Source organism: Thermobia domestica, chromosome 15 (genome assembly GCF_964235325.1).
Source record: "Thermobia domestica chromosome 15, izTheDome1.hap1.1, whole genome shotgun sequence".
In the NCBI taxonomy this organism is placed as follows: domain Eukaryota; kingdom Metazoa; phylum Arthropoda; class Insecta; order Zygentoma; family Lepismatidae; genus Thermobia; species Thermobia domestica.
In genome coordinates this window covers 88,049,882-88,110,829 of record NC_137468.1, presented here as the reverse complement: position 1 = coordinate 88,110,829, position 60,948 = coordinate 88,049,882, and the positions used below count along the sequence as shown (strand labels likewise).

Below are 60,948 nucleotides of genomic sequence, written 5' to 3'. Positions count from 1 at the left end.
CTATGATGAACTAACAAAGGATTTGTACGTTATGGACACTTGAATGGTCAATTATCTCAAGACACTGGTAATTGAAAATTAAAGTGATATGATAAAAACCATCTAGGGTCCAAATCCTAATAACCCCCCCAAAAATGAAAGAAATTGGTTCAGCCGTATTAGCGTGATGAGGGAACAGAGGATTTGTACGTTCTCTTTTATATATAAGATAATGTTGATATCTTTAATTTGTCATAATTTTATGGAATAGACCCCTAGACAATTGAAAAGTATTTTAATTTAATGGCCAAGTTTTACACTAGTATTACAAGACTAGTAGTTTTAATAAATAGACCCCAATATTAATAGTATTTCTATCTTTCCTTCATCTTCTTTTTCTTACTATAAACGTTTCGTATTTGATCAAATCTCAACTCTCAGCGCTACGGCTAAATGGTCTAATGTATTTTCTGTGAGATACAAGTATTCTTCATGTAATGCTGAGTGAGATTACATAAGATGATGGATCAGATATGCTGAGAAAGAAAAATGTTCCACAAACGGCAATGATTTCTGACAATTTCAGGTGCTAAAATAGAATAATTAATTACTATAGTTAGGTTATTTGGTTGGGAGATTAAGTTTCCTTTCCAGTTTATATGAGGCATTGACTACATCTCAACTTGGAAACTGTAGTACATGAATCCCTAGTGACAATAGGATCTAATACTCCCGCATCGAAGGTGAAAACTCTAACAATTAAGTTATGAGGGAGTTCTTACTTCAGTTGTATAGTTACGAAGGTAATAGTATACATGAGAACCCCCTGATCTGCGTTTCTTCTGTGTTCTATTACCACTTCTACATGAAATACCATAAATTTTCTACGTAGTCCAGTAGTAAGAAGGGCCTATGTTTAGCAGAAGGGGTCCAGCTCTTTTCTCTAAAAAATGTTACTATTTTGGTAATTTCTGTTCACATTCGGTTAGTTTAGGGTAGAGTTGGTTAATTTAAGTTAGGTTAGGCTAGTTTAGGTTACGTTAGGTTAGTTTAATTTACGTTATATTAGTGTAGGAGTCCCGCATAATTTTCCAAAAAATGATAGAATTTCGCTTAATTCTACTAATATTACGTTAGTTTAGGTTAGTTCAGGTTAGCTTACGTTAGTTTATGTTAGGTTAGGCTAGATTGGTTTATGTTGTGTTACGTCTAAGTACTTGCATCACTCATTTCTCCTGTAAATTTTGTGTTTTTTACGTGCTTTTGGACCCCTTGTACTAAACATACCCCGTAAGAAGTATCCATGTGCACAAGACATGTGATATGCATTAAATTACCCCCCCACACACACACACACATAGTCATAGATAAAGTACAAGGGTACTACACATGCAGATATAAAGTACAGGTACGTTCTTTTTATTTTTGTATCAGTCGATAAGTAAATAAAAGTCGCTTTGTTACCCTCTTTGGAAGTTTGTACATACTCAATGAATAATCCCTAAAAGTATGAGCGTCCTGACAAACTTTGAACAACGATTTCTCACACGAAAATACGGAAAACTGTTCTAGGCCAACATGGTGAGTTTCACTTTCTGTCTGCCTAAACACACTCATTCTCTGTTTAAAATCTATAAAATGTCCAACTCTCTAATTTTATATTCCATCGTTTACTTCCAGAATTTCTCCTACTATAAACATTTTATTTCTGACTCCAAAAATGGCTCGTTGCAACTTCCAAGTTCCATGGTAAAATCTGAAAATCTGAAATTGTGACTATACTTACAGAAAGATACAAATGTCAATATCAAAAGGAGACTATGTTACATCTTCCATCTGTTATATTGGAGCGAGCAATATGCTTACGATCAGTGAGAAGAAAAAAAATCTAGTGTAGAAAAGTCGAAGAGCGAAGTTTAGTAGGATTCTGTATCACTCATATTTTCTGTACCAGGCTGCGTACATGTTTGTTACTTAGCCAGGACCAATATTTACAGTCGCAAATAGACGAAAATCATGTGTGTCCTGTGCCGGCGCGTGCAAGATACAGATGATCATGCTTATGTATTTTGGTAAACATTCTCTTGTGTACGGACATTACGCAGTACCATTTCCATGAATGATCTAGATTTTCTTTCTGGCTGGAAATAAACAAAATAAAAAAAAAAACTTCATTTCAGTTTAATTTTGGATGGCAATACAGAAAATCTACATCACAATACTGATTGCAGTTCTCCCTGCCGTAGCAGGAGCAACCAGGAAAGCCGCCAGTAGCAGGAATCTACAGATATTTCTTCTCTCAATGTCAGTCATCCTATTAACATTGTTTGTTGCAGCATTTTCTTCTTCTTCTTCTTCTTTTTTTAAACAATCTTTTCTTAATTAGCTCCGAAGCTTACTTAGAGACTAATATTATCAGATTTTTTTTCTGACCGCAAGGGTGACTATAATGAAGCAATTGCTTTAGAGATCAGATCACATTACACAGTTTCGAGACAATGCACAACTCACTGAATGGTTATGCATGACTGTACAGAAGTCATAGAGGTCGATATTATTGGATCGATTGCCAAGTGAAGCAGCGGAACTTATATTGGCAACTTAATCAACACCGGATGGCCTGTTGGGAAATTCTTAGGCAACGTCACACAACATCGTCTTCTTTTTTTAATTTTAATTAAGATTTTTGCTGATATTTCTTATGATTTTCAAGTGTAATACATTCAGTGTCATTTAGCACTAGCAAGTGTATAGTTGGCATTTTATATTGCTAGCAGGTAAGTTTATTTTTTTTCCTTGTTAATATTCATTCAGGATCCGTAATCAATATGTATAATGAAATAGATGTATACGTGGTACAAATAAGTGCAATTTTGGTGTGCAGTGTTATGTCAATTTTCAGCAAAATATTGAAATAAAATGCACGAGTTTTTATCGACCTCTGTACCTGGACTGAAACTATTCATCTCAGCTGTGAAAAACACAAAGTACTTAATCCTTTTAGGACTTACACTGTTCCAACTGAATGAAAATTTTCGAAATGAGGGTTAAACAAGAATTTTAGGCATGATTTAAAAAGTGGATCAAAAGATTGCGTTCTTGGCCAATAATTAGTTTTTGGATCAGGAGCCACAAAATTTTTTTTTGAGCAGCCTCTAAATCAAGTGTTCGTACTTTTTACAGAATAAGTACATCATACTGAGTTAAGTGATAGTTTAGGTTTGGCTGCACTATATGTATTTCTCCAGAAATAAGACGTACTAGAAAAATTTTGATTGAAATGTATGGGATCTTTCGATCCAATCAAACCTTTAGTTTAAGATTTGTGTTAATGACCTAAAGCTTATGGAAGCTGATGATAAAGAACAAGTGAATGGGAGGCTACAAAAGGAGAATCCCGACAAACCCCACCAACATAGTGTTATCCCATCACAAACTCGCATGCTCTTGGATCCAACGAAGGATTTCTTACACCAGAAATGAAAATTCTAACACTAAGCCACACTGACTTCCATTAAATGATATGTCGTAGGGTATTTAAAGAATGTTAGTTTAAGAAATATTAACAAAATCAGTAGCTAATTAAGTAACAAATTTCGATTCGTCCGTTACAAGGTTTCCTTTGTTTGAAACAGAAGAAACATGAAAAGTCCGTCTGAAGAATACCCTGAAAACAGTGATTAAAAGCTAATTCTGATCCATTAAATTGTGTGGGATGGAGAAATTTTAGTTTATATCCCTTATCTGATACATAAAATTTACTTGAAATTTATAAATCTATGAAATATTTTTTTCAACAATATATCTTCCCTCACTCCTATCTCAATCACTTGGACGCAAAATAGCAGGAAAATTACGGAGCCCGTATCAAACACGATGTCAGGATAAGAATCTAAGGATGGAAAATGTAAAGGATAGTGAGACAGAAAAGCCTTGTCGCAGCCAGAAGGATAGTTGATTTAACAAACATACTACAGAAACAATACATTGATAAGAGACATATTGATTTTTGTGCACTGTCGTTCAATTCATTCCCTCTCTCGATATGAATAAAATTTGCCAATGCAGTACTAAAAATTAATGTCCATCGATTTCTTTTCTTCAAAACCTTAATCCGGTATGGTTTATAATCGACGACTTCTGCTATTTTCACCTGTGGAAGCAGGTACAGATTTCTATTCTTGTTCGGGTTAGGCGAAGCACTTTCTCTTGAGATTTTACTCTTTTTTCCCTTACCATGAATGCAGATAACAATGGTATGGAAGACACAGTGTGTTTCCTTAAGTTTATTTTCTTCTGCCTTTAGTGTGTGCTGCTGGTTGTGGGCATGCCATCTGGCAAGCAGAAGATCTAGGAAGATTTTCCGGAACCTCGTCTCACTGCATGATCGGATACAGCCCACAGTATTCTATGAGGGTTCATATTTAAATTGACGATAATTAAAATTGACAACGACTGTTCAGCATATCATCTGTGAATATTAAAAGACGACTTTTCTTTAACATGGAAATTAACTTTTTGATGTTAATTTTGCTACATCCTGAAAATAGGGTATCCTTCTGTTGCCGTGGTCCGATTTTTTTTTTTTTTTTTTTGACCAGATCACTATTGGTGACCAAATAATTAGTTATGGAAATAGATAGCTGGACGTACTTTGTTTCCCTTCAAATTGGGAAGGAAAAATGGGAGCAAAATTTTCTGATCTGGCTATTGGATTCAAACTTAAGATTTTATGCTCTGCTGTGGGCTGAAGACAGGGACGTACGCAGGGGTGGACTTTTGTGTAAATTTAGCCTAATTTTATGGGCAATTGTAGGAATTTTAATATAAAATACCCTCATATTGAGTTCGGATCCCTCCCGAAATAAATTCCTGCGTACGCTTCTGGCTGAAGGCACTCCATATTATGACCGAAAATGTATCGTGCTTAATAGCTGATTAAGGCTCATCCTGTTGAATTCTTGTCTGGCTCGCTCCAAACTCCAAGTGAAACGAAACTTAGCAAAAAGAAGTTTCTCTGAAATGGTAATAGGTTACCACGAGCTCAAAGTACGTCCCACTTTCCCCGTTGTCCATGGTTCTCGTTTCCATCTGGCAGTTGTCCCATGATGGTCTGATTAATAAAGTTACTCGACAGCTGTACGCGTTACGATTAACTTAAAAGTATTTTCGCACATTGGCTGCCTTGAAACGGAGATTTCCGTTCACCATTCGTTTCGCAGTCCTTAGCTATTACGTTATTGGCTTCGTTGATTTGAACACGCGTTTCTTATTTCGTTTTTTAACGAGTTAGTTTATCAAAATCTCCGTTACTATTTACTTTGTCTGTCCGTGTGTCCGACCGTCCTTCTGGGAGACATAAAATTCTCAAGAATTAGCCTATTTGGTGGATCACCATCAATTTTGGCCAAGATCTAGAAAGTCAAAAATTGACTCAAGTTCGTTGAGGGAGGTGATATTCACACCGGAAGTGGTAGAAATAAACAATTTCCGGTGTTAACCTTGGTAACCATAGAGTAAAAACGATAATAGTGAGAAGCAGTTTCGTGCAATTGATTAAGAGTTCTAAATATACATTTCATCTCCATTCTCAACTCTCTACTAATCCTGTACTACTTGCGTTTTCAATATTGATTTACAAAGGGAAACATGACAGCTCTTAATGGAGGAAAGATGCAACAAATGAAGCTGCTCGCTGTCTTAGTGGCGTTCCATCCAGTGTCATCACCTCACTTATTTTCTGAACAACACCACGAAAATTTTATCCCTGGAAACGACCGGTTTACCAGTGTCATCTTCATAGTCAATTATACGTATTTGTCTCATAATGCTTGAAGCGATTAATTGAATTGATACCCAAATGAGTATAATCACAACTACAGCATTTAGAAAGTGCAGTGACCGTTTTTTAAGATTAAAGTGACAGTGAATTCGATGACAAACATATTGAAAGCTCGATCTAGACTGAACGCATAAAAGAAGTTTTTGTATCCACGATTGTACCGATTCCCCTATGTTTTGAGGCACAATCGGGTTTCTACTGTCTTGAAAGTACCTAACAATTTAGCTGTTGTCAAAATCTAAACACATAAGTCAATTCAGAATTCAAGAGTGTCTTTTCGTGTAATTACTTCGTACGATTACTTTTATGTTTGAATGCATCCTCAGACACTTCTTATTCCGCGGATCCTTAACTATGATAATAATAATTGCTGTATGCGGGTGATTCATCTACGTTTATCCAATTCTGACATGCATATGTTGTACGTAAGTGAGCGCAGACGTCTGGATTAGGAAGAAAGAAAATCTGACTTATTTCAGAAAAAAAATATCGAACCTCTTCAAACTTTAGCGTTGAAGAATACGATTTTGATGCATTACCGAGGCATTATGGTGAATATATATATATATATATATATATTTTAACTTTTAGTGTATACATCCATGTTGACTTATGTTTATCTACTATGAACACTTTTACCAATAATATTTTTACGAACTTTCATCTTGTTTAAAAGGTTCTATCTATTTCCGGTGACAGTATTTCTGGTTTGTAACTGAGATATGCGTATAAAAAATTAAACAAACGAAGCCCATGATCTGTATATGCCACAACCTTTATCATGATAACGAAATTCATATTCCTACAATATTTTTTTCAGTTTCATTGTACGCCAGAAATATTTACCTGAATCTTTTCTCACATATAGAGCCTATCTTACTACTCGGCTAGGCTATTCATTAGCACCCTTGTTTAACAATTGAACGATCCGGTTTGAAATTTTGTGCTCGGTCATCCTGGCTAAGAAGAATCTTCCTCAGTTCTGCCAGACTAATTCAAGGATAATGCATTCATAAATAGAACCTTCCCGAGTTTGTTCCATTTCTTTCCAAATTATTATAGCTGTTATAGCTGTTTTTCTATTTTTGTTAATTTTTAATTATTTCAGTGTAAATAATTGTTTCCTCGCAGTCTTGTATATCTAAAATAGAATAAAAAATAAAAAGTAAATTAATTAAATAGGAAATAAAATATGTTTTTAAATAACGAATCTATTTAAAAAGTTATCTTGATTAACTTTGTTGAGCGTTTTTCTCAAATCCTCTACATTCTTTTTCTTTATTATTTGGAAATTCTGATCAAAGTAAAAGTAGGTATTACGTTCTTTTATGGCAATTATTAGGCAAACGTCTCCCAAATTTTCTCGAAATATGGTTATTTGCAATTTGACAAACTCTTCAAGCATTCATTTATGTGTGAAACATTACAAGCAATCAAATTTTCAACTTTACACAATTACAATGATCAACTCGGGAAGTTCTAACTATAGATCTTCATGGACTTTCATTCTGAGTAGCTGCTAAGTTCACAAGGTCTCTTCACGTGTTTATTTTTCCGAAAACTAGTTTTAGTACAACTATCTTGTCATTAATTAGAAATAATTCATTCAAAAATGCTATTCAACTTAAGTTTATCAACAACTTAAATCTTTAATTCCATAATTCATATGACTCAACCTTCTTGAATCATCTTTGTTAAGAGTGAGCAGAAATGGGTAAAAGTAACATGGATTAGGATCTTCAAATTATCATGAGCCATAAACACTTTTCATCATTATATTAATAATTGAAAACGTCAAAAAGAAATGCATTATTATCATTAATATAATAAATTACAACTTTACTATGCACCTGAGGCTTTCATCTGCACAGTTGTATTAATGTATCTATTGTGTATATTGAATTATCGTGTCATTTTTCAAAATAAATAAATAAGTAAATAAAATTTTAAAAATAACGATATTCTATACTGGCCCGAAAATAAGCCGCCAGGCATACAATAAATCGTGCCTTAAAATTTGGAGAAGAAAAGAAAAAAAAAAGATAATACCCGAATAAAACCCGACGGAAGCAGTGGCAGATCTAGAAGATAAAAACTGGGGGGAGGGGGGGTAGACAGAACCCACAGTATGATAGGTATATCATGAGTTTACTATAAACTTTCAAAAATATATAAGTAATAGTTTACATTATTTCTCACTCAAAAAATTGAGGTGCCTAGGCCCTCCCGGCCTCAGGCCAGATCCGCCACTAGGTGGAAGAAAATGTATCAGTAATCATTTACCTGAAAATTCAGGGAAGTATAATAGCTAGATTCATTTTTAATATTCATATTGTAAATACAAATTATAGTATCATTATTGAAAAACTAAGGTTAGAATTGTGTGCTTTACCTACTTTTAAAGGAAGCTTTCTTTTAACTGCCGAAAAGTTAGTTTCGACAACGCTATTGATAGATAACTTTAAAGTGTCTACTGTACAGTACGGTGAGTTTCTACAATGCTATTGTTACATTATCGTTATTTCAATATGAGAACTCACCACAATTTTTAACAATATACGATGTGAAGAAATGTAAATTTTTGTAAAGTCGAGAGTATAAGACGCATCATCCTTTTCCAGAAATGATTTATTTTTTCATGTGCGACTTTATGGCCCATGTCAAATCGATGCTCTTCGCCCATGCTAATTGTATTCACTCTGATTCCATTTAATATTCTTTCTCATTGTGATACATTCTCGTTATAATTCTTTATTTAATTATTTGTAAATGTTGTTCAAGTACGAGGGGTTATTATCTTTTTTCTCAATTATAGACATGGTATTCCTAGTTGAGAAAATTTAGATAAAAAATTAATATTATTATATTATTCTATATTTTTGTTTGATTAATTCTATCTTTATGTATGTTATTATTATGCCCAGTGTAAAAAGGCCTTACGAGGGCAGTAGGAAAAGCTTCTTCAAACTACCACTAACAGCGGTGTTAGTGTTCCGCTATTACTAAATTCGGAAAAATAGACCTATGTTTAAATATTCGATTATCTTATATATGTAAACCCACTCGTATATTTTTCACAACAGTTTGAAGAAATAGTTTTGGCAGTTTCTCGTGTACATATTCGAGCAATGATTTTCTTTTATGATTTTAAATGTAGATATAGTTTAACAACGAACAATACATGGAATGGCTTCATTTGCCTGTTGAAGATAAGCACCATCCAATAGGATTGTGTACATTTGGTTTGCCGAATTTCAATATGATCGTAGATTTCTCAGTGATAAATTTCTCGAAGGTTGTTCAGAACCGGAATTACCGGGCAAGGGGCTCACGTTAGACGAAAACTTAATAAGCAAGAGGAAAAAATGCGGAAGTTGGATAATAATAATAATAATAATAATAATAATAATAATAATAATAATAATAATAATAATAATAATAATAATAATAATAATAATAAACATAATTAAAGGCACAGTAAACGCCTTCCAAGTAATAACTTCTTTAATGATTTGGTTTGATTTTGAGTTTAGCGTCCCTTTCAGCAACGAGACTATATCAGACGTAGACATACAGTTTAAAGTGGGATCGAAATCACATGAACTTTCGCCGGGAATTGAACCCGGGTCTTCCTCGCAAAATTCCTTTAACGAGTTTATTGGCTTCATTCATTGGTTGAAGTTGAGTGGAATTTTGGATCGTCCTGTGATATACCTTGAGATTCAGACATTCTTGAACATTGACATAACAATGCATAATTAAGATTCTGTATGGAACCTGAAAGTACGGGAACTTTCAAGTCATCGAATCCGACACAACTTGACCGAAGCTCATTAACAAGCTCGTGTCAATTGGTGTAGGAAATCTTCAAAAAAATTCAACCGAGGTAAGTCAAATCTCGTGTTCTACATCGTTATAGGAGAGCAAAACTTAGATCTATTCATACAAACCCGAAAGTATGTATACGGCAATCCATTGTCTGAATGTTTCAAAATGAACCGAAAAAAACAAAAGTCGTTCGTTTGAGGAATGTCAGCAGCAAATATCTGCTTGTTTCTTCGGATATACCGGACATGTGCCTATCATAGATTTAGATCAAAGGTATGTAAATGTAAAGGGATATACAACAATTTGCTTGCCAGATATCTTCAATGAATTGTGTAAAACAAACCCAAATCGTGATATCATTCTTCACCACCACAACGGCTATTCCCACCCATCACACCAAATTGTTGATTTTTTGTTCAGTAAAAATGTTTTAATTAGTGACTCATTGTCCATACTCACCTAATTTAACATGTAATGACTTCTTTTCGTTTCTACATATGAAAAATAAGATGCATTGTGGGTGATTAGTGTCGCCAGAAGCAGCTTTTTGATGTATTCGGAACAGCAGTTTCTAAGGTACCTACTTCTTCAAACTGGTAGAAAAAAAAAACGAATACGCTTAAACAAACAATGAAAGATAATTTAAACATAGAAAGGTCTATTCTTCCGAATTTTATAATAGCGGAACAGTAGCGCCACTGTTAATAGTGGTTTGCAGAAACTTTTCCAGCAGTCCTCGTATCATAAAGAGAGTAATAATTAAAATAACAATTATGAATAGTAAACTATTAACTAGTAGTAAAATTAATAAATTTAAAATATATATATTTTATATATTTTACAAATTTTCATATTAAAATCCCGCAGTTAATTTATAATGATTTCGTAGTAAAACAAAACAAAAAAGAAAACTATAAAACTATTTTTAATACAGCACATTTTACATTAAGTGATTTGAAAATATTTTACTTTTGAAACTTGTGTCATTTGGTTCAGTGACTATTTGTTATTCATATTTTTAAATAAAAGTAAGAAATGTGAAAGAAAGAAAGAAGGAAGCAAAAAGTAAAAAAGTAAAGAAAGAAAAGCATGAAACAAATTTTAAAAAAATAAAATCACGTATTTAAAAATACAAGATGTAAATACAATTGAATAATTAAATTTCCTGAGAGGAGATATTTGAACATCCTAGTGTTCAATTAGCACCTGATTACATAACAATTGAAAGTACGTAATATAGACATTTCACCATACAACCTTCTACATAAAACACTGTTCAAATTAGCACAAATAAACTTTAGCACACATCCTCTTCTACAGTCGAAAAACACAGAATAAACACAACTTAAAGACCATTTTCACAACTTATCAATGACTTCAGAGAGGCACGTCAAGGATAATATACTTATTTCTTATCATAGGACTTTCCAGTTTCTTGACTAACTATTTAAGGATATTATACAATAGAAACAAATCGCGAACTAGATTTAGGATAAAAATACGTTGAAGATATTTCACATGAGTAGCATAATATTAACTTCTTGAAATTACATTATTCTCAGATCTAAGTATACTCTCATGCACATTTAGAAGGATGGTGTATGTGCGAAAAGTAGAAGTATGACAAAGCAGTTATATAATACATTTGTAAAGCAGTTACATACACTTGTAAAGTAGTTATATAATACATTTTAATAATCGTGATACCTTTTGAAGATATATTCACCTTTGATTGAAGACCAGTGTCCCTACAGTGGGAATAGATTTGGTCTGTTCCCATACAGCTAAAGGTTCACGTCTTAACTAAACCCCGTGCTCAACACAAGTTTGTGAATTAAAAAAAAAAGGGGGGACAAAATTGTTTTCGTGAAAGTTTACAAGAAATATAATATGTTGTTTGTTACTGGGTATAAAATCCAACTTTCCTTTTTAAAAAACTAATAAATTCTCAACGTAAGTTAAGAGATATTTATGATATCCTTGGAAGGCAGGCTTAAATTACATTATGGGTAGTGGCGTATTTGAGGGGGCTTCCGGGCTTAAGCTCTCCGAAATTTTATATGCTATATTAAAGTAAATGGAATATCTTGCAGAATTTTTGCATTTCCAGGAATGAAGTTAGCAAAGCCCTCCGAAACAAAATTGTAAATACGCCACTGAGTATAGGTGTATCTATTTCAAAATTGGGATTTTCAAGCGACCATGATACATTTTCTAAGTCAATATTGTTGGTAAATATGACGTTTCGACTGAGAAATAGTACAGTTACGAATTTATATTAGGCCTAGCACCTCAATAACCTTCTGTGTTCATTATGTTTACTAGCAAGACATTCCTTCCCATTTTCGCAGTCCCTCGCTCATTCATCTTATTTCTTAAAACACCGTCTCAGTAGTATTTTCACACTGCTCAAGACCGTGTTTGTGTCAAATCGTTACACCAGGTCTGTGTTAACCGTAACTCCGGGACCTTTTGTATTGAAATAACTCACTGAAGTGGTATTCATAGTGGGATTATTGGTCTGTCTTAAAATTAAGTTGTTTCAACACCGTCATCTTTTGCTGTGTACGTTAAGACTTAACTTAAAATTTACTGATCCCAATTATACAGTTCATAAACAGAGTAAATGTTTGAAAGTCGTTTAGATACGTACCGCCTTTTTTCTTATTTAAAAAGAAAAAATGTGTACAAAGTTGTGTGACAGGAAATCCTTTAACGTAGGAGTACTGTAAATATCGTAATATTTTTCCTTCTAGTAATAAATTATGAAGATAAAAATGTTGCATAGCATTACGATTAGTACAGTTGACTTGCTTGCACTTTACATTTTCAAGTTAGTGGAAAATCATACAAAGGACTTTTTTTTTTTTAACTGTTGGAAATTCCATTTCGTTACTCTTAATAATAGACAGAAAACACACGCAGATTTGTCACCTCAATATTCGTTTGGAATGTTCCAAGATTGTTTACTTCTTGTGTTTCGTATATAATATTAAACAACCTACAAATGGCAGCTGAATATCCTTGTTCGAAGGAAGTAGCACAACATAGGTGCTCAATTTATTGGTGTAAGAAGTAAGTACCTGTAAAATCAACCTGTTAAATACTACATAACCAGTGACAACGCTAGCTTTAATTTGGAGTGGGAGTGAGGGGAGGGGAGAGAGGGAAAATTTGCGGAGCAGGCTTAGCAGTGTCGGATCTAGAAGGTAAAAACTGGGGGGCAGTTAAAACCCAGACTATAATACGTATATCATGAGTTTACTATAAACTTTAAAAAAATATATAAATAGACTAATAGCTTAAATTATTTTTGCTGCTCAAAATCTGGAGGCCTAGGCTCCCCGGCCAAGGGCTAAATCCGCCACTAAGGTGCAGGTATTTTTTGCATACCGAAAATGACAGTTCTATATTACTTGACCTACATTATAACACAACATTTTCTGTTATAATGCGGGGGGAGTGCGGGGAGAAGACAGTACATTTTCTGCGGTTGTCACTACATTCAACTAGTCATTAATTAATGATTCTTAGATACACAGTTGTTACTGAAGAGAATGATGCTTTGATCTTCTATTTACGACACTTTACATGCGTGTATGTTTAATTTTGTCTTGTTGAGAGACTGTAAATTGAAAGTGATAAATTGTAGAAACTTATCTTCCCTTCATGAGACTTGAGATGGTTATTTCACTACCTTAAGATAAAGGACAAATGAGTTTATTTTTTTAAAAATACATTTTACATACAATGGTTACTCTTAAGCCTTCAGAACGCTGGAGACTTCAGGTTATCCTATTTTGAAGTGCAAATTGAAACAATTTGTGGCCTCGCGTAGCGTAGTCGCTAATGCTCTTGCCTTCTGTACGAGCGATCCCGGGTTCGATTCCCGGTGGGGGCACTCGATCGAAGGTCGAAAGTGTGTAAAAAGCTTTTAAAGGCCAATCAGCCTGAATGAGGTTTTTCCTCATTCACAACAGGCAAATGCCAGGGTGGGACCTAACTTATAGCTCCCAGGCCGCTTCCCTTTCCCCAAATAGTGTACTTGCCGAGGGACGTTATCCCTGATACGTTACGGGCTAAATGATCATAGATGCCGAAAGCCCAGAAATGTAAAATTCTTAATTGAAACAATTTGTTGTTACTAAATCGTCACAATAGTTTTAGATCTGAAAACTTGCCTGTACGGTGGGGACATCTGTCAGCGTCAGGCAGGCAGCACAGGAAGTGACATCTACTATCATGACTGTTTGGAAGTATTATTACTCACGGATTGCCATGTTTTGCTATAATATGATATATTCTAAAATTCAAAGGAAATGATCTTATTTTAAAACTCCATTTAGTCTTGTGTCATACATAAATATAGATTGTGTGCGCTACGAATATCCTTTCTCAGAACATAATAAACTGGATACGAAAGTGTTAGACATACAGAAAGTGTAAAAGATCAATTTCTGAAAATCGTATTTATTGAATGGCTTAAGCGCGTTACCTGTAGCGTGAGTATGCAACACAGAGGTGGTGCAGCGTTCCTAATTATCCTATTGAAGCTTTCTACGGTGCGTTGTGTTGGCCAAAGACGGGGCTTTTAAATACTGGTACGTTTGTTCCAATATAGCCAACAAGAGGGAAATTATAGAGGGAATAATGTAATGTTATCCAAATTTTTCACCTAAAATCGGGAATTAAAATTTTCTGTGTCTGGAAACACTGCTATCAGACAAACACAAACTATCTTAAATTAAACTTTGGTACACCACTAATATATCCAAGAAGTATCATACCGATATCTAATAAACTAAGCATGTTATTTAAAATAAATATTCTTTCTACCTAGAAAAATCACAAATATCTTTGCACTTACTTAGAGAACAAGGTCTACTGTAAACCTCAACTGTACTTCCCTTAATTATCCAAGTGAAACTTTCTATGGTGCATTGTGTAGGCCAACGATGAAGCTTTCCGATACTGGTACGTTTGTCCCAATATAGCCAACAACAGAAAGGGAAATTATAGAGAGAAAGTGGGATATTTAGCTAATTTTTAGCATTTTTTAGAATTTTTAGCAATTTTTATCAGAATATTTAGCATAAAATAGGGAATTAAATTTTTCTATGACTGGAAACGCTGCTACCAGACAGACGAAACCTCTAATAAAATAAACTTTGGTACACTATTAATATATCCAACAAGTTTCGTTTTGATATCTAAGCTTGTCGAAGCTTGTTGTTAAAAACAACATTGATTATGGTAAACAAAATAGTAAAAAAAGAAAAAAAACAAGGTTTACAACCTAAATTCGAATTTTTCGTGCGTCCCCTAATTAACCAATTATAACGATCTGTACTTGCTTTTGTTTAGTAAGGACTGATGTTCAAGTGGCGTAAGTTGACTTCTTCGTACATATATATAATGATTTATCAACATAAATGTTGAAATTTTCGATTTTGTTTTACCAAAAATAGGAACATTTTAATTTCCCTAGTTGGCAACATTGATTGTGAGTTGTTCAAATTGGTCTAAAAACTTAGGTATCCATATGGGACACATATCTGACAAGTCCTAATTAAATCTCTCTAAAACGAAGGAAGTTATACTGAAAAAACTAAAGAAAGAAATTTCGAAATTTGAAAATTGAAGATTTTTTTACTTTGGGCTCAAATTTCAGAAGGAAATCCAACACTTAGAGAAAAAAATACAATCAAAATGAACTATGGTCCAACCATATTTGGTATAGAAAAAGTCATCCCGATATCTTAATTAGCGTTCACACAGCAGAGGATAAGCAAGTGACAACCCCGTATGTGTTATTTTGGCCATTAGATTTCGAAAGGGTTAATTTTACACTATATACTTGCTATTACAATTCATTTTTTGTTCTATATTACCTCTGAAAGGTTGTTTGCATCATAAGACAAACAAAGGCGGAGCCAGGACGTACTTCTGGGGGGAGGGCGGTGGGTTGTAATACTGCTACTTAGAGTCACTTTTAAAAGCTCCAAACTCTGGGATGGGTTTTATTTATACATAAAATAAGAAAGTTTTCTCTTCTGGAGAGGGGCAATCGCCCCCCTGGATCCGCCCCTGAAGACAAAACAAGTAATGTTCCTCATGAACTTTGGAAAGGTATAGAGAGATCAATTTCATTTGTAAGTCATAGAGTTAAAGAAATAAAACTGAAATTTACTGATTCAAGAGATTTGATAACAACTTTCTGCTCTATAGTAAAGTTTGTTCCCTCTTAAGGTTAAACAGTTCATTACTGGAAATTATGTTTACAAAATATTCACATTTAACACAATGTGGAGGACGAAACAACAAAAACATGACATCAGGACGTAGAAAATCAAAGAACTGCATAGCAATGTACTGCATACAAATACTAGAAGTTCGGTATTGCCCGTATGTAACAAATTAAAGTGATAATCAGGTATTTTTAGTCACTCTATGTTGCGTAACGCTTTCAGAAAGATTTCAAAGTGACGTGATTTAGCTGTCAGACACTATGTTAGTTTCATTTTGAACGATGGAAAATTTTTGTAGTGCTTGTAAATACTTCTTCAACAAATTGAGAACGTAATATATTTTGTGTGTTGTTCACAAACAAACAAAATGAACATGACTTTTGCGTAGTATTGTTAAACATTAATAATGTTCTTTTTAAGTTATGTGTGAAGAGACAGTGAAAATTTGAAACAGCTAACAACGTTGTACATTATTCAAGTAAGATCTTCTAGTATATTTTTCTTGTAGTAATGGAGATGGGCAAAGGCGTGTGCGGTTTTTGCTTTGCTTTATTCTTTGCTAATTATGTCCCATTCTTTTACAATTAAGAAAAAAAAAACATTACAACTACAATGTGCTGTTACTCATAGTATTCAATTATCCAGTAGGTAGAATAGCAATTTGATTTAACTATATTCCCTTATATATCTACGTTGTCCCCATGTCTGTCCAGGAGACTAAAATTCTCAAAAACTATTTGATGGATCCTTTTCAATGGATCTATGGAGCAGAATTTAGCGTCCTTTTCAGCAGCAAGGCTAATGAGACGTAGATCTACAGCTTAACGTGGGCTCCGAATGGCATGCACTCCCGCCGGGAATAGAACCCAGATTTTTCCTTGCCCAAGACCGTACGCTATGACGAGGGCCATCCGGAAAGTGGTACCCGTTTGCGCCGCATGAAGCGCTGACGACTCGAAGAGCCGCTGGGCAAGGTCAGACCGGTCAGTGGCTTGTCTGTCTGCTCTATGCGAGGTTGCGTGACGTTGGTAGTGCCTGTGTTGTATCTGTGCTCGTTTATAATGATTAAACAAATTGAGAACTCCGCCAGTTGTGAAGTCAGGGTCGTGATTAAATTTCTTAATGCACGAAACGTTCGACCTTGTGAAATTCATCGCCGATTAAAGGAGGCAATGTGATGGACAGAGTCGTCTGTTCGGCGCTGGTGTCGCAACTTCAACCTGGGGAGGGGGGGTACACACGACGAGGAGCGTTCAGGGAGACCATCTGTCATTACAGACGAACTGTTGAGGTCAGTAGACGAATGCGTGAGGAACGATCGGCGCCTCACAATTGATGAACTCTGTGAACATTTTCCTAATGTGTCTCGAACAATTCTTCATGAAATTGTCAAAGACCATCTGCATTATTCAAAAATCTGTGCAAGATGGTTCCCTCGCATGCTCACAGATTAAAACAAAACCAAGCGTATGGCTGCAGCACTGACGTTTCTGGGACGTTATTCCGATGAAGGAGACTCTTTCCTGAATCGCATAATTACAGGGGACGAAACATGGGTTTGTTATGCATCACCTGAGAGTAAACGACAGTCCATGGAGTGGCATCACGCTCAAGAACTTAAACGAGGCGTGACTACGTATCTCAATACGCTGGCGGCGGAGGACTATGACGCTGGAATACAAAAACTCGTCACACGGTATGACAAATGCCTCAATTTGCTTGGTGATTATGTGGAGAAGTAGTGTAAAGTATGCTCTTTCCAACGAAAATGTGTATATTTGTTAATATGTACTACTGTGTCTTTGTTGCACAAATGGATACCACTTTCCAAATGGCCCTCGTAGCTACGAGGATCTCGGATTGCCATCAAGCTTGGCCAGGATGTAGTGAAACATTAGCAATCAAGTTTGTTGATGGAGCTTGTATTGTATACAAAATTGATCCTTTGGAGTATACAACCTAACTATACCTCAATGTGAGGTCGGCTGCATACCATTCAGTTACTTTCAATATAACCAGATTCCTTCACATGATGCACAACTGATACTAGTACTTGTTTAACTCCTGATGACGTGTTATACTGGCAAATACTTATTTGATAACCAAGTAAGAGAGAGATTGCTTAAAATCATTGTCTTCCGTATCATATCTGTATTCTTGTTGTTGAGTTGAGTTTAACGTCCCGTTCAGCAGCGAGGCTATATGAGACGTGGACCTACTAATTAACGTGGAATACGAATCATATGAGCTCCCGCCGGAAATCGAACCCGGATCTTCCACACCAAAGGCGCCTACTGTCAATATTCTTCCAACAATTCTACAAAAGAGAAGGATATGGCTCAAATTGTAAATGAGAAGTGAATTATTTTAGTTTAAGGTCATATAGTTATTTCCTTTAGGCTAAAGGAAGCGGATCATTAATGAAAGTGTAATTATTGTTTGTTTTCTCCTATTGGGAATTGAAGCGGGAACCACATGAACAAAAAGCACACACGATAGCAAATAGACCAATGGAGAGAGATATAACGCAAATTGTTCGTGGAACCTTTAGTGGCTTGAGAAAAAAATAGTTGAAACCAATAAGAAATTTAAAACTATAAAATCATATAATTTATGCATCATTAAACTAATCCTCACCCAACCCAAAGTTTGATGAGGAAAGGGTCTATTGAAGGCCAATACAAATGAATACGTTTAAAAGTGGGTGAAGCTTTTTGAAGACATCATGTCAGCTGATGACTACGTGGAGGATTGGCAACACCTGATCTTTGAAATGTTGGGTCTATCTCAATTCTAGTATTCTGCCGTTCAACAACACGTTGTACTACTAACATACCGAACCTCAGTATGTAGTTGCGGGATTATTAACATTTTTTCAATTATGTTTAGCAATTTTTCGATAAACGAAAACGGCACTTCGGATGTTTCTAATGTGTTATGCTCTTTAAAAAAGGAGGACATTTTATAGTAAAAAGCTGGCGTCCGAAATTACCAGATAAGCTCTGTATATTTTCACGGTAAAGTGACACTATTAATATCGACGTTTTAGTAAGAAATATGTGAAAATTAATAACTCCAGTTTTTCACAGTATTTTTTTTTCGTATATTACCTGAAAAATTATACATTTATGTCGCTTTGTCGAAACCGTTATTGAATTACTATGTCGTTTATTATAAACTTAAAATTTCTGTTAAGAACAGAGACACAGATGATTTATCATTGTGTATGTAGGTCCAATGATATTAAATTCAGCTGTACTTTTTAGAGTACAATTACAAAGTTAATATAATTGCATCAAAAATAGTTTCATCTACAAGGATTATTTAAACTTGCTTACTCGAATAATCTCTGACGACAAACACATAAATGTTAGTGCACCATTATCACCAACCTGAAACAGCTGTAAATATCATCGTAATTTTATCCGTTTCAGAGAGCCAAGTGTCTTAAGTTGTCTTCTGAAATCCGTTTAAATGTCGCTTGATCGATTTGTCAATATGGGATAGTCGAAGGGTCCAAGTGCTCACTACGATCCATTTTTATAGGTATTCATTCACTTGTCAGTCCTGTTCGCATCTTGCAGACTGCAATGAGCAGAAACATCACTTACCAGGATGAAGTGACTCGATCCTCGATTCCCTTCAATTTTATTTGTCATCATTATTGCTGTAACTCCAAGTATCTTGTAAGAAATCTCCACGCTACACTCTTTTCTTGACCTGTTTCACAAAAATACTTTTCTTGTAATATATAAGTGCAAAACGATGGACTTTTTCGTCACTATATGTTCCGCGAACGTGGATTCCGTGCAGGAGACCCAGGTCGATTTCCATTGGGAGGAATCTGGTTCGGACCACGTCTTATATAGCTTCCTGCATTGCACTCAACCAACAAAATTAGATCATTACATATGCCATAAAATATGAGAAATTAGAAGCAAGGACGCCGTGTTTACAAATGGGCTCTTCAGAACACAAGGGATTAAGTCCAGTTACCAAAGTTGGGGGGGGGGGGAAGACGAAAAGTTTGTAGCCTACGAGACGTTTAACTACATGGAAAACTTAATACTTCTTCTTTTTTACATTATAAGAGCTATTTACAATACCTTAACATTAATCTTTTAAGTTGTGAAAGGAATTTCAGATAGAGATATCAAAGATTAAGTAGTATGTCTGAAATGGACTTGATTCCCTTGAGTACTGAACGCACCAAATAATTGTTATTATCATAGTTTTGCTTTACAAATCATGATACTGTACCACATCCCGTGTGCTCTGAAATTTTTAATTTCAATGAACTGTTACTTTGTTGGTAAAATATTAAAAAAAAATGTTTGGGTATTTGCATGAATACCCTATGATACAGTAAACATTTAACTTGGTACTATTGTAAGAGTGGTTCATAAATATGAGCATTACTATCTTTCAGAGTCATCGCAAAATTTGGGAAAATGGGGAAGAGCATTACAGAGACTGTCGCTCTTCCTCCAATGGGGAAATCAACATTCATGCAGGTTAGTAAAGCTATCATAACAACTTTTAGGAATTATTAATTTCCTTACATTTTGTTGTTAACTTCAATATTCTTCAATACAATTTTGATTTTAAGTATTGTGATATCATTGACAAATCTTTTGTAACAAAGTTAGAAAAAAATGTGTAATACAATCATCCGAGACCTGTTACATCAAAATACAATACCTTGTAATACTACTAGGACTCATAAAAATAAAAATGGAAGTTTATAATTGCATATATCATAAAATTATGAAAAATTACTAGCAACAACATTAGTATTAACAAATCATTTTTGCAGTTATTCAAATGTTTCTGGTTCATGTTTTATTATTAAGAAATAACTATTATGGGACTAGTAAATTTTATGAAATGGGCCACAGATAACATTATTCTTGGTACTTTACTATTTGCAACAATGGAGAAGATATACATCACTGACCCCTTACTCAGTTTCCAATGGGAAGTACCCGCTTTCTTCTCTGTATTCCCATTATATCTCAGACTTACTCTCTTTGGCGCTCTCCTACATATGTCTTGTCAGGATAAAAACAAAGTAGAGGAGCATTTTCATATTATCTATAAAGTATACTTTAGGCCCTAAAGATGAACCAACATATTAGTTTCCATACGCTTCAAGTCCATATTACATCACATTCTTATGAAGTAAAAGTCCTAATCATAAGTTCAGTTGAACTGGTAACAAAACCACTGAGTATGTCACTGTAGGAGACTTTTTCTTTTTGTGAACTTGTATAATTTGTATCAGAAAAAAGTAGATTATTTCTTTAAGATAGAAACGAAAATTCATGAAAATTAGAGTAACAGTATAAAGATTACGAAAATAACCTCTTAGCTGTCATTTCTACTGTTGAAATATTTTGCAATAAAAATATCGTACAGAACTATAAAAACAATAATGCAATTTAAAGTTGATATAAAAATCTCAGTGCAAGGGTACCTATCTTTTTATCTACCAATCTGAAATCTCCTAAATATCTTTAGAAAGTACCTCGGGTAATCGCATGATTACGAAGTCTTCCAAAGGTGTAAGTTGGACTTTAAAAAAAAATAAATAAAAATAGCAGCTTAAAATAAACGAGAGTCTTAAATTTAAGTTGAAATATAATTTAAAAATAAAGGTGCCAACATAAATATTTTACTACTGAAAAAAAAGTAAAAGATGCGGCCTACCACGTTAAACTTTCTCTCTCCAATTTCCTAAACTAAATCATGTAAAATTGCAGCTATTTCTGAAACATTTGTTTGTGGAATACGGACATATAAGGTATTTTTGAAAAACTTTCAAAGAAAGTGCCCTCAAAAATAAACTACTTCCTGTGAATTTTTTCATTAGAAATTACTTATCTTGTTAGAACTATTAATTATATTTTGTTTATGAAGTACGTCTATCAACAAAATGTCATGAGTCTATTTCAGGAAACTATCAGAAAATATAAACAACTCACCTCTAAATTAAAAAAAAAACTGTTTATTATGGATATTTACACATCATTATAGGGTTGTTAATTAAATATTTATTTATGAAATATGAACAATATCTCCCGAGTCGTTTATGAAAAAATCATTCATAAAGAAATTCATCACCGGCAGCAAACTATCTCTGTGAATGTTTTCATGAGAAATCACTTATCCCGTATTTTAGTATTATTAATGACACATTTATTTATAAAATTATGTTTCCATGAAAATAAGATCTAACCAGAAAATAAGCACTTGTGTAATTTTTCGTGTTGCTCGTAATATAGGATCAACTCCAAAAATAAGGTCTACATTAAAAATATGCAGAACCAAATGATCTACATTACCATAATAAATGTACACACATTTTGTATTTGTGTATATACATAGATAAACTTTAGTGTGTCTTTTGGACAATACAAAAAAGTCTGAATTTCAGGAAAATATGGTATGAATACAATCATCTGAGTTGTTTATGAGAAAATCATTCAAAAGAACTCAGCCCCAAGAATAAACTACACCTTGTGAACTATTTCAGGACAAATGAGCTGTGTCTTATTGTTAGGTTACTAATAAAACATTAATTATGAAATATGAACAAACCTGACTGGATTGTGTTAGAGAAAATTCTTTAAAATGAGCTTAGCCCTGAGAGTAAAATACCCCTTCAGAACGTTTCCCAGAGAAATGAGTTATATCATAGTATAGGGTTATTAATGAAGTATTGATATATGAGGTAAAACAAAATCGTTGACTGTTTTCAAGAAAATAACATTTTTAAAAATAACACTTTTGTTAAAAAAAATAAATAAATAAAAAAAAACTCATGTAAACCATCCTTACTTTGAGGGGTAGAGAAAGTCTAGGCAGAAAGCGTAGTGAATCTTCTATATATGTTAAGTTCTTTCACACATTTATTATTTTACAATCACCATACTGTCTTCTCATCTACTGTATCTTGAAAGTTAAAAAGGAATTTAAATGGATAGATGTGCACGTCATTTTTCCATTGTTTCTCTTGCGCACTTGCGATTACGTTAATAAAGTACACTTGATGCAATCTCTAACAAATAATAATAATAAATCTCATAACAAGATACTGTAGCATAGCCCCTATGTTCATTTATGTCATTTTCTCTTTTCTTAAATTTTGACTATACAAATTTTAGGATGGTCCTTGTTCAACATTCGAAAATATTGCATCTTCTTCACTAAATAATTATAATTTACCGCTTATAGTTTGGATACAGACCTCCATGGAATACAGTTTTCAATATCATTTAGGAATTTCTTATCAATTATCAGACAAGAATACATGTATACACAGGATCTAATTTCATTTCGTAAAATATACCGTTAAACACTGCGTTTATGGAAACAAAATTCTGTTACTATCCAATTTTCACCCTAGTGTCATAATACTTCTAATATGTTTGACCGTTAGTTGTAAGCGGTCCGAATGAAATTCTGTCTTCAGTCCTATGCGCATTCGCTGGATGAAAATAGGAAAAATATTGATTGGATTCATCAGAGAAAATTACCTGGTTCCAAAAGTTAACATAGTGCCACCATATTTCTTGGCCCCTGTTGCCGCTTAGTAATATTAGCTGTGGTAAGCAAGAGTTTATGTCTTGAATATCTTTCATGATAGTATAGAGAGAGACCACAGATATGTAACAGCTGTGATCCGGCTCATTTTTGGGTGTTCTGCCACAACTGCAGCCGCGCCCAGATACTTTTGGTACCTTCAACAAGCCTTACGTTGGACCTGATCGGCCACAATGTGAACTCACATTTTCCTTTTGACATCTTTTAAACTGGTAATAGCCTGATTGATGGTTTACGATGAAACTGGAGGTTTCGGGGAATTTGTATTTCGCTTGTACTAAGGTAGCATTGTCCCACTATCCAACGACGTTCGAATCCACTCAACTCTTTGGTACCTTTGAATCGCTGCATTATTGTTTCTCTTGTGGAATCTTCACACTATTGACACCTGGAATGACATACAAATTACTACTATTAATAACCTTCAAATAGTTAGATTATTATATTGCAAGGTGTTTATTTACTTATGATATGTCTACGTAATTTAAGCCATTTGTCTGCCACATTTAAGGCTAGTATTTCTTTTCTTTATTGATGTTGCCTCTGCGTGTAATGTAGCAGTACATTTTCTCAGATACTCCACAAAGTTTCTAATACTTTTATTCAGGATATGAGGATATACTGCAACTTTGCACCAACATTATTTTCTGGAAATTCTATAGTTTCCTGATATTTACGAGATTGCAAAATCCACGAGGCTGACACCATGGTACCAATTTCGCTCCACCCTTTCCCAATGGAATGCCTGATAACTGCACTATCCGATTTCCAGACTTATAGGAACTCTGTAGAATACCACTACATGTTGCAGAAGTAAAATATTTCATTGAATAATCAGGCAATTTCACTATGATGAAATTTACATTTTAAACTTTACATTTCTTCAACAGCTTTTATTTGGATTCTTCGCTAGTACAGCTGGAATTTCACCAGGAATGATGCTTGGTTATTCAGCTGTTGCCATACCTAAGCTACAGTCTAATAGCAGCTCAATTTTGGTGCGAGAGGAAGAAGCCTCTTGGATAGGTAAGATGAACTTTTCTGAATTTAAATTCTAGTGATAGATATGATTTGTTTCCTGATCCCTTGACTGTCAAGTATGAGACAAAATGTAATTGGAAATATGACCTATAAATCCAATGTTGCATATAGGGGTCTCATATCATCATTAACATCATAGGTATTCTGTAGTTATGTATTGCCAGGTCAATTGCCGCAACTAAGAAGCTTCCATGCTCCACGGTCTTCCGCTAATCTCTTCGTCTTCACGTACGATTTTCTGTTTTGATATCGTCCATTAACTGTAGTCTCCTTCGCCCCCTTCCTTTCTTTTCTGTCACCATATTCTCAAGCGTCTCTCATGATATAGTTGCTTCTTAACCAATGTCCCGACCAGTTTCTCTTCCTCTTCTTAATAATATCTAAAATTTCCTCCTCTATCATTTCTAACATCCTTTCATTCGTTTTCCGCTGAACTCAGTTAATTCTCTCCATTCTTCTCCACACCCACATTTCAAAAGTTTCCAATCGTTTTCCATCACTTTTCCGTAATGTCCATATTTCTGTCCCATACAGTATAGGAAAATACAATGCACAAAACATTTTATGAGTTTTTTCTCATCTTATTGCTCATGGTCTCACAAACTAGACTTCTCTTCCTCCTAAAGGCTTTTTTCGCCATTCCTATCCTTGCTTTTATTTCAAGTTCGCACTTCATATTATCAGTAATAATACTACCCAGGTATTTAAAACTAGTCACCCGTTCTCTTTTCTCTCTTTCTATTTCTACATTTGACACCGATATCTTCGTTCCAATCACCATAGCTTTTGTCGCTTCGCACAATTCATAACCACCCTCGGGTGATTATGTTACTTTTCTTTCTTACAGTTTATAGGTATATTTTTCATGTACCATCGTGTTAAAAGAAAAGTGCCCATGCACATCTCTCTGGAAAATTCTGTGTTCTTTTCCATAGGTATATATAAAAGTAATACGAACATTCTTCAGCCAAGCATTTTAGTTCTGTAGTTGCGAGAATATTTCCTTTCAAATACACGTGTAGGCACATTTTGTTGAGCAAGTATGTAAATTCCATTAATAGAAGTAAATATTTTCTCATCTTCTCTGTATGAATGCATGCTTTATACAGCTATTTTGTAGTTATTGTAATATATTACTTGTTTATGTTCATAAGATCTTGCCTTTACGTCCTTTCTTTGTCTGCATAATCATATCATTACTCTCCATGACGTTTTAATTTAGCGAGAGCCGTCTTGTTTAAGTATCCTTGCTTTAGATTCTTAGAATCATGTTAGAATTTTAGTGTCAGAAATTTCTTGATCTATGTAATTCAATAACCAAGAATCTCTCTTAAAAGTACTACATACACTTTAATGATATTTACCTATTTAAGATATAGGGATCTATCTGCAAAAAAATATATGTAAAAAAATTATCAACGTGGTTGCATTTAGTAGTTGTGAAATATGCTTACGTAAATTCAGACGGATTCAATTGATGAGTCACCCTTACTTCTGTTTGGCATTTTGGAATGGTCATTGCTTGTTTGTTCTGAATCAGATAAAAAAAATCAAAACACGTGCCTTAAAGCGTGACCTTGTTTATGCAGATGTATTTTTCTTAAATTATGTTATCAAGTTTTAGCGGAAATAACGTTCAAAGATTTATTTGTTGAGATTAATAATCTCAGATGAAATCTTTTCCAAGATTTACAAATATAACCGAAAATTAAGAATATACGAGACGTGTTCAGTAAGTTAGTTTCCGTAGGACGTAAATACAAAGAAGACACAGTAGCCTTAAAATATTTATTGCTATAAATACGCGTACAGCAAAGGTGGTACTACTTTTGAACATATTCACCATCCGAATTCAGATAATTATTATGCTGTGATATCAACTTTTGTATTCCGATATCATAACAATCAACCGCCTGGAAGTGTAACCAATTTATGACAGCTGTCAGGGATTGTTCGTCACTAACAAGATGCTTACCGAATAGGAATTTCTTGAGGTGCGACGAAGCAAGATCCAGGCTATACATTGGGTGACAACCAAGTTTTTGTAATCGTTCTACTGGGATGTGTTTGACCATCCAACGGACAGCCTGGAACTTACTCCGAGCTATTTTCATGGCTTCTTACAATGCAGGGAATTCCTGTCCGGTAATCATTTTGATAGTGATGAACAATTACGAACGGCTGTCATATACTGATTCCATTCCCAGGTGACTGACTATTATGACATCGAAATATAAAAATTGATCCCATAGTGTGACAAGTGCTTGTATTCCGATGGTGAATATGTAGAAAAGTTGCGTCGCCTCTGTTGTATCTGTTGCAGTAAAAGTTTTAAGGCCATTGTGTCTTCTTTGTGTTTACTGTCCAAAGGAAATTTACTTTCTGGATGCGCCTCGTACATTAATAATAACTTGAGGAGAAAACTAAAAATATCTAGTTTCGGTACTCTATTTAATAATTTTCCTTTTCTATTTCCAGCAAGCATCTCATCTATCGCCACACCTTTGGGATGTCTTCTGATTGGTTCTTTGATGGATCGTTTTGGACGCAAATTGGCACTTCTTTCAATTAACATTCCCTGCTTATTAGGATGGGCTTTAATAGCAGCAGCACAAAACCTGGGAATGATCTACGCTGGAAGACTCCTCACTGGATTAGGGACTGGAATGAGTAGCACTCCTGGACCAGTATACGTAGGTGAAGCTGCTCAACCCCATCTCAGAGGAATGTTGGTGTGCTGGAACTCCATTGCAATGGCTCTTGGTATTCTTATAGTGTATGTGTTGGGCTATTATCTAGATTGGAGAATGGTTGCAATCATAAGCACTATATTCCCTATTATTTCATTCTTCTCGATTTTGTTGATTCCAGAAAGCCCTACCTGGCTGCTTAGCAAGAAAAGGGAATCAGATGCTAAAGCAGCTCTTGAACGACTACGTGATGGAGCAATCGGTGCTAAATATGAACTTGAAGAAATGATAAGAGAACAAAATAATAACAGAACAGAAACTCGTCATGCAAAACAGTTATTATCTATGTTCCTTCGCCCTCAAGGATATAAACCATTTATCATCATGAATCTGTTCTTCTTCTTCCAGCAATTTTCGGGTATTTTTGTAGTTCTGTTCTATGCTGTGAACATCGTACGGGAAGCAGGTATTAATGCAGATGAATTTTTGGTTACTGTATTGATTGGTGTGTTGCAATTTGTCTTTATTGTTATTGTCAGTTTTGTGTTAAGGACACATGGGCGACGTCCTGCAGCCATTGCTTCAGGGGCTGGAATGGGCATTGGAATGGCTGTCCTGGGAACATATTTGCTTTTAAAACGATTAGAAGTTATTACGTCAGATATAAGTTGGATACCACTTCTAGCTCTCATTCTGTATATTGTGACGTGTACTATTGGATTCTATACATTACCCTGGGCTATGATTGGTGAAGTATATCCAGCAGACATTAGAGGTATTGCAAGCGGAGCCACTACATGTGCTGCTTATCTCTTCAGTTTTGTAATACTCAAAATCTATCCGCAGATGTTGAGCGCTCTAGACTCTTATGGACTTTTCTATTTCTATTGTGTTATGTCGTTTCTAGGTACTGTATTTGTTGTTGCTTTACTTCCAGAAACAAATGGAAAATCTCTGCAAGAAATAGAAGAGTATTTTGCAGGGCGTAAGTTAAGTGATTCAAATAAGCACGATATTGCTTAATTATCGGATAAAAGTCTTATTTAAGGTGGGAAGTTAGGGTTGAAGAATACCTAGTCTTCTATTTACAGTCTTTCTGTAAGATTCGTGTCTGTTGTGTTGTGAATGCAAATCTTTTTTGTGTGTATGTATGTGTGTGTGTTTTGTAAGTCTATGCCATTGTGTGCTTGATAGTTTGATATTTTTAATTTAGTTACAACATGTTAAGTCAAAAGCTGAATTTATATTTTGTACAACACAGTTGAAGACCACAGAGGACGAGGGTTACTATAAAGGTAGTATTTAAATGTGAGGAAGGTATGAGTATTTTTTCGATAGTTATGATGGACGGGAAGAGGAAAGCACTTCTGCTTATTATTTATGGTTCCTTCAAACACTATTCAACTTACGGAAATAATCAAGACTGAGAGACGGGTTGGGTTTACATAATATAGGTTTACTAATAAGAAGTCAGAACTTTAAAATCGTGTCACTGTTTGGATTGGCGAAGATTAAACTATGACATCTGTGTACAGTAGTCTGTAGCCAATTAGTATGAAGAGATACACAGTTTAATAATGCAAGTAAAAAATATTCCAGTTTACGATGTTACTCTGGAGTTTTGCAAGGAAAGTTTCTCGGATCGCTCTGTCAAAAAAATGGTTGTGAATTAGTAGCCCAGACTATGTAGTTTCTCCCACCTGGATCACTTCTATGGAACTATCTCAAGTCTCAGGTCTATGAGAATAAACCACGAACAATTCGGAAATTGAAAGGGAACATTAATGCACTATTGCGTATTTACAACGCTCTGTGTTTAAAAAATAATATATGTGCTATGAAATTGGACCTTCAAAATCCATTCTACCCACAAAGAAGACTAGACATTTGAACGTTATTATCTTCAAAATACAATGCTACTGATTGCTTATCACAATTAAGAACTATTTCATTTTCTTATTTTAATGCTGTGACACTCTTATTAATAAAACCTTCATATGCGCAGATAGGAAAAAGACACTTTCTGCCTCTAACCAATAAAATTAGTGACATCACTCACTCACAAAATTATTGAAAAAATACGTATAGGCTAATCCTATAATATGAAGAATAGGTTTCATAATTTAAAGAAAATATGTATATATATATTGTGCAAATACAAACTAGTTCGAAAGAAGTTTAAAAAGCTTGTTCCAAGTTAACACTGAAATGAGAAATTATCTCTCAACCTCAAAAAAAGTTCACTACTATAAATGCGCATAAAATTTTACTGGGAGGTACAACTGAAACGCACATCACCTTGCTGTAGTTGCTCCTTTAAATAATAAATTAACATATTGATTATTCCGTCAATATTGGTAATTAAAGTATCTGTATTGTGGTAAATATGATTAAGACCAGGTAGTAATTTATAACAAATGTTACTAATATCAGACTTTGTTTCATAGTAATGCCACCAATTAATTCCAGAAAACAATATACTGTGTATTATATACATTTAAATCTGCTCGCTTACCTCTCTTCAAAAGGCCCCGTATTCTTACCCGTAGTCAAAATTTAGTTAAACAAATGTGAATCTTCTTTGTCCTATTGAGAACTTTATTTAGAGGTAAATTAATAGAATTTGTTATGTGCTGTTGCTAGAATAAATCAATTTGAAAGGCCAAGATATTTTGAACAAGACTGTACGAAATAAAGGGATATAACTCGTAGTTTTTTTCAGTACAACCCTAATAAGTGAAAACACATGGAATTTTTGTATGCTATTCTCGAAGTGTATACTATTAGAACTATTTCTAATCCACATTTCTTCATAATCCATAATTCATATTGCCACGTTGTTATGTCTTAATTCTGTGTGTGTAAAAGGAGTTAATTGGACTAATACATTTATTTACGTAAACTTCCATCGTCTCCAATACTTCAATTTATCTACGCTATTTGTACATCTAATCGAATGACCATATCTTCATTTTATCTCCATTACCTTTATTGCTACTCGCAAATTACTATAATTAGTATCATACATATTCTTTACCCATACAACAGCCGTTACAACTCTTCATAACACTACTTCTTAATTCCCCTGAACTACATCAATATAAATACTCATATATCTATTCATTACTTGATTTGCAAGAACATTCTCTTTAGTAAAATTATACCAGAAACACGTCTTTTTAATTAAATGTTTATTACGGTTTACCTGAAACATTCTACGTAACATCCACAAATATATTTTGCATCGAACATTTACCACGTATTTCAGTTACATCATTTTTACTTACGTCAACACAAATTTCCTCTTTTACCACAACTGCATGAGATACCTCATTAATTTCATACTACAATCACATATTTTCTACAAATATTCTCCTATCGAATACATTGTAATAGTAAATTTTTTTACCCAAATTTGTTTAATGAGATTACTAGCTTTTTACTGTGGTCTTCATCTGTACTTTTAAATAACAAAATAAAAATAAAATTATGATAAAAACATTCACTGGGTTGTTATTTTTAATTAACTACAATGTTCTGCACAGATCTCTTGGGGCTTAGATGTCCCAAATGACATTCAGATCTCTGAACATTCAGACCAAAGACACTACGAGAAATAACTAATTGCAAAATGATTCTATGTAAAGCTGAGCGTATCACGCTATAAAAACATGTAGTTTTTCTTTATAACTTTATAGGAAAATATTAAGGTTATGTACTTTATCTTCGTCTAATTTATACTTAATATATCCACGAACCAAGATTTTTAATGTTTGTCATTTCTATTACAATGTTCTTTTTTTAATGTTTTCTTTTCTCCAATAAAAAATAGGTCTCTTTGCAATGACTGCATGTAGCAAATATTAATCTGTATTCTCAGCTCAATGTTTATATTATTGCAATAGTTTATTTTCAAAAACTATGAAGCTTAAAGCGAAATGTCATCTGAAATTACAGTTTCTTGTCATTTATTTTATACAAATAGAATACTGACTTTTGTAGTATCCAAAGGTGAAACAAGTTCGAAAAGTGTTTTTTATGTCTGAATTCTCTGTCAGTATCTACCATTATATGGAAAATATGTAAAACATTCCCTGTAAACAAAAACGTTATTTAAGTTAATGAAATTAATAAAGATTTTTACATAAATTGGATCGTTTTTAATCATTATAGTTATCTGTATTAAATGTTTTCTCTTGTCCTTAGTATCATGTACAGCATGTTTCAAAATGATTTGAATGATAAGAAGTCGTTAATACTCAATCGACGATTTAAATGGTATTGAAATATTTTCGACCACATTCTACAATATTGTTTGGCGTGGTGTTAGTAGTTCGAAATTCTTCCACCGGCTGACAGTAACAAATTTTCAAGATGGCAGCCTGTAGTCCAGATCAAGTATTATGTATCCTACAATTTCGCGTTAGTTTGCCTATTACGAGTGTTCAACGAGAGTTTCCGTGAGTTTAACGTGAGTGAGAACCTGTGCTACCATTGTGCACATAAAGCAATCTGATAAAGCCTGCAAGTTCCCCACGGATTCTAGTCACCGTTGAAGATATTCTTCGCTTCACTGCTCTGTTATTACAAAACATACAACAATTCCTCAAGGGACCCATCAATTGCACAACTGAGAAAATGTACATCCATGCAAACCATTTTCACTTGGAAATTCTTACATGTGAAACTGATACGTAATATAATGTTCATTATGACAAGGATATATTAGACGTTGCTTTTTTTAACATACGATAACTTGAAAAGTTCTATTTTCACGACTTATGTAATAGAACTAGATACGTTATTCTTTTTTTATGTTCAATTAAGATATAGAATTCCTGGTAAACTTTGCTCAAAGTGGAAATCTAATTTAAATCTACACCAGCTGAATAAAAAAATTAAATTAGAAACAGCAGTTGAAATCTAAGTTAAATTTATATATAGGGGTTTGTCTCTCTTTTCATTACTAACAAGCCAAATATTAACTACAATCCTTTCGATTTCTTCCTCCATTTGTCCATTTCTGCGCCAATATTTATCTTTTCGATTTTGTACAAATTTACAAGCCTTCGACCAATCATTCGCGGTTACTTCGTTCGTCGCTTTTCGAGTAAGTTCTTTCAATTTACTTATGGGAATTTTAGACATGTTCGCAGCTGCAATCTTTTACCAAGTTCCGGATTAATTCTATCTGATTGAGATCACAATGATAAAAGGGAAGGCTCAAAACAGTAAACTCGTTTTCTTTCAACATTTTATCGGTTGAGTATACAGGTTGTTGTCTGTTTTGCAGTACAAATTCTAAGAGCTCTCTTCTAATTATTTGGTCATAAAATACCATGTCATTGTTTCGATGCCACTGCTGAATTTCTTCTTACTGCCAACTGGGCGAAGGAAATGTATTTTCTTGAATGGTAAGATACAACGCATTATCGAAATTCACAACGGCATCAGGAGGGAGATTAGTAATCAATCGTTCTTGTAGCCACTTGTTATAATTATGACTATTCATCTCCTCCTAGGACTCTTTTTGACTTTGAGTCATAGATTAGTTCTGCCCGGTCTATAAATCCCATTTCAGATCCCGCATGAACTACTATTAATCTTTGTCCAGAACTTTCAATCTTCATTACACCAAATATATCACTGCCTAGCTAACATTTATTCACCGTAAAATGTGTCTGAAGTCATATTTTGTTTGTGTAGACAACTGGTAGCTTTGGTTTCTTGTCGTTTTTCGAAGTGTCCTTGACAATACGAGACATTTCGGGCAACGATATGTTGATGTTCTATTAATATTGATTTTCTATTTTTGCATTTTTTGAAACAATCCTACTTCCTTTAAGAGCTTTCGTAAAGTTTCTTTCCCACCTGGAAAACTAATATCCTCTTTGAGTGCAGCAAGAAACTTTTTCAACGTGGGAACTTCTTTCTGAATTTCATCATGTTCCAAAAATTTTCGACGCACAACAAACTTTTCAGATTCATCCCAAAATATTTTTCTTCTTCGCAATCGGGTGTTACGTATAATTTGTACTACACCTCCGCACCTTTCGAGTCTTTCAGTCTTGACGTATAGTATGTTTAATACTGTTCTTTCACTTCGCTTATAGCTCGAGCTGCTCTTGACGTCCCTTGTGTCAAAGAAATTAGCAGACCTCTCTTTTTTTTCTCTTGACAAAATTTTAGTACTTTAAAAATGATACTTTTATTCTGAGACTGAATAACACTTCTCGGTGATTTGTGAGGTTTCGATGTCATTTCGTTTACTTTTCAATTAAGTAACCTATCTTTTGCACAGAAAACGCAAATCACACACCAATTAATGCACGCTAATTACGTCACACTACTCACGCAATAATAACCTTCGAGCTTCGACGTTCCTTAAGTATTAGTTTCTAACACTGCAATCCTAGTAGCATTCAAGTATAAGGAATTTCTACTCCTCCTATTAATAAAACTTTGAAGATTATATTTGTGAATTAATGTTAAACGTTTGACAACTATGCTTTTTTGTTTAAAACACGTTCAATTGTTTAGTTTTGAGATAAGGTGTTTCTGAAATTGCGTTCATGTCGGACCATGTGATCACCATGTGTGCAAAATGACCTTGGCAAAGACTTATGGTGTATTCTTTGATAAAATGAAGAACAATAAGTGTGTGTTTTTTTTAGAAAGATTCATTCAAGTGTAAAGTATATGCCTGAATAATGTGCAGTAGTTCTTCCTTTCCTCCTCGTTTTGTGAATGTTAAACTAGTTTGTTCTTTTTTGTTGTTGTTGTTGCTAAAAAAAATTGCTTTTCTATATGTGTATACAGTGACTCAAAAAAGTATTCATACACCCAAAAATTTAGTCGTAGGTGAATTTATAGATCAGCAAGCGGCGAAAAAAAAATTAATTTCCCTTAACGCAACGGGATGGTATTGTTTCTCTTTATAAAGAAGGTAAGAGTTGCAAAGACTCTCTCAATTAGTTTTGGTACTGTTAGTTCCATCATGAAGAAGTATGAACAAACTGTAACAACAGAAAATAGACTAAGACCAGGACACCCAAAAGTGCTTACACGCCGATACCAACGGAAAATAGTCAATTTAGCACGTAAAGCACCCATCAGAAGTGCTGTCTTTGGCTGAAGAAATCGTGTCAAAATCTACTTGCATTGTGAATCCTCAAACTATACGAATTGTGCTACATAGTGCCAGTTTTCATGCAAGGACAGCCAGAAAAATCATACACCTCAGAAGTAAACAGACAAAATCGCCTAAAATTTATGAACGAATATGATACCAAACCTAACGAATTTTGGGATACTGTTGAATTTTCCGATGAATCGAAGTTTAATATATTCGGATCAGATGGCAAAAGATGGATGTAGCAAAAGCCAAACAGTGAATTGCAATCGCAACATATTAGTAGAGAAGGATGAGATACTCGTCGACAATAGGGTTATTGCCTGTTAATTATTTTATTGGGGTTGACTACTTTCTTGTCTGTAGACCAGATGTGGGCGGACTGGCCCTTAGAGACCCTTAGGAGGGAAAAGGATTTATTACCCGACCCGACTGGTCAGACTGGTTCCTGGAAACGTTGACCGTTAGGAGGGTTTCTAGAAAGGTTGAATGACCTGTATCACGTGATTTCTTTATAGGGATCGTTTCTATAGGAAATTCAAAGGAATCATATTCCGAAATATTAAAAACACGATGAACAATCTCTGATTGTGATCAAATTAATTATTTTAATTCTTTCGTATTATTTTAATTTATTCATTCATTCACATAATGTAAAACCGCTATCCTGTGATCAAATTAATTATTTGTTCTTTCACTGCGATATGAAGCTGATTAGAACAGTTATGCTGTGATCATATTATTTTTAGGGGTCCTTTGTTATACAAACTCAGGAGAAACTTTGTTTCGAAGTAGTAAGAGACGGGAGGCAATAAACTTTATTCATGTGGGACTTTATTTGTACAGTCGTGAAGGCCTCGTTTTCACGGAGTACGTATATTTCTACATGATAGGGTATACTGGTACATATACAGAGCATGGTCATCATACATTTTTCAGGAACTCAAGAGACGAACTGAGCTTTTCGTGCGCTTTTTTGGAAACCAGTTGGGTGGGAGTGAAAGATGGCGTTGTCGGGTAATGACCTTACAGGTACGTGTTAAAACATGAACACAAATACAAAAGAAGATTGGGGTCGCGGTGGCTAGACATAAGACAATGTCGGTAGAGAATAAAAAGAAGATTAAGGTTGCTGTAGGTGAACATGTTGAAGCTTGCTCCTATGCAAATTGGTAGTAGGAAAGAAGTTTGGCGTCCGAATGGTGAGCACGTGACTGCCTTGCGGGTATGAAAATACCTTAAATACGGGTTATAGCGGGAAATATATATAGAGACATCATCCATTCCTTTGAGAAAGAGGAACCTTGCGATGTTAACACTGAAGCATGGATTGAATACCGTGAGGAGGCTAAACGCCACCAAATGCCAGAAAGACATTCTCGATTACTATGAGTTCAAGTTATCAATTGCACAAGATCTGATATTTGATACGGATTCTGCTGCTGAAGCAAGTTCAGCAAAGGATTCCAGTGGTGAAGAAGACGTTAGAGGGAAAAGAAAACAGAGGCAAATTCTTCCTGTGCTTCCTAAGAAAGCAAGAACACGCCATGCAGAAAATATGCCAGAATATAATCCCAAAACACAGACTAGTAGGTCAAAATGTAAGATGGAAAATTGCAAGGGGCTAACATTTGTACGATATTCATCTTGTCACGTACACCTCTGTTTTACCAGTGGAAGAAATTGCATTGCTGTATTTCACAAAATGTAAAACAACATACGAAGATAACTTGAAATTATAACTAAGACAACAGTTAAAAATATTCAGTGTAACTTTTTAGAAATAAGAAAAAGTTATTTATTCTGGATTTATTATTGGAATACTATTACAATAAATGCATATTGCAATATTTAACATGTTTATTTTATTTATTTACAGTGTAATGGAAATTTACATATTGAATAGACATGTAACCATAACATTGTTTCTTACCATTTTCCGTATATACATGCATAACTGCTAATCTAAATTGGAGCCAAGGAATTCATGTATTTGCTTGGTTGAAACCTAAGGTATCAAATATGATACCTTACTGTGTGACGAACCCATAGTGCTGATACACCAAATGACACATTTTCTTACTTTTTGGCCATGAATGACCAATTTAATTACAGTCGTATAATTTTTTACCTGCATCACAGCCTCAAGTCTGAGGAGGTTAAAAGAACTCTCCCCGAAAAGTTCCGTTTTCATGGTAAATTAGTGCAAGGTAGTGCTCTGTTGGCAAACGCGACAAACTGCCCAAGTGCTCTAATTTTGCCAAACAACATCGTTTGTTTGGTTAAAATATTTAGTGAAATACTGTTGCAAAGATAAAACAGAAAGTTCATTTCTAAAACTGGAGTCTGAAACTGGCCAAAATATATGGAAACCAATCATACACATCCATCTGAGTTTAAAATAGCTTGTTTATGAAGTAATAAGTTCATTTTTCTAAACAATCATAAGTGGCCAGCAAAAAAACAGTCAGACACGTCGACCTGTGTCGAGCTTAGTTTGCTTGGTTAAAATATTCTTAAAAAAATGCACAGATAAGTAGGAAGTTATTTTTTTAAGTTCTCAGCGGAAACCCAATATATTGACCTGTGTCGAACTTAATTTGAAACCAATTTAACAAGTAGCTAAGATCAAGTTACTAATCAAGAAGGCGCTCTTTTTCTCCATTCTTCGGTTTTATCCGCGCCGCATCTCTCTATGAGTTGTTTTAATCTGTGTGTATTTCCGTCTATGCACTGTTCCTGTCCACGCTGTACAGTATTTGTATGCGCTGCTTTTGTCTGTGTGCGGATTTTGTCCACGCTGTATTTGCATGTGCTGTTATTGTCTGTGCGCGGTTTTTTGGGCATGTGCTGTTTTCATCCACACTGTATTTGTATGCGCTGTTCTTGTCTGTGCGCGGTTTTCGTCCATGCGCTGATTTGTCCACGTTGTATTTGCATGCGCTGTTTTTGTCTGTTCGCGGTTATTGTCCAGTCCATGCGCTGTTTTTGTCCACGCGCAGTGTCTGTTCATTCACTGTTTTTGTCCTTGCGCTCTTTTGTGCGGATACCTTAGTACTGAGAGGCCAACGATAAACATTAAAGAACACCACGAACTTGTTTAATTACGGAATTTGTAAGAAAGCTGTAGCTTTTGTTCACCTTAAATTATTGGCTGCTTGTTTTTTGAATATACACTGAACTATACAAACAACTGAAAATTTCAGGGGGACTGAAGAAGGCTGCAGTATTTTCTAATCTTCTTGGACACTTCCTAGCTTTTGATCTATTTTATGGTTTATTTATATCGCAATTAACATTGCGTACCTTGATGGAACTATTCTTTGGAAGAGTACCTGATCCCAACCCTTTGATGGTTGTCATCCATGAAACTGTAATAATAGGGTAGTTGAGTGAGAAGTTTCAGAAGGAGGATAGGCGATATACATAGTACATTTAGCAACAAGAATACTTTTAATCAGAAATGAGTAAAATGCACTAAAATGAATTTACTTTAATACACAAAAAATGAAATGAAATTTAAAGCGTATTTAGTTTAACGTCACACGATCATGTCCTTTAGAATGATTAAAGCAAGTGAATGATAATGGAAGAATAAGTAGAATGTTAATTTGAAAAGAAACGGGATAATCCTTAGAAAATCCACGGACACGATGTTGTCCACCACAATCTTACTTGGCCGGAATCGAACCACGGATCTCACACACCAGAAGTAAGTACTCTACCACTTAGCCATCGTGGCGTATTTAATTAAATAAAGTTGCAATGATTTCATATATATCTAATTTTGCTACATGTTAAAAATTCTTTACAACATTCTGGTTTAGAGATGGCGAAAATAATTTAGACAAAGACTGCCCACTCTATTCCCTCCCTTGCTATAAACACACAACGCATTTAAATTAACACTTACGGAAAACAATTTTAGTGAATCTTTTTCGAAAAGAAAATTGTGGTAGAAACATCATTAATTAGTAAATAGAAATTAAGTGAAAGATTGTTAAACTAATTTTTTTCTGGACTCTCAATGGAATTTGAATTCAGACTCAGTTGTTTTTACTGTGATGGTATACCAGGTAAGGTTGATTTCAATTTTTATTTATATAGATAATTTTGCAGGGATATTATCAATCTGTAAGCATTTAGTGTAAAATTGTAGAAAATCTTAGAATATTATTTCCACGAAGATATGTGATAATTACGAATATCAGTGTAACCATCATTCTTAAGCTGCACAAACTATTGTATCAAGGTAAATGATCACTATTATCATAGTTAAATCAGATCATTATACACATTAAATTTTTTTAGCGGTATCAACTTTATTCATCTACAATTTATAGTTATCTTAAAAGGGAGTTATGGTGACTCAGTAGTAGAGTTTTTATCTCTTTAGGACAGGGTCTTTGGTTCGATCCCTGGTCAAGTAAGTTTGTGGTGTACAATATCGTGTCCATGAGTTTTCTCGGGATACTCACGTTTCCTCCCACATTGCCCTTTCACCAATTATTCCATAATCACACACTTACCTTAATCATCGTCTCCGATAGCCTAAAGAACAAAATCGCAGGACTGAAATATTTCATTTCATTTTCTTAAAAGCGACATACTGGAAACGTCATTGTAAAGTACCTTGGCAACTGGCAAAGCAACGGTTTGTTTGTAACAAATAGGGCTACGACCAGTGAAATTCACAATAGACTTTTTAGCTAGAAAAATATCACTGATTATCTAAATAGGAAATCATTAATTAGGTTCATTAGAAAAAATAATTTATCAACATCTTCATTTCAACTATAAACTTTAGACGTTGCAAAATAATAATAAAAGCAACTTGTTTCCAATTTTAAAATTACATCTACTCATTTGTCCTTAACATGCATTTGTCGTTCCTGTTCAAAAAGTTCCTGAGTGAAATGGTCACAAGAAAGTTCCGATTTACGGTAAATGTTCAATTTGTGCATTCATCATGTTTTTATACATATCAATAACTAAATTTCACTTCGAGTTTTGAATTTGCACATAACGCAATAAAAGACGTAAATGGAGATAGAAAATTGAGTTTTTCTCGTCTATAAATATTTATTTACAAAAATTTCCTCAATGAAGTTAAGAGAGTGAGCACTGTTGTTGACCTTTGATAAGATTCTTGTTCTTGTTATGGCATGAATTAAAAAAAATCTTCTTATTACTTCGTGAGATTAAAATACTATGAACCCAACCAAGGCCAAATTAAGATTTAAATAGAACAATATCGACGACTTTGATACATAATATAACATTTATTAATTTTTATTAGTATCATAATATTGACAGAAAGTATGATCATTGCTAGCTTAACATTTATATTACTAACTTCAACTATGTTGGATAGTTAGTTACATATTTGTCTTAAGCTCGTCAAAATAGGATTATTGAACTGCTTAAGACGTAATTTACTCCATGAATGTTCGATGATAACTCACAGAATAAAATAGATTTAAATTTATGTATTTTCGAATACTTTTCAACATTTACCTTATTTTTTCAAATACTTCTTCTTTATAAATTGAATCTACATCCATTCATAATAGCGTCATTTACGTATTATATCTTATCTGCCCTGAAAAATCTGTCTGGCCACAAAACTTAACAACATAAAATAATGTACAGGTCTGGTCATAAAAGAAAATGATACTTCCGGTACAGAACCATTGTCCATAATAACATTTACATATTTATACAGATTATCGTTGCACCAGTGAATATTTTGTCCTTCTTCTTCCCTAAAATTTAAATACATCACATATTGAGTCGATGTAAATGCTATTTTAATAGTTTAAACACTGTGAATGGCCACACGTAGCGTAGTCCATAACGCTCTTCTCTATGGTGTAAGCAGGTCCGGGTTCTATTCCCGGTGGGGACACTCGGTCGAAAAGGTGTAACAACTTTTTCACTTCAGCCATCCTGAGTGAGGTTTCTCGTGGGTTTACCTTATTCACATGAGAGATGGTTCCGAATATATAGGTCTCAAGTCGCTTTCTTCTTTGCCCATAGAGTGGGTGTTAGGCGAGGGACAGGCTTAAGACCAGAGACGGGCTTAGACTATGGATTTTCCCAGGTCTTCTCATACCTTTCAAAACGGATCAATACACCTTCGGAACCATTCCTAAATACTCAGCTTCGTACCACTCTTAACCCGATTAAGTAATACATAAATGTGTTACGTTATTTTTTTTTAAGAGCTTGTGTGTAGCCAAAATCAACGACATGATTTCATGTAATCTAACTCTCCTGAGGACGAGGTAAAGTCCCTAACTGCTCTGGAATGATGCCCAGCTTATGATTCAGAGCCTATATTAATAGTAACGTTATATCCCATTATTCGTAACGTTGGCACTGCGTAAGGATTCGAAGCATACACACATTACTAGGTAACACCGAGTCCGTAGCAAAACAAAATTCTAGAACAATTGTCCGATATTGTTCTTCGTGGATTCAAACTGTCGATTCAGGTAAGGCCAGGATTCAGTGACGAATCCTTTAGTCTGATATGGACTTGGCTATTATCATAGAGTTTCCAATACTCCACGAAGTGCTCAGAAAATGGCACGAAAGGCAATATAATCAGTAGGAGATACTGTATGTAAAGACAATATGAAGGTATTTGATATCACTATTGACTAACTGTTTGCTCAAGCTTCTGTGCAATTGTGCAGACGAATGTTATCGTACAAGTTGATGACATCACATCTGTTGAGCAACGCAAGATGCAAGAAGTACAGGTCAGTGGTTCATTTCCTGCAAACGTTGTATATATAATAATGTTTTCAGTGGTGATCTCATCCAGATTGATACAGACGTGTTGCACTATAATTGTTGACAACTCAATGCGCAGCAACACGTTTCGTTAATGAAATAGTGGGGTCTACTACCAAATCGTTGCTTTTGGCTGTCTATGATCGCCGTATAATGTTAACACTTCATCACATGTTACATTATTTATTTACTTCAATTCCCATACTTAAAAAATGCAGACATCTGTTCATCATTATCACTATTTTCCCTATGCTACAGAACTGTCTACCATGGGCGGCGATTAGGGGGCCAAAGGGGGGCACCTCCACTTTTTTGAAGTAACCCATTAATGTACATAATTTCATTTGGAAGTTAAAGTTTTTGCATGTATTAATTACTGTTTCATAGAAAAAATGGTGCCATATAATATTTGCCGTTGTGTGAGTACGTATTGGTTGTCTTCTCGTGAAGTTAAGAAAGCTACAGAAATTGTGTTTTAATTGCCACTTAAAATAACCCAACAATTGACCTATTGGAGCACAACAATTCCAGCATACTTTCAATTGAGGGATATAGAAGCAAAACTTGCTAAATTCATTTTTTAATTTTGTCAGAAAACGAAGAAGTGACACCCTTTTGTTCCAGAATTGTTGAGTTTTTTTGTTTAGTAATCACTACTTAATATAAATGAGTGAAATCAACCACTTAAAAAAAAAGTTGTTTAACAATTCTGAAAACATGAGGGCGTCACTTTTTCTTCGTTCCCAGATAAAATTCGAAAATGGATTTAGCAGGTTTTGCTTACCCCCCTTCTTACAAAGCCTTCATATGTCGGCCGCTTTGAAAGTAACTGAGAGAACGTTTTGCAAAAAAAAAAAAAAAAAAAAAAAAAAAAAAAAAGTATTTCACAAGGTATTCTTTAATTGTACAAAAATTGACAATTCCTAAAATGTCTTTTCTTCTTTGTAAAGTAGGGAATATTTATTAAAAAGAGCGTAATAAGAAACAACTACCTTTTTCATTGTTTTGTAGTGTAATATACAAGTGAAGTTGTGTATTTAGGGGCGTACGAGTGTATATACAATGAAATCTAGTGAATTCAACACAATTCCAGGTTTTAGGATTATTTTCTATAACTGGAATGTGGAGTGATTCAAAGTATTATTGGTTTTAATGTGTTCCAAGAGAGGGAAAGCTGTACCTAATAGAAGCTGCAAAACCAAACATTGCTTTAAATGTCGTAGCATATCCTTGTAGTATTTACTGTCTTTCATTATCTAAGAGTAATAATGTACATTTTAGAGCATGTGTGGAATTAAAAATTAAGTTGTTCATTAATCCCCTTTTTCAATATAACTTCTACAAAACAAGACTCGTTATTCATTATTATGTTTAATATTATCCTTTCTATTTATTTGTTTAGTAAACTTGTTATTAAATAATCTGATCACACAATTTTCCAGACAAAATTTTAAGATGTTCATGAGCAAGGACTCAAATCTCTTCCTGCACTTTCGTTGTTTAACAGTACAAAGGGATAGTACCTACTTGCGTTGCTCTTGTCTATTTACTTAATAAAATATGAAATACGGTATACGGTATTTTAACTGAAAAAGATAGTATCCTATTAGTTATACAACCTTTCGTCAAACAAAGTGTTAGAAACAACCAGGGAAACTAAGATTGATATATAAATATTCAGATCATGTCTTGCCCCTCCCCCCACTTTTAACGTCCAATCGCCGCTACTGGTGTCTACAACCGAAAAGTTGGATTATTTAATCTATTATTATTGATTCAAAAACTTCGGATTTGGGCTCGTAAGACATCACAAACTTGCCTCTGGTAAGTTAATCAAATGGCAAAGAGATACAGGGTGTTTTGAAACAACATTTAAAAAGTTTGAGAAATAAATTCTCACACGAAAACGTAGATACAATTATGGAAGATGGGTTCAAATACGTCATTTTGAAGTTATACAATTTCGAGCTCCCAAAACCGGTTAGAACGGTACATAAAAAAGAGCTGCGCGTAACTCGAGAACCAAATATCGGGTGAAAATACAATAACATAGGCTTATTTTGTGTCTACATTCCATTAATGTACCACTGAATACGAAATGTGTGCCAGCTTTCTATCACTTTCCTTGATCTATCATTTTTCGTTTTCAGAAGTCCTAATGAGTTTTCTTTCATAGTTTGACACTAACCCGGTTGCTGACTCTCTTCCACATTCACGGTATATATATTAATGGAACCTAGGATCGAAATGAGCACTATATTCTTTCACCCGACCTTTACTCGACGTATCTCTCTCAAGTCATAATTCTTTATTTTATCATTCTGATCAATCTTAAACGGGTTAAAGCTCCGAAATGACTAATTTGTATATCCACTTCGGTCGATAGTCTTTTTATATATCTTTATGAGAGTTCATTTCCCGTAGTCTTTTGGTGTTGTTTCCAAAGACTCGTACATGGATAATCCTACATAACAGTATATAGCTTATTTCAAGTTTGATATTTTTATTTTATAATGCATATTTCCCCCGTTATATTGGTCTGCAGATTAGAAGGATTTCTTTAGAGTTCACATCCATTTTGAGAAGCGAAACTATTTATGTATGACAAAGAACATAGGACCTATACTTCAATACTAGTATGTCCTATTAATATTAATTGGCATTAGCATTGCATGCCTTATACCTTGTATATGAATTTATACAAAATCGTTTTCGCGAAATATATTGAAGCTTATATCGTTACAGTTAGTAGCACAATATTCAGGGTATTTTTATTCAGAGATACTGGCAGTAAGCACCCCCATGGGTAAATGGATAACGTTTTCATTTTCCATACGAGAGATCCGGATTCGATACTTGGTGGGAAATCATGTGGTTCAGATTCCACATGCATCTGTTGGTCCTTGTTTAATGTAGCCTTGGTGCTGAAACGGATGATTAAATTGAAAAAAATCTAGGAATGGAAAGGAGTATTTCTGAATGCTTTTGCTGTTTATAAATATATATAATGAAATTATATAACTTGTCCTTCCCATATTTCAACTATCACGTGCACGTTTTGTAAAGTCAGCGACAAAAGTTCTTTCCGTTTGATGAAATTAATTTCGTAAATAAATTTAGAATGGAAGGACAATTTGAGTACAGTTTTCAGTAAATTGAAAAGTGTAATTTTCTGTACGTTGCAGCCGTACCACCGTTATTTCCAAAATAAATCTCGCCAAACAGAAAGAACTTTTGTCGCTGATTGTACATGGGTCCCAGTGAGAGATCCTTGAAATTTTAACGTATTACGGTGATTCAGCTGTCAACTTAAACTATATGTTAATAATAATAATAATAATAATAATAATAATAATAATAATAATAATAATAATAATAATAATAATAATTTATTTGTACTTTACACCCAAAGGCAATTACAAAGTACAAAGTTTATACATTGTTATCGAAGGATATGCAACCCAACTCCAAATATGGAACTAACATTGGTAACACGAAATAGTACTATAAATCTTTTTTTTTTTTTCTCTTTCCATATGCTGTACAAAAATATTCTACAATTTATCATTTAGTAACTGAAAACACTTTCGCTTAAAGGTCTTAAATTCATACTGAAATAAATCCAATCCCATAGACTCAATTTTGTTACCTGCATCACATAATTTACACAGTGGTGAATTCCTGTTTACATTTATTCTGTTTTCAGGCATATAAAAAACCTGTCTACCTCTCAGATTTTGCCGAGGACAATGAAAAGGTAATCTACTTAATAAGAATGCGTTATCTTCCTTGTTATCGATTAAATTTTTTAAGATATAGTATTCGCTGTATAAATCTCCTATTTTCAAGTGACAATAATTTGAATTTTTTTTAAAAAAAAAGTTCATCATAAGGAATATAATGAGTTTGAATACCATATATTTTATACGCAGTATATCTCAATAACTTATTTTGAACTTTTTCTATTTGCTGTCTCCTACACTGATAAAATGGATCCCAAACAATAGATGTATATTCTAGTTTCGATCGAACAAATGCATTATACAACGATAAAATAGTCCCTTGATTTTTAAAATAACGACTTGACCTCTTAATAAAACCCAGCATTTTAAAAGCTTGGTTAGTTATTATATTTATATGATGTTTAAATTTCAAATTCATGTTCACGTCTTGTATAGCTTTGGTACTGGAAAAGGACACTGAACTTACATAGCAAACACGAACTGTCTATACCTCGTATCTTAACAACAAGGCTTAAGTAAATAATACTGAATTTTGGAGTGCGTTCAAAAATTCATGTATTTCAATGCAATCCTTTAAATATCACATTAAAATGCAAGATAACTAGCAAGATAATCACCAATTCCAAGAATTAGTAAAGCATATTTCCAAAGAGATAATTTGAAATAATTTTAATTGTTCTTTAACGTAATAATAACTCAAGCTATTATAGTGACGGAACAGCAATTGCATAAAAAAAATATTTAATCCGCGTATACGTTCTTTTCATGGTATTCTTATTCAAAGACATGATCTGGGCATGCAATACATTCTTGGAATGCAACAGACAGGATAGGAAATATGTCGAAATTATCAACTTACGACACAAGTGTGCAATGTTTAGTAGACTTTAGTTATGTCAAGGTTATCAGGTTATTAAATCTATTTTTCTATTCTGTATGAAGTTCATATTATGTAGACTTTTTACATAATTGCATGTTCTTTTTCTTCTTAATTTTTATGTCAAAGGTTTATATATTGTTTCAAGTACCCATTGCGATAATATGACATTGACCGAGACCTTTCATGTAATGTTACAGATCCAGGTTTTTTTTTTTTTATTTTAAAGGCTGAGCTTGCAGGAAGAATTTCCTGATTATACCAGTAGGAGTCAATAACTCGAGAAACTGGACCAATCAAGAATTTCGTAAAATACAAATAAGCTTTTACACTTCGTCGTCTTATCCTACGTACACACGCGGTGTAAGCTTTGCTGACGATGCATAATGCAGAGTTGATAAGCTTCTATTATAATTTATGGCTATTAAATGAAGACTTAATGTTAAATGTTTTAAGTTTACGTAAATCAATTGCGTTTTGGCTATCATTTTACCATATGCTATGTATTGGGTTGATGTGGTTGAAATGTCTGTTTGACGTTTGCCACTTTCAAATGAAAATAAAAGGAAACTAAGTACAATATCTGGTTAGTCAAAGTGATCTCCGGCTTCAACCACATATTTTTGCAATCACTTGGATTTTATTGCCAACAACTGGATTTTATGACGAATTAAACCAGGAGCCATCGATGTGAACAAATCCTCTGTAATGGACTTAGAGGAAAAGTTCAAATTGGAACCCATAAACTATCGTTTGATCATACAATAATGTAGGCCATTGCTGGATGCTTTCGGATAACTTTGTGGTTTATTTCAAGTTCAGCACTGTACTATGCCTATCTGCAGTGATGTTTTGCCTAGGCTCACGACAATTGTACTTGTTTCTCCTCCAGGTTTTGCATAAATATACACTTATATTCATTGGTGTCATTCAAACCACTTAACAACCAATTCTATCATATTGATCAGTATAGTAAGTTAACTTTTTGCTAATATTACTACTATATGATTATATTATTATTTATTTAAGTGACACTATAATAGTGTGTAGAATGAAGTCATATGGGATCTTTATATTGATATTTTGTATATTGGTGTTGAAAAATATCACTAGAGAATAAGTTTTTGTCATTGAATGGATCTAGAGGTGAAGAGATATTATTAGCAACCGGTTCGAAGAACCTGAGAAATTTTAACAACTCATTCGCGCAAACAACCTGAGTGATACCATTATTTATTCGTCTATTAGCAAATAGTGGTAGAAATTAAATATATTTAAAATTCACATCAAAGTAGCTTAACACCTGCTGATTCAGAAATTTCCGTCAGGCTTAAATTAACAAATGTAAGATTACAGAAACGTTACGCAAAAACAAACCATAACTTTGTATTGCTGAGTTCTTGCCAGTTGAATAATTCCATTAAGATTTTCCATAATTTGATATTTACATACTTGTATGATATATTAAGACGCATTGATTTTATACCCTATATTTGCAGGAGAGATTTTTCTATATAGGATACATATTTATTAATATCTATGTAGACCTATTACTTGTAATCATAGATTATTAGGGATTACCTTATTTGTATTAATTTGGTAGCAAACAGTTAATGTTAAGTTAGGACAAGAAATAAGATTAAAGATAAAGCAACATACTTTTCACATTTAATCATTAAAACCTTATTGAGGCTGCTCTAGGCGATACAAATATAGAGAAGCTGCAGGAGTAATTCTCATTTCAAAACTCGAGAACGATCTTTAACACACTGAATGTACTGTATTTCCAGATTCTTTATAAACCAAGAAACAATAAGTATACTTTTATTTCGTGGTAAAATTACCTCCATGACGTATTTCTCAAATTGTTTTCTAAAGGGAAAAGGTATCATGAAAAGAGTGCATTTAGAGCGTTAGAATGCTTTTCTTTGCCATTTTCAAAACTTTAACAGGTCTATAAAACCTTCAGAAAAAAATCTTATGAATAAATAAACTAATATGGATTAAATATAGCTACTGATTAATATTTTAGCCAATTAAGTTAACGATATGCTAATAATATATATATATATATATATATATATATATATATATATATATATAATATGTATAATATATTATTCAGTATTTTACGAAGATGAGTTTGGAGTTCTGTGGGTTTCGTTGATGAATTCTTTCCTTTTTTAGTTGGTTTTCTTCATTATAGTCTAAACTGTGTTTATTTCCTCACTAGCTGAGATGCTAATTCTTCACATGGGAAGAGTTTATGGTAAGTATCTCAACCTCTTGTCCATCTTAGGATACGCATTTCAATGCAATTGTAATTGCAACCTATTTTTGGTATAAATATTTGAACTTCCCTAGGTTATGTGATAATAAACCAACTATGTTCTAAAACACATTCCAAATGGGTAAACTGTTGTCTCGTAATGCAATCACAGACAACGATGAAATTACCAATGCATTCACATACGATTTTTTTAATTCCAGCAACAGTAGAGGAGTTATGGAAAATATTGAGTAGGATGTCTAATTCGGGATCTTCAGGTTTTGATGAAGTTCCAGTGACTGTTATTAAATTTTGTTTTCCTTTCATTGTAAATCATCTCTGTTATTTAGTAAACCTATCTCTTGAGAAAGGATATTTTCCATCAGTGTTAAAAGTGGCAAAAGTAATTCCTCTCCATAAAAAGGGGAGTATGCATGATGTAAGAAACTATCGCCCAGTCTCCATTCTTTCCACGTTTTCAAAAATTTTTGAATATGTGATGAAGTCACGACTCTGCAATTTTTTGAAGTCATGTAACTTACTATCACCATCACAACATGGCTTCCAAAATAAGAAAAGTATTGAAACAGCCTTGTTTGATTACGTATCCAATATAGCTCTTGAATTAAAAAACAGTAAATATGTTGTTGGTCTATTCATCGACTTATCCAAAGCTTTTGATACAATTGATCATGCTATTCTTTTAAGCAAGTTGTATGCTTATGGTATTAGAGGAGTAGCTCACAACTGGTTTCTCTCTTATTTACCCAGTAGGCAACAAGCGGTACAAATATCAAAATTAGCTGCAGATGGGTTTCAAACTTCTTGTTCGTCTTTATCAACTGTAATCAGAGGTGTTCCTCAAGGTTCCATTTTGGGTCCTATTCTCTTCCTGATATATATAAATGACTTGTTAGAATTTATGCATCCAGCAAAATGTATCCTATATGCTGATGACATCAGTATGATAATATGAGGAAAATCAATAGAAGAAGTTGAGAGGAAATCTGACATTTTTACGGACAAATTAGTAAAATGGTTAACAGCAAATAGGTTAATTATAAATCACGATAAGTCGATTCTCCTACATTTTCATTTTCCAGGAAAACCGCGTATATCACCTAGAATAAAAATATCTTCTAACTTACTCCAATATTCTTGCATAACAAAGCTTTTAGGTGTAATCATAAGTGATGATCTTTCATGGTCTGCTCATATCTCCACTTTAAACAAGAAACTAAGTAGCGTGTGTTTTGCCTTATACAAACTTCAAGGTACTGTATCGAGAGAAGCACTTCTTAGCTTTTACTACTCCATGTTTAATTCATTAATTAACTTCGGCATAATACACTGGTTATCTGCTGAAAATAGTTTAAGCACTTTCCGATTGCAAAAGAAAGCGATTAGAATAATTTTTGGGTTACCCACAAAATCGACATGTAAAAAGGTTTTCAGAGAATCAAAAATTTTAACACTCCCCAGCTTATACATCTATAAATCTATTCTTTTTACTGTGAAAAACAAGCATCTTTTTATTTTTAACAAAAATGTTCATAGCCATTATACAAGACAAGGTAGTGACATATTTGTGATGCATCAAAAATACGCTAATATAAGCAAAACCGTGTACATGAATTGTGTCAGATTGTATAATAAACTTCCTCTGTACTTGAAAAATATGACCAATGTTTCCATTCTTGGTAAGACTTTATATAATCTACTCACTGAAAAGTGCTATTATACAATTAAAGAATATTTAAATGGCTCATTAACTGAAGAGTTGGTAAGAGATACTTACCCGTGAGTACATGCCTGGTGTGGTACAAACAGTTACCTAATTAGATGTAAATTGTCATGTTTTTATACTTAGTATATTTTATTTATGTGGTTTTCTATTTCAGAAAGATGTATGATGTATACCTCTGGTACTTGACAATATTGTATGTTTTTTTTTCTGACAACTGTAATGCTTACATGAGAATTTCTCATGCTTTGTAAGCTAATGAAACAGGCAAATAAACGAATGAATGAATAGATTACGTGGATACTGAACAGAGATTTTCCACCCCTCATGTCGATGAAGGCTGAACAACTTTAACGGTATCGGGAGCAGAGATGGGCACGCTCACACATTTTTGCCCTCAAGAGGGCCACCCTTACCTTCATTTTGGTAAATAAGGTGAGGGCGAGTGAGGTGAGAATAAGGTAAGTCGATTAAGGGTGAGGGCACCAACAATATTTGAGTGTGAGGGCGAGAGTGTGTGTGAGGGAGTCGATTGAGGGTGAGTGTGGCTGATGGTAACGGTATCAACAATATTTGAGTATGAGGGCGAGGAGTGTGAGTGTCAGGGAATTGATTGAGGGTAAGTGAGGGTGAGGGTTAGCAAAAATGCACATCTCCGATTCGGGAGAGTCACTATCCATCTTAATGACATTGAAAACTATGGGTTGGACATTAGTATCGGTCCTTTTAAAATATTTTTACATGTTACCTGCCCTATCACCACCTTAGGGATGTTTCAGGAAAATTAATGTGATAAAAACTTAAATGAAGCAATGGTCCAATGGTCCACTTATGTAGCCTACCATAAATTACCAAAGTCGGTGCAGCGGTCTAGAAGTTGGCCAGTAAGCATTGTTACATCTATTTTTATTCATATAGATAGATTTATTTCTACAGAGTATTTTCTTCGTTAAAACGGATTATAGAGAATAAAAATTTTGAAAATATTTTTTTTAAAATATAAGTATGTATCTCCAGTTTATTAATTTTTAAGTACTTTTCTCAGAATAAGTGAGATAATTTTCCTCGTTTTAGTAGTCGTTCATTTCTTCACCCAACTTTTTTGATAAATGCCAGAACCCATCATGTAATTATCTTTATCTTAATTCAATAGATTATTCTCGTGATGTGAACAGAGATTTCAAATATTCAAATGTCATATTCTATTTCTTACATGGGTATGGACATGTCGCAATCAATACATATGATATCATAACTATATCATTTTATAGTTCTAGGTCACTGACTTCCAAATTAAATATGGTCAGAGTACAAACGAAGATCATCTGCTTGTAATCATCTTTCTTCATGATTGGTTCTAGAATATGGATAATCATGCTCTTAAACTGAAGAACGCTCAATTTACTTCCGTTTTTAAAACTCAATATATATCGAGGTTTAAGAGGTTTAAACAAGTGGTAGAAAGCATTAAGTTTCATTTTGGAAGTGCATGAATATATGTAACAGCTAAAAAAAGATTCATCAATGTTTCACTTTGGTACTTCAAAAATGACTATAAGATTACTAAATGCAACTATGGAGAAGAAGAATAGGGGAAAATAATCAGGTAGAGCGGAAATAGCGTTGACAAAAATATTGGAAAATTAGAATCAGAGAACAATATTGCTCATTTATGACATAAAAAGAAAAATAAGTGAAGACAATACTTCAGAAGGAACTTCATTTCGAGAAACTCAGCTGAAGATATGACAGAAGGAAGGGCGTGACTTATTAATGGTGTCAATATACTAATAATACTGATTAGGAAGAATAGGATCATGACGGTGAAGCATAAAATTGTTGGATGCTTACCATATATCCGCAAGTATTACCAGGGGTGCCAATCCCCCCAAAGCCTGTGACGCCAATCCCCACAAAATTTAACAAAGTATCCTGACCCCACATTTAATTTTACACCTTTTCCTATCACAACACGTGAGATCATTGATAAATAAAAAAGGATTCAAGACTCACATTGGAATCACACAAACTTTAAATTTAAATGTAATCATTTCAACGTAAAATTGATAAATAATCTTTAAACATTTTCGGATATTTATTTTGTAAGGCGAAAAAATAAAATGTGAAATTTTTACAGACTTGGCTTGTGTCCCGAGTCTCATTGACGGAAAAGATACATATAACAAATTTTAAGAAGGTTGGATAATGTTGCACACTTCGATCAGTTTTGTAAAAGTAGGCCAAAATACGATTTTTCAATGTTAATACTTTTATTTTTAAACCATACGTTACTAACTTAAAATAATACTAAAACTAAACACTAAGGTTAATAGGTAGTATGATAGGCAAAATATATTATATTAATCAAGTTTGAATGATGCAATCTCTCCTTTTGTTCGCTTGGTGACGACTTTTCTGCTATGCTCGACTATCCTCAATAAGTTCGTCCCCGACTTTAAACTTCTATTTTATTTTTTTTTTTCAGAGCAATTCCTTTTTCTCCGGTACATGTAATTAAAAATTATTTTTATTTTACTTTTTTACTGACTTAAATTCCCTATACACTTCAATATTAACTTATAAATAGTATTGTACTGATTTATTTTTTTACATGTATGTTTACGCTCAAATTAGCCTTTATTTAGGCACATTGTTATATTTATCTTAACAACTATTAACCAAAAACAAGGTTACATGATAAAACGAAAGCAATATTTTCTTCAAGATACGGAAAACAATTGCATAATTCCAGAAATTCAAGGTGTAAAAATTACATTAAGTTACACAGGTAAATAACAAAAACATGAACTTAATGAATCTAAGGTTTTAACAAGAACCTTTGTCTTTGTTTACTGGTTAAAGAAAATTTATCAATAATGTCTTCATATGATAATTCGCTCAAAATCTCAGTCTCGCTACTTAAAATTAGTAAGTTATTTAACCAAGTGTTCCCTGTTCCCATGCTTGTTCTAAGACGATTTTCCACAATTTTGATCTGCCTCATGGTTCTCTCAGCTGAGCAGCTTGTTACAGAGAGTAAAAGCAAAATTGTGAAGAGCCCATTTAAGTTTGGAAATCTTGAGAGCTGCTGTATGGCTTAATAAAACCTCGTTTAATCCAGATCTTCATAGTTTCTTCCATGCTGTCTTCTTCATCATCATCAATTTCTTCTCCATCTAAAGCTTCTTGAGTATCTTCTGAGTCTAATATAAAACTATTGTTCTTGTCTTGCTTGAAAAATCTTACTTTTTTTCTTTTCTTTTTTTTTTAGTTTACAACGGTACATTGTATATTTGTATTATAAATCTTTATTACTTTGTAATTTTGGACCATAAGATATTCTAAATATGTACTAGGCTGGCTGATTTTACTATCAGAAGAAGAGAAAGAAAAAGAAATAGTGTATAATGTTAATATATATAAAAAAGATATTCAAATGTTTTAAATAATAAGATTGTCGATAAGAGGTTGTCAGGACAACAAGATATAAATAAATGGAATTATGGCACATGAGTTTGTGTTTTAGTGGCTCAATTAATTTAATAAAAGCGAACCGTTCTAAAATTGGTGCCGGAACCCGGGAAGGAAGGAAAAGCTAACCCTTCTAAAATTGGTGCAGAAACCTCGGGAAAGGAAAAGTGAAAGTGTATCATTCGAAGTACAGTAAAACGAGCACCATTGAGCCTCACATTGATTTCACTATTTTAAGAAGTGGAAAAGTAATACACAGAAAAAAAAAACATGAGTACTACGAATAGTGAAGCGACGGATATCCAAGTGGTTCAGGCCGAAAGGAAACTTAATTAGTCCAGAAAACTTAATGGATGTTCTAAGAGGGATATCACAACAGATTAAGGACCAAGCTCAGCATTTTGATGAAAAGCTTGAGCAATTGCAGGAACGCAACGACGGCAAATGGGACCAGATACAGGAACAATTGAATCAAGTGAATCAACAAATTGCTGCCAAATTCGGACGTTACGATGAAAATATGGAAAAGATAGTACAAAGATGCACTGAAGTACAGGACTCTGTTGATATTATAAGAACTACGGTAAATGAACATGCAAATCAAATTCGACAGTTACGGGATGAAGTGAGCTTCCTTAAAGAAAAGTGTATTTATGAAGGTGCAGTGCAAGATGGTGGGCACATGAATGATGTACATCCCACATCTGTCGGTTGGGAATCTACATGTAATCCAAGAGCAATTCTTGAAGATAATCAATCATCGAGCTGTAATGAAGACAGTACCGAAGGAGAAAGAAGAATGAGGCGATCATCCCATCGGAAGCGTAAACACTACAGGTATCTAAAGGTTAATACAGGTAAATCATTACGGTTTAGTGAATTGGAATCACTTACAAAATTTAGTGGTGTACCGGAAGACATAACAGCGAGGGGATTTCTTGAAAAATTCGAGTACGAGTGCGAACTAATGGGCGTAGACGAATCTCAATATTTAAAGTTACTACCACATATATTATTGCCACTCTGTCTAACATGGTTTAAGGCGATTAGGAATAGCCTTCGTACATATTCTGACTTTAAGAACGCTCTGCTATCTAATTATGAGAATGATTTTATGATAGCAAATAGAGACGCATTGCTAAGAACGAAACCCTTCAATCCCAAATTACATAGAAGTATTACAGAATTTGTGGTTTCTACATTCAACGAGTTGAGAGCGTTAAATTCGGGTCATCCAGAGTCACGAATCATTGCTTCTATCCGGATTTTATTACCTTTTAGGTTACAACAGCTACTAATGTCAGTGCAATGTATCAATTTTAACTATCTGATAGTGCTCGGCAAAAATTATGAAAGTCAATCTGTAATACAAAATGGTAATAGAGGACAAGACAAAGGTCAAGGCAATTCTGGTCGTAATCACATACAATATGCTCCAGTTCGCAACTTAAGTATACAACCAGGAAATACTTCCAATTCTTATTGTTTCAATAACAGAATAAACGATCATAATGTTACCGGTAATCAGACGCAACCGAATCGTAGAAACATAAACAGGAATTTTAAAAATAATAACCGGAATTTTAGGAGGAACAACAATTATCGCTTATCTATACAAAATCGATTTAGAGATGGCAGTAATCACACGCATAGAAATCCGAATGCTGTAACCAGTAGCGTACCCAGGAATTTATTTCGGGGGGGTCCAAACTAAATATGAAGCTATTTTATATTAAAATTGCTAAAATTGCCCCTAAAATTAGGCTAAATTTTTAAAAAGTCGAAATTTCGGGGGGGGGGTCCGGACCCCCGTGTCCCTCCCTTCCGTACGTCCCTGGCTGTAACCATGCATAATCGCCAAGAAAACAACCAACATTGTGCAATACAGTGTAATTTAAGCGAAGTTATAAATCAAAGTAATTTAAACTAGACTGTGCTAATGTGGAAGGGGGTTGAACCCATGTCAGCGTTAGATACTTCCAATCAACTTTGTGATTATGAGACTGATTTAAAAACTTTAGACACAAATGTCGTTTATCAATACATGTAATTTGGTTTAAGATATTTTATTTTATGTTATTTAATCTTTGAGTTTATATCTATAATAGTAATTTCTCAAGTTATGTCTACATACACGTGTATGCCTTAATGTTATGTATATTACTTAGTATTTGTGTTTCATACTATTTATATGTTTTTATATGATTGTCAAAATGCAATATTAATCACATTATTCATGTTATGGTGTTAATAAGACGTTAATTATTATGTTATGTTCTAATTATTATTATATTTCAATCTTAATCTATATTTTGTTTAACTATATCTTATATTCGATCATGTTGTGTTCAAAGAACAACTATATAAATATCACATACATCTTTCTCGAAATATTCTTCATGATAGCTTGTAACAAGCATTTAATGGGCCCGAAAAAGGACTTAAAATCAAACAACTTGCAAATCAAATTTCGAATATGCCTTATCGTCGTTGAAACGTATAAATAAATGAAGATGATGATAAAGTTTAAAATAAATATAATAATAATATCGCTATAGAATTAAGTATGATATATATGTATTATTATATGAATTGTAATTTTCAAGTATACGAGGTGCATTCGAAAACTCGAATGATTGATATGTAAAAGTAAACGGTCCAGAATTCTTTTTCTTTTTATTAAATAAAATGAATAAAAAGAAGTCCGTCGGGCGCCATAATATACAACGGTACATTGTATATTTGTATTATAAATCTTTATTACTTTGTAATTTTGGACCATAAGATATTCTAAATATGTACTAGGCTGGCTGATTTTACTATCAGAAGAAGAGAAAGAAAAAGAAATAGTGTATAATGTTAATATATATATAAAAAAGATATTCAAATGTTTTAAATAATAAGATTGTCGATAAGAGGTTGTCAGGACAACAAGATATAAATAAATTGAATTATGGCACATGAGTTTGTGTTTTAGTGGCTCAATTAATTTAATAAAAGCGAACCGTTCTAAAATTGGTGCCGGAACCCGGGAAGGAAGGAAAAGCGAACCCTTCTAAGTTTGGGTAACAAATCAGAAATGTCTATGTTGTGGTATGAGGCATTGTATACAAATGTAAAGTTTTCTAGCCCAGCAAGTGTTTCTTCGCTATCAAAATGATAACAGTCATACAATTCTTATATCGTATTTAACCGGAGACTTTCATTCAGTTTGTTAAGTCCATCATGGGAAAGAAAGCCATTTGGGGTCATTAAGGCCAAGGACTGGTTTGAAAAGCGATCTAGTAATTGAGCAGTCAATGAGTCAAATATATTAAAGTAAACATCAACTTATATTTTTTTTTCTTAAAGGTTCAGTTATAACTTCATCAACTGGTAGTTCGTCCATAAACCTTTTCCTCTTCTGTGATCGTTTGGTTGTTGCGGAGGTACGTTCATACTTTTCAGCAAAGGTACCTGTCTCTGAACATATATTATTTCACGATTCATTATTTCTTAGTGAACTAAGCTTCTTTTTATTCCATCAATCACTGAATAAACTGTTCCATAATCAACTGTTGTGCCTTGAAGACAAACTGTCACAGGGTTAAGAATTTTAACAACTTCATAATCAGTTAATTGTTTGAGTAAACCTTTACACTAGCTATAGTATCACTATACGAACCTTTGTCTGTACTCAGTTCATAAAGGGTTTGTTTGATCACATCAAAACAGGATAACGCAGTTCTTAGTGCATCGTTTTTACTTGTCCAACTAGTAGTCTTTTTTTTAAATCTCTTTCTTCGGATCGTCTTTTCTTCAAACTTCTGTAAGTTGTCTCTAAATTTAGGGAAGGGTAGCAGTGTTTCCATTTGACTCTAAAAATAGTTCTGTTTTCCTGTTTGCAAAATTATTTTTTCACTCCTATAGAAACAAGTATTAAGTAAATTTTCACTATGATTGAAGATTGCTTACCCGTACATGCAAGAATTTTTGGTACACTTAGAAAATTCTGAGGGGGGAGAAAGAAGTTTGATTATATTTGTTATATGGTTTGGCATTTAATCGAAAAAAAAATCAGATTACAAGCCAGAAAAAAATATTAAAATGGTTATGATATTATGGCAGCGGGGTGGGTGAATTATGTAGTAATTCACTGAATAACTAACTTTTGCGTTGTTTTGTGTGTGTGTGTGTGTGTGTGTGTGTGTGTGTGTGTGTAAAATGAGGCACTTTTAATTATTTAACATTAAACCCCCCAAAATTTTAATGACGCGATTGGCGTCATATTCCCCCCTTATGGCCACCCCTGAATACTACTACTTTATGTATTTCGGATCAGCTGAAGACCTACAATTCTTTGCCAGTAAAGAAAGAAAAGAAAAACTACTTCTTTGCAGTTTGAGAGTCCCTCAATACTCCTTTTCCAGGTATAATACATTACCACCTTTCATGTCATTCTTTCTAAGGTTACCGGGAAGGGACACTAAAACAAAGAAACCCCAGCTTCTGATCATATCTGACAGCTTTTCAGTAAATATTTTATTCTTTATCATTCAAAACTAACTATCTCGTTTGACGGTTATTTCATATTCATAATTACGAAAACCACATTCACCTCCTAAACTAAAAATTCTTCTTCTTTTTGTTCATCTCAACCATAGGTTGGTGGGCAACATTGAAATTTTTAAAACTTTTCTCTCACTTGCGAGAGCTCTTTTATACTTTGATAAAGCCTCTTCTTCATAACTGCATCTAGATAACTGCATAACTGCATAACTTCTATTCTTGGTCTTCCTCTTCCTGGTTTACTTTCTGGCTTTCCCTCTATCAGCACAGTGATCCAATCGGAGTGTCAAATAAGATGCCCAAGCATGGTGTTTCTTCTTTTTCCTATTATCTTCATGATCTGTCGTCTTTCATTAGCTTCCTTTAGTACGTCTTCATTCTTTTTCCTTTCGATCCATGATTTGCGCAACATTCTGCGCCAACACCACATTTCAAATACTTCCAGATGGATATTTCAGCTTTTCTCAATGTCCACGTCTCTGATCCGTACAGCGCCACGCTCCATACCAGTGTCTTAATAAATCGTTTACGAACGTCCAGCAACACATTTCTTCATGTTAGTAGTCCTCTTTTCCTATTGAATGCTTGTTTAGCCTGTGGTGTGCTATTCTGGAACTTAGGTCTTTTTCACTTCTTCCGCCCGAGGATATTAGACTTTTTAAATAGAGGAACGTCTTAACGTCTTCGATTTTCTCTCCATCTAGCCATATGTTTGCCCCTTCTTGTCCTGCCCTTGTGCACTTTATCTAATTTAGTGAATGTAAACTAAAAATTAATACTATACAAATAGAAGAGTTCAGACTACACAGGAAAGAACAAGGTTCATGGGAAATATTTCAAGTACACACACTCATACACAAAACCTTATATACAGGGTGTCTCAGAAGTCCCTTGACATAGGGAAACTCTGTTATTATCAGAGTTACAACAAAATTTAAGAGAGGAAACTCTCTACAAATATGATGTTTCCAAGCTAAAGTGAAGGAATATTTAAAAAAAAAAATTCGGACGAGCCATTTGGGCTGTACACTCTTTATGTGTTCAATGTTAAATGAAAATGCAATACTTGAAGGACATTTACTTGAACCCACAGCATAAGCGAATGAAGTTACTGTCTTTTACACTAACGTGTCAATGGCTAATCCTCCATTTCAAATCTGTCCCCATTGACATTATATTGTGCTGACCTATGTCAGGAGACTTTTGAGGCACCCTCTAGGCAGGAAGAAAAACGTCTGACTATCCAGAAGAAATCACGGAAGACTGCGTTTTCCCTCGATGTCAGGATTCGACTGGGTTCATCTTCTAGTGAGGTTCATATAGGACATGATCTTCTCAGGGTTTTAACCTACCTAAACAATGGCGCGTGATGTCAATTTCGTCAGAAATATGGGAGGCGGTTCTTGGGACGCCAGTTGCTATATTTGAAGTAAGAAGGTGACAAGAGACGTGATTTGGCTGAACCCTGGAGATGGGAAAGCAATAAAACCTTCGGATAGGGTTCGATAGAGAGATTCACGCCAAGAGACTTCACACAAGTAAATACGAGAACCTAGCTTCATACAATTACAATGTCAAAATAATCTACCGACTTAGACAATGACCTCTGTCAGTTGCTGAAGGTAATGTGTACCAAACCAACGATTCAGAACAAAGATATTAATTGTTCTCACACAACTCATTTTCAACTACTCTTGTTTCTCCCTAAAGTTTACTGTGCCATTTATTTAAATTAAATGTGATTGTTTTTCAGTTCAAATTTAACTTTACCCACATTACATCCCGTAGGATCGAAAGTAAATATATGGTAATAAATTGAAGAATTTGTAACATTAATTGGTAAATATTAAAATCTATGACTGGTTTGTTGCACAAATACGACACATATTAAAATTTAAGGACGTTACTTTTAAACAGGAATATGTGTCAGATTCGTCATTTAAAAGGTAAAGTTTCACTACAAACTAATGAGGCTTGGATAGAAAAAGACCCTTTTAAAGTAGAAAGGGTTTTCAGCGAATTCGGTAAGTAGTTTTGAGCGAAAGAAGATTATGATAAACAGGAATTCCTGTTTCGCTGGAGATGACTTATTACCCAGGTGGGTGATAATTGGGTATAATATGATGTTCGAAGAATCACGAGTAAAGCAGAGCCTGTGTTTCATTCCTTACTTCGTGTATATTGACCTTATCCTTTGCTAAACAAAGTAAGTTATTTGCATTATTCGTAAATACAAAGACTGCAGATATAATCTTAGACGGTATATTTTTAGAAAGAAAGCAGCAGTTGGTTCTGTTTAATCCTGTTCCAGTTATCTATAAAGAATTACGTAAGTATTTATGTTTCTGAGAAAGAATGCTATGTCGTGCGAATCAAGATAGAAAAAAATTGACCTCAATGTCCACGGTTGCTTAGCTAACGTCAATAATTCCTCTGGTAGCTCAGTTGGTAGAGGGGTGGACTGTAGTAAAGAATAATATTCAGTAATCCATAGGTCGCTGGTTCAAATCCGGCCCGGAGGAAAGTTTTGCAACATGTTAATACAGCGTAATTTGTGTTAAATAAATCTATATTATTATTGTATAGGCTGAGATAACTTCTCCTTAGTTTAAGAATTTTCGGTTCCATTACCTAAATGCGTACATTTACTGTCTGAGAGTCTTAAAATAAAATCAATATGATGTTATAATTTAGGAAAGGCTGTGAAGAATATGGAATGAAAATAAATGTAAGGACGACAAAAGCCATGATGACTGGGACGAACCTGCTGTTTTCAAATATAGCATAGGTAAAGAGCAAATGGAATAGATGACTAGTTTTCGATAACTGTTAATACTATTAATGCTGATATGAAGTGCAACGTAAAATAAAAGCAAGCATAGGGATGGCGAAAGAAGCATTTAGGAGTGGCGAAAGAATCAAAGAATATACTTTTCTTTCACATAAATGTTTCTTTCGCCTTAATATCCTGCTTCTATTTTTTGTTCACACTTCATTTCCACACTAGTAGTATTACCCAGTTATCAAAAACTAGTCACCTATTTTATTTTCTCTCCTCCTATTCTAAGTGTGACAACGGAAGATTTGTTCCAATCACCATGGCTTTTGTCGTCCCAACATGTATTTTCAT

The 60,948-nt window shown here is 33.9% G+C and overlaps 1 protein-coding gene and 1 non-coding gene across 2 annotated transcripts; both read left to right on the top strand.

The window, feature by feature from the left end:
- Positions 1–2,599: 2,599 nt before the first annotated feature.
- LOC145671129 (facilitated trehalose transporter Tret1-like) lies at positions 2,600–31,382 on the top strand. The gene is made up of 4 exons (XM_081739925.1): positions 2,600–2,756; positions 20,327–20,411; positions 24,393–24,528; positions 27,022–31,382. The coding sequence occupies exons 2-4, from the start codon at positions 20,349–20,351 to the stop codon at positions 28,254–28,256; spliced, it is 1,434 nt and encodes a 477-aa protein (XP_081596051.1). The 5' UTR covers positions 2,600–2,756; positions 20,327–20,348; the 3' UTR covers positions 28,257–31,382.
- A 28,866-nt stretch (positions 31,383–60,248) lies between these two features.
- TRNAY-GUA (transfer RNA tyrosine (anticodon GUA)) lies at positions 60,249–60,340 on the top strand. Its single transcript is given in 2 exon segments — positions 60,249–60,285; positions 60,305–60,340. It is a non-coding gene; the product is annotated as a tRNA-Tyr (tRNA).
- The last annotated feature ends 608 nt before the right edge of the window (positions 60,341–60,948 follow it).

Bases quoted from the DNA above. Each gene is read 5' to 3' on its own strand.
- LOC145671129 (XM_081739925.1), top strand. From the start codon at position 20,349: ATGGGGAAGAGCATTACAGAGACTGTCGCTCTTCCTCCAATGGGGAAA. The intron at 20,412-24,392 runs GTTAGTAAAGCT...TTTCTTCAACAG, and splicing joins GGAAATCAACATTCATGCAG to CTTTTATTTGGATTCTTCGC. The intron at 24,529-27,021 runs GTAAGATGAACT...TTCTATTTCCAG, and splicing joins GGAAGAAGCCTCTTGGATAG to CAAGCATCTCATCTATCGCC.